This window comes from Xyrauchen texanus, chromosome 39 (assembly GCF_025860055.1).
Source record: "Xyrauchen texanus isolate HMW12.3.18 chromosome 39, RBS_HiC_50CHRs, whole genome shotgun sequence".
In the NCBI taxonomy this organism is placed as follows: domain Eukaryota; kingdom Metazoa; phylum Chordata; class Actinopteri; order Cypriniformes; family Catostomidae; genus Xyrauchen; species Xyrauchen texanus.
In genome coordinates, this window is record NC_068314.1 from 12,773,070 (window position 1) to 12,845,158 (window position 72,089).

The following is a 72,089-nucleotide window of genomic DNA, read 5'->3' on the forward strand; positions in this document are numbered from 1 at the left end:
GGTAGACTCCCTTCTGCTCAATGTGATTCCTTCTGCTCAGTGTGATTCCTGTAGCCCGTGACAGCTCATATTACTGTGTCCACAGTGAATGGGCACTGAATCCTTTAGTAGATTCAGACTGGTCAGCCAAACTGGTACCCCTGAGCAAATGAAATATAGTCTTTTGCCATTTTACTGCATGAGACTGTCAAATGTAGTTGTAGTTTTGGTTTAGTAAACAAATCTACTAAGAAAAACATCGTCCTTTATATTGAAGAAGAAAAAAAAAGGCCCTCACATTTAGTTTTCACAAAGCTACATTTATAATACTCTACAAAGAATTAACAACTTCAAGACAAAGACAGGCATGTCTACCCATTACTTTTAATACACATAAACGGTATATACAGCTAACAGGTCATTTGAGTCATGTATAGCAGGTTAAAGGAATAGTTTGCCATAATTCTCTCATTATTCACTTACCATGCCATCCCAGATGAGTATATTTTTTCAGCAGAGCACAAATTATGATTTTTATAAGAGAATAGATCTGTCAGGTCCTTCTACTGCAAGTAAACGGGTGCCAGCCCTTTGATGGCCCAAAAGTCATATTTAGGCAGCATTAAAGTAATCCACACGACAATTAATATTTTCTGAAGAAACAATCGATAATTAAAACGTTTTTTAACTTTAAATCGGCGCTTCCATCCAGGGCTCTGATACCGTTTGAAATGGCCGAACTTTCACGTGACGTTCGTTCTTCTAAATAAACGCCGCATTCTCGTGTGAACTCGCTGACACGCTTTCGTCATGCGACAGCTACATGGAGCGTCAACTGCTGGCAGAAAGCACTTTTCAAAAGTGAATTATCTATTTCGTTTTTCCACAAACGTATTGATTTGCTTCAGAAGGCATTCATTGATCGACTGGATTTGCATGGATTACTTTTATGCTGCATAAATATAATATAAATATATATATACTTTGGACCATCAAAGAGCTGGCCTCTGGTTACATGCATTATAATGACCTGTCAGAGCTCTATCTTCTACAAATCTTTATTTTTGTTGTGCTGAAGAAAGACAGTCATACACATCTGGGATAGCATCAGAGTAAATGAATAATGAGAGAAGCCTTATCCTTATAGAAATACAGATGTAAATGGAATATAAAAATACAGAAAACCCTGAACAGCAACCTGCTTACATGCTTAGAACTTGGCACATGTGCATTGAATATGGACAGCAGAATTCTTGTGAACATGTTTGCTGCCATATCAATAACAGGTTGACAATGTGCAAATTATGGACACTTATTATACAAAGCTAAATGGTGGGAAATGGTATTTTGAATATGCCATAGAAATCTGGACAAGAGCATTATCAACATCAAGTGTCAATTCCGACGCAAATCTGGAACAGTAATTTGTTTTACAAATGCTACATGACATTTACAATTTTTATCAACACCAATATTCCACATAATTTACTGCAAAATTGATTATACAAAGCTGCTTAAAGAGTCAGGACAGTATGAGGGCTCGGTTTGGGGCATGAGATTTTAAAGAGCGGAGGTAACGCCTTGCTTTCTCTGTCATGAACAACTGGTCTTTCGTCTGTCCACAGACAACCGTTTCCCAAGCTGGAGACATCTGGTGGAAGAAAAAATAAAACACGATGAATTGTGGTGTGACAGTGTACATACTACATTGTAGATGTGTGCTCACTAAATTTTACTAGCTTTGTTATCTTTGTACATTATTTTGGGTACTTTTAGACCAGTGCTCTCAATCGATAAATAATAAATGACTTGCATGATATGCTGATTCACTCAACTAAAACGCAAATTTTTGCGACATATTTGCTCAGAAAACCTCTTAACCTCAGATAACATTCTGACAGATGAGTAAATCATTGAATAAACATTACAAAAATTGGCTTTAAGAACACATGCAGATGGACTATTACATCATTTTCAGCATCTCGTTTTTAGGATGGTGCAAGTAGATATAAACAGTTTATCTTTGAAAAACTTTAGTCCTGTGTGAACAGCTCCACCTGTCAATTGAACCTCAGTTCAATCCACCTGTCAATTGAACCAATTTGCAAAATGATTCACTGTTTCGAAGCTCTCAAAACACCGTATTCTGAGGACATCTGCTGGTCACAGGCATGTAAACGCAATGAGAAGACGAGTCAAAAGCAGCTACACTTACACAATTATTTACTTATTTACTGTTTTTGTCATATATTTTTCATGGTTGTCTACAATATCCTGAAATAAATAGATCTAAATTACAGACCTTCATACAGTGGTACAAAATTGTTTTAATTCTAAAACAACTGTTTTGTATAAACAACTTTTACAAATAGATATACTTGGACAGAAAAATTTTAATACAAAACTATGATTTACAATCAACTTGTGCAGGGCCCGAACTCACTCATCGAGTGCTTCAGCTTGCTTAACGAGTGTGAAAACCACTACAATATGCAATATTTTAAGCGATGTAAAATTGGGTGTATTAAATAAAGTGAAGGTGTATTATGGACAATAGTCAAAATTCCAGATTCACCTTTTGTAAAACAAACAAATCTCTTTAAAATATTTCTCTCTCAAATGTATCTCATACAGGCAAATTTTTCACGGTGGGAACACAACTGATTGACATAGAATTTAAAATGACTGAATAAAAATCAGAAACACTTGTTTGAAGTGAACAAGTTTGATTTTTATGGATCTAAGTTAATGCTGAGCTGACTCAAGATCATATACAGCCAAGGAGCTCTAAAAGACCAGTTACAGCCTGCATTTAACACCGATTCAGGGTTTCAATGTGGGATCAACGGCCGTAGCGTAACCACGGAACATTTCAAAACTGTTTTCAAACAGGATAACGGAACCAAGCCTCATTTGCTGAAATTGTGTGACTTGGCCAGTTTGATAAGTGCTCTGAAGCATTGGTTCGAAACAAAATGATTCGTTAATTTCTCAAAGCTTCATGAAGCGTGTTACGAAAGTGCCCATCACTAGCTCCACCTGCTCTTGGCAAGTGTGGTTTGGCGAGGCATGCTAAATGTTGTAGCAGCTGAGAAAAGACAGACTGTGAACTTGCAAAAACCTGCTTCACAGGCTGTACTCCAAGATTGAACTAAAAATGATTAAAGCTATACTACGGGGGCCTGGATATCTCAGCGAGTATTGACGCTGACTACCACCCCTGGAGTCATGAGTTCGAATCCAGGGTGTGCGGAGTGACTCCAGCCAGGTCTCCTAAGCAACCAAATTGGCCCGGTTGCTAGGGAGGGTAGAGTCACACGGGTCTGACCTCCCCGTGGTCGCGATTAGTGGTTCTCGCTCACAATGGGGCATGTGTTTAGTGTTTACAATCAACTTGGATTGTGGCGAGTAGCATGAGCCTCCATGCAGAGTCTCCTCTGTGTCATGCAGGATGAGCCATGTGATAAGATGATTGATGGTCTCAGAAGCAGAGGCAAAAGAAATTTGTCCTCCACCACCTGGATTGAGGGGAGTAACCGCGCCACCACAAGGACCTACTAAGTAGTTGGAATTGGGCATTCCAAATTGGGAGAAAAGGGGATATAACATAATAATCATTTTAAAAGCTGTATTATGGGAGATTTTTTTGGTTAAAGGGTTAGTTCACCCCAAATAGTTTATTCTCTCATCATTTACTCATCCACATAAAGAACACATAAAAATAAAAAAAAGACATATCTTAGCTCAGTAGGCCTTTAAAATGCAAATGGCTGGTGATCCAACATTTGAAGCTCCAAAAAGAACAGATAGTGAGCATAAACGTTATCTATACGACTCTATTAATGTCTTCTAACGTGTCATGATCGCTTTTGGTTAAAAAAAGATCAATATTTAAGTACTTTTTAAATTTAAATCGTTGCTTCTGATCAGCAGAATTGTGCGTGTCTGATGTAATCGCATTGGCATGTGAGACACGCAATAACTGACGCATGTCCGACTCACCTGGAAGAGCAGCACTGTTTACAACTGAGCAGGAGGAACATTGTACAGAACCTTCATTGGTTTTGATCTGTATTTGTGTCTGCTTCTTTACTCACAATGGTGCATTTGTGTGCTTATCCTGGATGTTTCAACCGAGAGAAGAATGGGAGATTACATGCCAACGCAAATACATCACACAAGTGACCACGTGAATTCAGCGCTCTCGTGAAGCTTGCCGAAAGCAATGGATTATAGTTAAAAAGTACTTCAATATTGATCTATTACACACCAAAAGTGATCATATTGCTTTACAAGACATTCATTTAACTGCTGGAGTTGAATGGATGATGTTTATGCTAACTGTCTGTGATTTTTGGAGCTTCAAAATCTCCATTCACTTGCATTTTAAAGGCCTACTGAGCTAAGATATTTTTGCATTTTAAGGCCCTACTGAGCTAAGATATTTTTCTATTTTTCAAGTCATACACACCTGCGATATCATGAGGGTGAGTAAATGATGAGAGAATTATTTTTAGGTGAACTATCCCTTTAATGAATCGAACATTACTCTGACAATATTGTGTTCACCAATTGCAGTGTTTAACAGGTTTCGTTTTCCGGTGAGGTTACTGTAACATGTTTAGTAATATTCACGAATTCTGATTATTTTATCAAATTTCTGAAGTTTCGATGTTCCTAAAGTGTGCGTGCCGCTGTTTTCTCATTTATTTTACTCCAGTCGCAGAAATGCGCAAAGCTGTGGTCACATTCCATTGCCCTTTTATAGTTTAAATAGAACAGACCATTTAAAACTGCATCTAAAAGCCACTACAGGTTTAAGGTACTAAAAGGTAGTTCAAATTCTCAAGTTGTTTATAATGTACAGAGTATTGTACATATAAATTTGTTTAGCGTGTAACCATCTCTCTAACTTTTCTGCCAAAGAAATAATATATTGTATTGCATATTTCTGCATAACATTTTCATGTTTAAAAAATAATATTTCAGCCCCATCATTATTGAATCCTCTTCTTGTGTTTTTAGTCTACAGTTTTATTGACTGCAGTACATATTATCTACTATTTTAGTATTACGGTTTACTTGCACCGTCCACAGAGGCTGTAGATTGTAATGTAAAAATAATTTAAGGTCTTTCAATGAACTCATCTCAGCCATATTACGAGTTTCACCTCTTAAATTGATGTGTCTCAGTACAGTACAACATTAATGTGTAATGGATAGTAAGTATAGTCATGTTAAAATATGTAAAAGAGTGTCGTTTATCTTCCTCAAAGGAAGTAATATCTTGGTTATAAATAATTAATTGAATAACATAATATCAAAGTGAAAACAGCACATCATGACACCTGCTCAAGTGATCACAGGCAAAGTCCTGGTCGAAACACAACTGATATAAAATGTTCCTCTGCAAATTGCTTGCCATTTTAGGTTTCAAGCACAGTGGTCATTGAGAACCTAACATTTTGTAGTTTTAATTGTGGTGAACACATTTTCTAAAGTAACGTTAAATTAACGACCATTATTTCTACTAAATACAATTTGACAGACTTGAATTAAAAAGCATGCCATTTACAGTTGAAGTCAGAAGTTTACATACACTTAGGTTTAATTCATTAAAACTCTTTATTTTTCTCCACCCTAAATCTCCTTGGCTTGAGCGGAGCGATATTATCAAGTGTAAATGTACAATATTTATTAAAAGCTTCAACCAATGATTCAGTGTCAAGTCCAGCTAAGACATTATCTGTGAAATGAGTTAGATACAATTCTGAAAAAATATTGGCTATAGACGAGTGAATGGACCGGGAGTGACGTAAGGGCTGAGAAAAAGTAGAGACAGACTCAAACATTATTGAATAATGGTCAGAAATCCCAATATCTAAGCTCTCTAAGTTGCAAACAGAAAGACCATAAGACAACACAAGATCTAATGTATGACCCATATTGTGAGTAGGACCAGTAACATGTCGTACAAAATTTAAAGACTCAGTGAGGGAGATAAATTCATTTACCAGATAATTTGATGGACAGCAAACATGAATATTAAAATACCCAAGAATCAGGAGTCTATCACCACAAGACACCAATCCAAAGAGAAATTCCGAAAATTGTTGGATGAAGTACTAATTAAATCTAGGAGGTCTGTACACAAGTAAACAGAAAGCAGGACCCAATATGTCAATCTTTAAATAGTTGGACCTCAAAACTGGAATACATATCCATAGGCAGTGTCCTGCATTTAAAAGTGTTTCTAAAACAATGGCAATGCCACCTTCTCACCCTGAAGTCCGTGGGGAATTTAAAAAGTCACAGCATGGTGGTGTCAGATCCCCCAGAGCCATTTGATCACCAGGATTCACCCAGATCTCAGTGATGAATAAAAAGTCCAATGATCTTTATATTAAAAAGTCATTCAGAATAAAAGACTTGTTCGATATTGAACATGCATTAACGAGGGCCATCTTAATAGTGGCGGCATCTGTGTTTTGTGGTGAAATTAAAGATGTGGGTTTCAGCAAATTGAGATGATCAAAATTAACATCCCGCTTCACATCACTTTCACCAGTCGGAGGGCGATGGCGTGAAGCCCATATGACTGGTATGTGGTGGTTGTCAAAGGAATCAGCCGGTAATCGGCAGGGATTTTGGCTTGACCCACGATGGACATACCGGGGGCGACACGCAATAAACTCAAGCTTAAACAATTTTAAGCCAATGCTACCAAATACTAACAAAGTGTATGTAAACTTCTGACCCACTGGGAATGTGATGAAATAAATAAAAGCTTAAATAATTCTCTCTACTATTATTCTGACATTTCACATTCTTAAAATAAAGTAGTGATCCTAACTGACCTAAGACTGTCAGGAATTCAGAAAATCTGAGTTTAAATGTAGTTGGCTAAAGTGTATGCAAACTTCTAACTTCAACTGTAAAACCTTGCTATTGCACTATTTCTCTATGTATTGTAATAGAACTTACAGGCAATGGAGGATGCAGTTTAAATGCTGGAGGCACGGGTTTGGAGGGCAGCCCACTCTCATTCGGACCAAGAATAAATCCTTGATCCAAAACATTCTCCTCATTTTTTACACCACAAGATGACTCAAGAGAGAGTGACCGTGCTGTTTGAGCCTGTAACAAAATACAAAACTTGTTTTACACTCTGTTCAGTGATACTGGGCTAAATGTAACACCATCAGATAGGTTTCTGTACCTTTTGAATAATTTTGACTGTAGGTCTAAATTGCTGTTTACGGAAAGTCTCGCTGCAGTCAATGACATCTAGAGCCAAAGATTTACGGACTTTCTTCATAGGAGGCCGGTGCTGTTGACAAAGGAAACATTTTTAATAATTTAAAAAGATATAATGAAAATACAAGGGACACATTTTCATTAGGGGGAAAAAAGAATATGAATAATATGGGATCGTGTTCTCAAAGCTTTTGTATGAGAACATTTTAATGAACATAATAAAAGCTGTAAATCCTTCACAAATATTTTTGTATTGGCTTTGCATTGAAATCACCTTGCATTCTGAATGTGATAGTTACCAATTACTATTTAAAGTACCATCTAACTCTTCATTATCAGACTCATCTATATGAAAATAACCATAATGACTAAAAAAAAAAAACAATATATATATATATATATATATATATATATATATATATATATATATATATATATATATATATATATATATTTATAGGGGGGAAAAAACACAGTGGGGAAACAATTTTTACAGGGACAATCAATTTTAAATGCACCTCCCTTATTTTTTTTATTAAATGAAAGTTGGTTGGCTACTGTAGTGTCCACATCTCAAAATGCATAGGTTGAGCCAATGTTGCTATGTCTGGTCACTCAAGGTTGCAGTTCTGTTTAGTTCTGCTTGTGACGCAAATGTTACACACTGTAACTTTAAGAGATTTATTAAAATGATAATTTGGTCATCTTTGAACTATGGGTGAATGATTCCTTTTAATGGAACTCATCTGCTTCATGAATTAACTGCTTTTTCATGACAGGATCACTCCGTTCTCTCTCTTACCGCTTGTTTGCATTTCTTCTCAGTAGGAGTTTCATCTTCTACAATCAGCTCAATTCCTGCTTCACTGCGCAACACTTCTTTAAGGTCCTCCTCCAAATTCGGGGTTGGAGGCTAAAGTAAAAAACAAAAACAAGTTTTAATTTTTTCATTCTCACAGTATTAGGACTGCACAACAATAAAAACTAAATCAATAAATCAATATTACTAAGGCTGCTATGATTAATTAATCATTAAAAGTGTCTATTAAAGCATTTCATTTAGATCTAATCTTGTTGTTTCAAAGGTTTCTATTCACATGTTCACAATGTTTGTCCACATGAAAATACAATGGCAAATCAGAAACATTTAAATTAGTCTTTAGGCCCATCAGCAATGACAACTGGTAATAATGAGCAATGGTTAAGCAGTCTGATGCGTGGTTTATGTTCCACCTCTGTTTGTGGTGCATTGAGATTAAAATATCAAGGAAAATAATAAATTATGATTTTTGTAATGATCGTGCAGCCCTTTCACAGCATCAAAACTAGAATATCAAACAGGAGGTCAACTATCAGTGCAAGTAGATAAGCTTTAAATAAGAAAAACCTATTGTGATTTCATTACCAGTGGTCGCAAGGGGCCATATTTTTCCATGGCATTTTTAAATGGTGTGGGAGTACGGGGAGTTGTGTCCAGATCAGACTTGTGATTTGGCGTGATAAACCTATACAGAGAGAAATACAAGTTTAATTTGAATACAAACTATTTGAATAAAGGTTTGTGTGACAGAGGAGGTTTTGGACACATACATGGAATTCTCCTTCTGTGTGAGTGGAGTTTTGTCCCGGTGTAGGGGTGTGGTGACAAGGGCCTTCTGGCTGCACACTGGAGTGGACGTCAGAGAGGGATTCTCCAGGTCCAGGGTGTCCTGCTTGGTCCACATATTGAGGAACTGTGAAGAACATACAGATTAAATAAATGCAATACTTCTTTGACTGTTGTGCCATGTTCAGCTGTTTTTTTTCCCAGCATCTCATGAAGGAGTGTAACGTTTTTAGACACTGTGTAAAGTGCATCTCGAGACCCCTGAATTCTGTTATACGTGCTGTTCTTCATCTAGCTTTTTTAGCTCAACGGTTCTATGGAGTTTGTTTTAAAATGATATGTCAAGTGGAAAGGAATTAAATATCGAAAAGCACCTCTCGAGAGCCCCACGTTCTGTTTCAGTTGCGCTTTGACAGCGCTAAAACAGCCCTTATTGCAGTACTGGGCTCAATGCCTTTACAGTGGAGTGTCTGAGCCACAGATGCTTTTTTCCAACCGAGTTCAACTAAATACCATTAGTGTTTGGAAATATTTCTACTGTTTCTACAACTGTAATTAATGAAAAACATTGTTGTACCACCACTAGTTTGAAGCTTGAGTACCACGTCATGGGTATACCGTGCAGCAAAAAGTTCACAAAACCGTCTATTGAAGCATTTCTTTTCTCAATATCCCTTTTTTACTTAATATTTTAGAATATGCACTTATTTTTATATTTTTATGCACTTGTTTAAAATGCAACGCCTTTGTACTAGACATGTTCTTTGCAATAACACAATATAAATTTGCTGTTTGATTTATATGTATTCATTGTGGGCTAAGGAGGCAATGCCGATTTAAAAATCTGGTGATTACTGAAGACTAGGGGTGTAATGTTTCTCTGTAAAAAAAAAAATACGGTTCGCCACTAACAGTTTGGTAAGCATTTGTACTGTGGTTTATCTTTTGTTTAATGATGCATCTTGAGCACAAGGTTTGGTGCAGAAAACAAAGCATCAAATAAACAGGCACAGTTACAACCTCCACTAATACAGCTGTATCGTATTGGAGTGTAGTTTAAAATTGCTCAATGGGAGTGATGCATACTGGTAATAAATCAAAACATGATTAGCTGTTTACACCGTCATCACAAGTGGATAGTTAGCACATGGCACACACAGGTGAGCCCAAAACTACATAGTCCACACTTCCGTTTTTAAGCAGGCACTCTGCTAGTTTGGACAGACATCAAACAATAACTAAAGCGCTTGGGGTGTTCATTGTCAAAGTTAGGCTTTAGTCAAATGGCAGTAAAATGAAGACAGTGTTGGAGGTACCTGTGAAGGAGAGAAGGGCAGGATTTTGACGGGTGTGTTCTTTGGGGTCATTGAGTCATTGGGGTCGGGGGAGAGGGCGATGCGGCGGCGACTACGGCGACTCAGGATTGATGGAGGTGTCGCCCCACCAGGTGAGATAGGAATGAGTTCCCCTTTACTGCCCTTGCTGAGCTCATGCAGGGTGCTCCCCTCCAGCCGAAACTGCAGCAGCTCAGGGCTCTGGCTTTCCTCTGGCAAGTCAAAGTCTGACATCGTACACCAGCCTTCAAGGTCCTTTTGGAGAAAAAATAATTTTTTAATCAGACCTACACTCGCTCAGCATATAGTCACCAACAGGCTAAACAGTCATTTTTCCTGCTGGCTAAATTGGGAAAGTACTTCAGATTTGTACTTACCTGGTGAACATTTTCATTTGTGGCCACACCACAAAAAATAAATGTACCTCTTTTCTTTTTTACATTTCACAAACAAAGTGTTATAACAATAATATTATTACAATAAATACCATTTGTTTTTAATTCACAATTATTTAGTGTCACTAAGACACCTTTAACAAAAAAGGAAGTGATATAACATAAGCTTCAAAGACTTTCACAAGTCTCAAGTGGTCCAATACAGGTTGCATGACCATTTTTAATTTTCCTAATTTTATTTTAGTGATTACCTCTATGTTTTGGTATTGCAAAACCAACCATTTTGTTTTGTTTTTTGTATTTTACTTGGTTTAACCACGGCGGCCATCTTTGTGTCAATTTGGGTTTTATAGACATTTACAGAAACCTAAATTTTTCAGTTCAGGATGGTCATAGCACCTTGGAACAAAAACTGATCTCTAGAGCACATTACAAGGTACATATATATATATATATATATATATATATATATATATTTTGCACATTCTAGTTCCTTAGACTTAGAACTTAAGTCCTAATATAATGATCAAAATCGCTGCAAGTTTAAGGTCAATTTATAATGGGAAGAGTCTCGGTCCTAAATATTTTTTAGGGGGTATCTATGGTAGTATTGTGTTCATGAAAATAATTTCAGGTTTGAGACTTCTCTTATTTATTTGTTTTATAGATATAGCAAATATAAACATTTTTCATCACAAACATCACAAACATGGAGACAGCACGCCACGCGAGGCCACCTGGCCAACGCGCATTGATGGAGGAACTCTGCAATAATGTCGGTGCTGCGAATGGCTGCCTCTGTGTGGAGCTCTCCAATTCTTTTGCTGTTTTTGTTTGTTTGTCCTGTGTTTAGTCTATTTATTTATTTTTTTTCTCCAAACGTTTTCCTCGTTTATTCTGGTGTCAATATTCCTAGTGTTAATATTCCTCCACAATCGTAGTGCAATGATGAATCAGCTGGGTGATCAGATCAGACTCGGAACAAAAATACCCAGACTCACTTATTATTCTCTGCAATTTTAACAGCCAATCTCACCAGTGATCTGCCAAAATACACACAGCACATTACATGCCCCACCAGAAACAGAAATATACTGGACACCAATCTGGATGAGCTCATAGATACTGTGATATGTGCATTCCTACTAGGACTTATTTAACATTTAACAAGACAAACCACGGTTTACAGCTAAAATCAGGCAGCTTCGTCAGACCAAAGAGGATGCAAAAATAAGTGGGGATAACATTTTGTACAATCAGGCCAAAAAAAGTGGCTAAGAGAAGCTACAGTGAGAAGCTGAAAAATACGTTTTCTGGTAACAACCCTGCATCAGTGTGGAGTCCTGAAGAAATACTGGTTAGTCCTTACTAACCACAAGACACCAAACCCCAACTCTGTAGGGAATCAACAACTGGCTGACAACCTGAATGTGTTTTACTGTAGATTTGAAAAGACAGTCTCACACCCCATACCCAATCTGACCTTCAGTTCAAACAAACAACATCTCCTGCGACCCCCCCCCCCCCCCCTCCTGCTACTCAACCTGCACTTAGGATCTGTGAAGAGGATGTGTACCAGGTCTTCCGGAAATAGAAGACAAAGAAAGCATCAGGCCCAGATGGCGTTTTACCTGTTTAAAAGCCTGTGCTGACCAGCTGGCCCCTATCTTCAAACAGATCTTCAACAGATCACTAGAGCAGTGTGAAGTTCCCTGCTGCTTCAAATGCTCCACAATCATCCTCGTCACAAAGAAACCCTAGATTGCAGGACTTAATGACAACAGACCATCGCTCTTACGTCTGTGGTCATACAGTAATTTGAGAGACTGGTGCTGGCCTACCTTAAGGACATTACTGGACCCTTTCTGGAGCCCATTCAATTTGCTTATTGAGCAAACAGGTCTGTGAATGATGCAGTCAACATGGGATTGCATCATATCCTGCAACATCTGGACAGACCAGAGACATATGCAAGGATCCTTTTTGAGAACATCAATTTGGCTTTCAACAACATCATCCCAGCTATTCTCCGGACTGAATTCAACCAACTCTCTGTTCCCACCTAATTTCTGACAGAAAGGCACCAGCTAGTGAGACTGTGGAAATTCACTTCCAGCACCTGTACGATCAACATTGCCTGCCCCCCCCCCCTCCTATCTATATCTTCTGAATAGATCAAGCCCATTTGAAGAGTCCGCATGTGTGTTTGTGCTCAAGAGTGTCGGGGGAACTCCGAAGTCTGCTGTAGAGAGAAACACGTCTATTGCAGTGCAATGCATCAGTCTCATTACACGGTGCACGCCGATCTCGTGTCTTCAGCAGAGGATTATTGGTTGCCCCCCTACACACACACCCCCCCTTCAAGTACTGTACACTTCGGTGGGATGGGAATACCGTTATCAAATATTAAGCGGATTTGGGTTTAAAATAGGATTTATCCAATGTATCAGAACATTATATTCAGCACCTACAGCAAGACTGCGCGGGTTGACAACTGAGATTCATCCTCAATCACTCGGATTGAGGCGCGTCACTACATCACCACAAGGACTTGTGAGTGCATTGGGAATTCCAAATTGGGGAGAAAAAAAAAGGGTGAGTGACAGTTAACAGGTTAAGAAGTCAACACCTCATTGAAAATAGCCGTCTTAATCAGCAGATTAAAAAAAATATATATACATTTAAAACAGTCGTTTTCTAGGCTACTTACTCAAAAGCATAAATTAACAAAATTAGCTAAATGAATACGTCAAAATGGTCCGGTGAAAGATGGCACCTGACTCACCTGAGATGACTATCCTGCACTTGAAAAAGCTTTTCAGCAGAAAAAAATACTTTCAAGCATGCACAGATTTAAAGAAGACTCAAATGTGAAAACATTCATAGCAACTTTCAAGCCTAAGTTTTGGAAATCCACTTCCCACACCACCAGTGAGTTTGCTTGTCTAGCGAGAGGACATTTTCCAGCACGCACCACAAGTAAGAGAGGGAAGAAGCACGCACAGCCTGAGGTGAAATGAATTTTTTTTTTAAATAATATGTGTATTATTAATTATATTTAAAATGTATAACATTAATATGAAAGTAAATTAAGCGCAACCTCTGTAAAAAATATTAAGCCAAACTTAAATGTATAAAAATTTTGAAGTTTAAAGAGGGAAAATATTAACCGACTAGGAATTCCAGTATTGACCAGCAGCATCAGAACAGTTTATGCTGAGCTTACGCTACAGGATTTTAAGCCTGATTTTCGCTCGCAGACAGTTTTGTGGAGATCGCCTACAAAGCCTGAAATCGTGGGCAAATCGGAGCTCGCTCCCATGAGTGATGATCGCAATGCATTAACTATCAAAAGACGCGATTTGAGAGAATTGCCGACGTGTCGCCGATGTCAGCGAGATGTCTAGAATGTTAAATATCTAGACCTGTCTGCGTTTCCAAATCTTGCAGTGTGAAATATGTTTAGACTGAATACAACTGCAGCATTGACCTACAGCCAATGAGAGACCAAGAAACGGGGCACGGAAGTTTCAGTGGGAGGAGTCCTGACGTACCAGCAACAGAGCATCAACTAGCAAGGCTGCAGTACCAAGAAAATCACATTGGACTGAAGAAATGGAGGAACAATTAGTAGAACATTGGCAGGAGCACCAGATTTGATGTTTCCTCTGAACTGTACCACAACCGGGTGGAGAAAGAGAAGAGTTGAAGAGAAATGGCCAGTTCTCTTGGACAGTCAGGTAAACAAATAGGTCAATTTTACAGTAGGAGGAACTTTTTCATATTGTTACCAATAAAATATAGGATTAAAAACCATACACATCATAGTCTGAAATACTTCACATATGAGCATGCATTTGTTTTCATATCTCGTATCACAGCTCGCATGTACTCTGTTGTGAAACGTAATTTGAAATTCAGGCAGAGTCGTCGGGGGTTCGTCAATAGTAAAATGTCTTGTAATGTGTTCACCCCTGACGCGGTTTCGTCGTGTAATTTGAAAACTCTACGACTTCAGTGACAAGACAGACAGTTGTGCAATATGAACGGTATCCAACGTCTTTGAAAGTCGTGTAGTGTGTAGGAGCCATTAGTTGACTAGTCTCGCACATTCCAAAATTATCAACAAATGCAAGACCGTTAGAATGCAAGAACACAGCACTGGTCCAATAGGGTAAGTGACAGTTCTATAAACTGGGCCTGGTCAATCTTTATTGTTGAGCCCTGACCAATGTCATGCACTGGCTCAAATGATGGTAACCAAACATTGTGTCCAATGTTTTTAGGGTTTAACTCACCCCATCCATAAGCTCCATCACCTCCTTCAACGTGGGGGCGGCCGAGGGAGAGAGGAACCCTGAACTGTCCATGACCCAGGTGGCAACATTTGAGTCTCCAGCACTTTCAGATTCACTTTTGGGGGTTGCTGGAGTTTTTGGTGTCTTTGGAGATGCGGTTTTGTGTGGAGCGCTGGTGGCCTTTTCATGTGCATCAGGATCCTGTAAATATGTAGTATTATGGTATAAGAAACCCTTTTTAGGGTTATTATAACATATTTAGACTAGAAATAGTCTAATTCAGTCCAGTGAGTTAATAGGGACTTTATCTAAAAAAACAACATTATTTTTTTTAAACACTTTTGCTAATTTTTTAAGAAACATTTCTTTTTTTTTTTTAAACACTTTTGCTAATTTTTTAGCAAACTAGTAGGCTCCATCATAGGAAAACTCCAACTAATAACTGAAAATACCTGTTGACTGGACTCTTCAGGTACCTCCTCTTCATTGTCTATCTGATGGATAACATGAAGTGTAGTGTCCACCCCAGCATAATAACCAGTCTCAACTTTACGCTTGATGGTGGAGTTCCAGTGGTTTTTCACTGCGTTGTCCGTTCTGAAAGGGCGCAAACAAAAACACATTTACTCTACTTCACAAAATGCCAGATATTTGTCCAAATCTCTTGCCAGTCTTGCGATCTCTTGCCAGTCTTGCTATATCAGTAAAGGTTAAAAACACTTTATTTGTGTGTCTACAATATGGCAAATATTTTGTTAGTTAAAATGAGTCTAACTGAGTCTAGGATCTTAAAATCATTTTAATTCTGTAACATATTTCTACAGTGAAACAGAATAGAACAAACTAGATAGTTAGGCATAATAAATGACTATTTTGCTATTGGTTAACCATTTTTCCCATCTTGGTGGCCTAGGTGACATCATCCAAAAAAGAAAATTAATTTCAGTAATTGCAAATATTTTGATGAAAAGTCCTATTTTTGTCTGTGGAATAATCCATGAAATGTAAAAGTATACAAGGTAATGTTTATTTTATGTTGATTTTCTTAAACAAGCGATTAACTGCAAATGGTGATCATACTTTTGATTGAAAAATATATATATTTAGAATTTGCTGTTCATGGCAACTATAGAATCTACAGTGGAAAACTAAAGAAATGGAATAAACTAATTGTAATTCAATTCTCCAGTGTGGTTACCTTCCAGGAAGCAGTTTGGCAATCTCTGCCCAGCGGTTTCCCAGTACACAATGTGCCTTGTAGATGATAAGATCTTCCTCTGGAGTCCAGGAGGACTTCTTCACATCTGGATTGAGGTGGTTGTGCCAGCGTTCTCGACATTGCTTTCCTAGACGGCCTTTTAGGTGCTTGGCCACCATTGCCCACTGCTTGTTGCCGTACTTTTTCACCAGTTCAATCACCTAGAAACACAACACATGTAATGTGCATGGCTGTTAAATGTCTATGATTTGTCCATTTTAGCTTTTCATGATTACTGGATAATAATAAAAAAGAAAGATAAAATATTAATTATAATTATATATAGACTTACCGTATATATAATATATTTCGAGAGAGAATTAAGAGAGATACTGAACTTAGAAAGTAATAGGTTTAAAGGATTATACTTACTAAAATGTCATCAATAAGACCCTAAACAGACTGACTGATGTTATCGTTGGTTTGTGGGCAAGTTTTATTTTACACAAGCACTCACAAAAAGCAATATGTTGCTTATTCGATATTACAGAGCAGAGTATAACTAGAAAAATGCATATTCAGTACAGAAATTAACATTTCTGTTATTTTCCCCAGGCAGAAAAAATATTTTATATATAATATTATAAAATATATATCCAAAATAACGTTTTCATAATAATATTTTTTTTTACTAGGGCCCAAGCACTGAAAGTGCATAGGCCCTATTGTTCTTCTTATTGTTATTATTATTTACATTTTACTGATATTTCAAGGATTTCCATGACTGTGGGAACCCTGCCGTGGATTGTGATATACTATTATAAAATAAAGTTCTGCAGCACACTCAAATGGAACAATATGCAGAGATTGCAATTAAATTACATTTTATTGCTGAAACACATACTGCTCAATTATTTTGTCAGTGCATCTTACCTTTTCATCCTCTTCCTTGGTCCAAGGGCCCTTAACAAGTTCTGGATCCAAAACTTTAAACCAGCGGTGCTGACACTGATGTTCAGAGCGATTCTGGAGAACAAGTGTCAGTGTTATAGCAGACTAATGTTTGACAGAACAAATAAAGGAATGTGTCAAATGAACCTTGAATAGTTTATTACGTAGTTAAACATTCTTACAGGAAAGGAGCTGGCAATGTACTTCCAATCATTTGGTCCAACACTGAGCACCAGTTTTCGCAGTTTATCATCCTAGAAGATGCAAACTCAATTAATGTATAACCAGTTTTACTTTTTTGTGCACAATGATTTAAAGGTGTTATATGTAATATTTTAACTATACTAAATCATAAAATGACCATAATATGCCATTAGAGAATTAGGAAATATGCTAAGTTGAAATACTGGCATCTCCTATAACAATGCTACATCCATTCTACTTTGAAGTTTCCATTCAGGGCCAGAATTTCTATTTATGTTTTGGCCTGTGTGATTCCGCCCACTGCCCACTCACCAATAGTATTTCAACACTGCCGGGTTGCCATATTTGAACAAGTTTGTAGGCGAACAACACTGCGTGCTGCAGCCATGGAAGCCAGCAAAGGAACTGAATCAGAGATAACAGATTCCACCCGACCTAAAAAGCCTTGCCATCCATCTAAAAATCACCATGACCAGAGGTGTAGTAAAACAAAGATAAATATTGGAGATGCCTTAGGAAGATGGAGACAGCTTAAAGCCCAGAAATCCTTTATAATGGATGCTGTGTTGGCTAATTTGCCTGTCAACATTCTGGCAACCCACATAAGCTTTGAGTCTGGGGTGGGGCAGACAACTCTCCAATATTTTGGATTTGGACTGTATCCATTTCAAACACTAAAGGTGTTGTAAATCAGCACCTTTAAGATAGGGCTGGAGGATTAGCAATATACAGTAAATCCTGTTCTGAACGAAATGTGTCAACCAATAGAGATTTTGCTATACTGTTAAACCGTGTTTGATATACTTGTGCATCTGAACCATCTGTTTTATAATACAAGTTTTGCCATTGTTTTAAAGGGTTATTGCACCCCAAAATTGTAATATTCTCATTATTTACTCACTCTCATGCCATCCCAGATGTGAATGACTTACTTTCTTCTACTGAACACAAAGATTTTTGGAAGAATAATTCAGTTCTGTAGGCCCTTAAAATGCAAGTGAATGGTGGCCAGAGATTTGAAGCACCAAAAGCAAATAAAGGTAGCATAAACAAAATCCATCTGACTCAAGTGGTATAATCCATATCTCCAGAAGTGATATGATAGGTGTAGGTGAGAAACTACTCAATATTTAAGTCCTTTATTCTTTCTTTTTACTATAAATCTCTACTTTCACATTCTTTTGTTTTTGGTGACTTGCATTCTTTGTGCATACTGCCACCTAGTGAGCAGGAAGGAGATTTTTATAGTAAAAAAGGACATAAATATTGCTGTTTCTCATCCACACCTATCATATAACTTCTTAAGACATGGATGATACCCCTTGAGTCATATGGATTCATTTTATGCTACAATTATGCCCTTTTGTAGAGCTTTACATTTCTGGCCACCATTAACTTCCAAAGTGAGGACCTACTGAGCTGAGATATTCTTCTTTAAACATTTGTTTGTGTTCTGCAGAAGAAAAAGTCATACACATCTGGGATGGCATGAGGGTGAGTAAATGATTTTTGTGTGAACTATTCCTTAAACTGTTACATAATGTGAATCTGTTTTAGCACTGATGCCAGACTTATTGATTTATAAATAATATAATTATTTATAATTATTGGATTTGTGTCCATGAAGTTTCAAATAAAGAGGAAATAATCTGATGAGGTACCTTTTATTTGTAATTTATTTATTTCACCAGATTGTCCAAGAATAATGAATAAAAATCGATATTGTGATACAGATACCATAAAAAATTACTCATACTGTGATATATGATTTTGGTCATATCAACCACCCCTAATTATATAAATATAAAATATAAATATAATCTGAGCAATGTCTTTGTTTATATTCGCATACCTCCTCTTGGGTCCATTTCACTTTCACTTTTCCACAATCTTTCTGGTCCGCTACATCTGAATCTGTGTCCTGACACATGGCCTCCTCCTCATCCTCACTGTTAACACAAAAAACAGAGCAATGTAAAGGGCTGGTAATACAAGAGGAACAACAGACCATCAAACACTAGCAACAATTTGTTTAGGGTACACGGACATCGTTAGGCAGGGCTGATTGTTTACTCTTGTGTTTGCCTAGTAGTTCTTAACAATGTTGTACGAAAATCTCAGCATCATATTCACATAAGTAGTATTAATAAAAGACTAATCTTAACACTCAGTTCTTCGTTGCTGTATGCTGTCAAGTGTTACATTTAGATAAACACGCTCAATCTGCTAGCAAGCGTTGGCTAATACGATGCATGTCATCAAAACGTGATGCAATTCGTTGTTTTAATAAAGGTTTACAAATTGCAGTGGAGTTAGATTTTTTATAACGTCCGTATTAACACAATCCGATGTTAAGTTTGTGAACACAATGCTGAAATAGCACGACTGCCAATGTTTTGCGTGTCTCTTTTTGTTCTTTCATTAGGCGGGGTTCAGAGAAGCCTTTGCAAACTTATTATCAAAAATCTCTACAACACCATGCATTGTTGCGTGCATTTTTTATTTTATTTTGTTGTCCTAACGTGATATTTACTCTATTAAAGTATTGCATTACACATATGAAAATATTAAATTACTTTGTGTACTTACCCGCGCGCCCACCTCGACATGTCACTTTTATATTTTTATCACACTTCACCAAAAAAATGATCTTTACGAGGACACTGGGCAATCAACATACAAAGGCCAAAACATCTGCGGTGTTCATGAGACGGTCAATCAAATGCACTTAATATATTTGTTTAAAAAGAGCACAAGCGCTCCGCAATACAACATCGACTCCGCGCTCAAGTTTCTATCTCGCGCTTTTTTTTCTCAACCATTCCCGCGAGTGACGTCAGTGGACATCGGCTGCGCGCGCACCGGCGCTCGACTAAGCGCATGCGCACTCGGCTGCTGCAGAATGACAGAGAATGTTTAGCAGAGATGGACCACTTCAATTAAAACGAATGGTAAAAAATTGGTACGCCAACGGTCAACGGATGTAGAAACGGATGTTCCGCCTTAAAGGTAAAAGAGCCAATCACCTTTTAGATACAAACGTCGCCTGTAAATCAACTCTAGAACGCGCATGCGCACTAGCTGTATAAGATGGAAAAATTGACATTTTTACCATAATATGAGGTTAATAATCACAATTTATGATTCCAGTATTGTCAGATTTTACTGATAATTCAACATATGTTCTTTGATCATTTGAGCTTTTGATGTTCCCCCATTCAAGTAGATAGGAGCTGCACTGGCATGCGTGGAAATAGCCTTACGAGAGCGTTCCAAAGATGGCCGCCAGTGGCCTGACTTGATATAATTACTTTGTGAATAACTACAAGTTATGAAAACATGTAAACCATAGGTGCAATTTTAAAACACTTTTGCTTAAAAAAAAATTGTGTTCGATAATATTAACAAGACCGTTGTGATGTATGTAAATCACACCGTCTGACTATCCTTATGCATGTAGAAATACACAAAAATTACCAAAATGAGATAATCAGGGAAATGTTTTCCTGATACATATTAATATTGTAGTGAGTCATATAGTTATAAATGTTATCAGTATGTTTTTTTACCTGATACTGAACCCATTTTAAGGATGAAATTGAATACATTTCAAAATTCGACAATATATATATTTCCTTCGATCATCCGTACTGTTTATGTCTTCCTATGCTGTGTTGTGTTTAAAAATAATATTAAATTAAAAATATAAAAAATGCATGTTTTACTGCTCTAAAATGTCTCTAAAATTGCAGTATGCTACATATCTGACATAATCTTTTTTCTTGTGTGTATTGGTTGTAGCCTACAGACAGACAGAATTGTCTTTGGGGGGCGGAGTTGTGGAGAGAGGACGCTTGGTTTAAGGGATTGGGCGGTCTTATTCTTGCGGAAGTTGGCTAAACAGCTGACTTAGTTAGCACATCAGTACTTTTAATAATTGTAATGCATTAGGTATTGTTCCTGATACAATACAAGTGAATAACATTACGGTTTATAAAGTTATGTTCTAAAGTGTTTCTAAATAAAAAATCATCTAAATAAAAAGTCATGGCCACATGCAAAGCATGCAATTTGGAGTATTACCCATAAATGGCCTAATCAAGCACAGCTATAAATACAAGCTGGATCTAATTAACCCCAAACCTTCCTAATGGATGCAGGACGTGATAGACCTGGTAAATTCTTTGTATTTAAAATCATTTACAGTGTGACATCTTTGAAAAATACTTAATTAAGCACTTATTTTGTAGAACTGACCAGGAGCTATGAGGGCTCAGACCTTGACAGAGGATTTTGTACAGATCAGAGTCTATCTTTATCAGCGGTTTCAGTCGATTTCAGCTTGAGACCAAGCAAAGGCATTGTGTTGGAATATTTGGAGACCAACTCCACAGCTACACCATGTCTGAACTACTCTACAAGTGTTTTATCACCTTTAGTTGCCCTCAGCAAGAATATTCTCTCTCCAGGCAACACCCTGGCCACAGGGCTAAGCAGTCCTGTCGAGGGCAAGTCATCCACACCTTATGAGAGGGTGAAATTTCAAAAGCCCAATGTGGCAGGCTCGTTAGACCTGTCTTGTGTCGACCTGACCACCACCCAACCCTTATGGGAAGTCTCCTTTGTCAAGCCCATAGTGGAGAGCCCAAAGTCATGCTTGGAATCCACCTGGAGTCCCATTAACCCATCAGCTAAAGCTATGGACAAAGACATGCAGTAGAGTGGCTTATGTCCTTTTTTTTTTTTTTTTTTAAGCAATTAAATGGAATTTCAAATTTCTTTTTTTTTAAATGGTGGGTTTGGATATAAAATGAGGTCTGATCAACAATTTTTGAAAACAAATTTAAAACTCCTCTACAACATTCAATTGGTTCACAAAATAATCCAATTTGTTATTTGAGGACTACAACAGCTGGTTCATCAAGTATGCAAATCCATATCCTTGTGGTAGTTGTGGTCCTTAATTGGCTTTAAATTCTCAACTTTCATTTAAGTAAAAGCTGCTTCAAAATTCACATTTGAGGTATGAATGTATGGAATTTGTGTCTTTTGGAAGACTTTTGTAATGTTAACCACAGACCTTAATTTACTTGGATCTGAATAGAAAATCTTGGTTCTAAAAACCCACTGGAAATTCTAGAGGGAACGCATAACTCATATGCTGCTTCTCATCCAGTTTTCTGGATGAGAAGCAGCATATGAGTTATGCGTTCCCTCTAGAATGAAATTTCCCACTAATGACCTTAATGTGTTCTAGTCAATCACACATCAAGGTTACATGTCAAACAAGCTACACCGCATTCTAGATGCTAGCGGGTCGGCAAACTAGGCACTGCCTACCCTGCCAAAATTCTAAAATGAAATGTTTATTAAATAATAAACTTGTATTTGTATTTTTATTCTTGTGATTTATATATGCAATATGTGTGTTATTCCAATTGTTTAGACGTTATGATGACAAATGTAGCAGTTACGCATAATCAACTAAAAACAAATGGTAGAATAAGCAGTGCTTTTACGGTCCATTCATTGCAGACAACAAGCGGAAAACCCATGTTGCGCATGCGCATTTCGATCCTGTATTCTTTAACATGTACGGCAAAAAGCACAAATCTGCTGTGCCTTTTGACGTAAATATGTTATGCCCGTAATCATCTCCGTTACGTATCAGACATGGACCAATTAAAATCGAGATATTCCTGGACATTTGCGTAGCTAACGTCATCACACCACAGCTAGCGTACATGCCTAATCCCCGCCAAAATCAAAATGACAGCACCGGCCATAATCACGGAATTAAGAAATTTTTCCAAGCTCGATTTTAATTCCAAATATGAGTTAATTGCAAGAGGGAGGTCTACGCCAGCCTTAGATGGACTAGTACAGCAAAAGGGCCCAAAAATTATCCGATCATTTCAAACTGATTGGCATGTAAGAAAAGATTGGCTATGTGGCTGTGCTAACAATCAGCGGCTGTACTGCTATCCCTGCCTGCTTTTTTCAACCAGTCAGACTGTTTGGACTTCAGCGGGATATTGTGATTTGAACAACCTGCCCGCAGCTTTAACCAAGCATGAAAAGTCGTCAGCTCACATCCAGTGTCAAATTACACTGAAAACCTTTGGAAAATCTCGGATCGACCTTGCACTTGACGATCAAAGGAAGCTGAATATAACCTACCACAATGAAAAGGTAAAGGAAAACCGAGAGGTTTTGAAGGATCTAATAAATGCGTAACGTTCACTGTTTACGCGCTTGTGTGTGTGCGTGAGAGAGAGAGAGTACACGATATACATCCTGATTTGTACATTTCTTGATATGCCGCGCTTGTGCGTAACGTTCACTGTTATTACGTATTATTATCTTAAACAATAAATCAGGTAATCTGGCTTTCATAACTCAGTGCCTAGCCTCTTTAAGACATCACCGCACGTCACTGATAGTCAAGTGTCTGGCTGCTGTTCTGAATTGCTTACTGCTCTGAATTGCTTACTGCTCATACTATTTCTGCCATAGACACATATGGCAGAAGTAGTATGGGTAATATGCCACTGTGAACTCAGCGATGGCAAACTACCCACATGGCTGTAGCAAGGTATTCTGGGCGCCCTGACTTTATATTGCTCTGGGCCCATTTCCTATTTAAAAATACTGTTTAGAATTTGTTGTGGGGCCCTAGAATCATTACCACAATGGATGGACAAGTCTAAATTAATTTTTGTGGTAATTAACAATATGCTAAGAATGCTGTAGGTTGATCTTAACTTGAATTGAACCCGGAATATTCCTTTTAAGTTGTGGTATATTTACTAACTTTACAAACCATCATTTAAATAAAAAAAAATGGTGTGTGAATGTGACTGCCAACTGTGGCAAGACCTCCGTATTTTGCCAGTTATTTGAATGAGTATAACTTGTTGTGGGTGTGCCTCGTAGGACACAGACAGACCCTTCTCTATCTAGGAGCTATTTAATGAGCAAAATAAGTGAAGGCATTGATTGATACACAAAGTATATTTATTGTATATAGCATATTCATCCATTTTGTGCAATAAATATGAATAAGTTTCACAACACCCAGCTACAGTTTATGCTCTTTGGGCCCCACCATTTTGGAAATGACATCAAATGACACTTCTTACTGAAGTCAGGTTTATCAATTTACCCCAACTTTAGATGTCGCATATCCAACTTTGAGTGGCGTTCCAGTCATTATTTTCAAGTAGCAAGAGGGAATATTTAGAGTTCCGAGTTGTCTGGAATGCACTATATTGTCTGGTATGCACTATCAAAAGCAATGTCAAAGAATATGTATTGATGAATAGGATACGTTTGAATTTGAATAGTTTTACTATGTGATTGGACCACATGAATTGGTTCTGTAATATGATTTTATTACCATTTCATCAACTGGAATTTTGTGTATGTAAAAAATATTTGTGTGTAAATAAAATGTTCAAACAAGAAAACACTGCTTCCATTTTTCATTTATTGAAAAAACTAATGGTAAATATTTATTACAAGAAAAGTTGTGTATACCTCAAACCAGGCAAAGACAGCTTGAGTAAGACAGATCACTGAGTTCTAATAAACCACATCTGACTGTTCACACACTTGGAGCAGTGCTGAAGAGCACCTGTTTCAGTTGCCGTCCGAGTGTCTATATATGTACACACATCAACACGATCCAATGTTATATTGCTCCACAGTTCAGAAGTCCTTCCAGCTTCAGTAGATTTTGAACCTTGCTTCTGTTGTGTCAATATCATGTTCCTTGGGGAAAGGAAAAATTGTTAAATTAAAATGCATCTCTTCATCGAAGACTAAATCCATGTTCAAGCAAATTCAAAATGTTCAACTCACTTCGTTGAGTTTCTTGAACTCCACCACCTGGAAAAAGATGTGTTCCAGTATGTGCTTCGCATCTCTCTTGTCATTGTCTAAATTCCCAGTCACTCCTAAGATGTCTCCACATTTACGGACATAGAACTCAAGATCATCGTCGGTACCTTAGGGAAGATAACCAATCCATTAAAGTATGGTTTATTGATTTTAGCATAAACCAATAGGCAAACATAGATTTTTTCCCATCACCCCAATTTCACGTTGCATGAAAACACCTTTACCGGCATTCTTATCCAATGTGCGCAAGTTTTGCTCGCATGTCTGCTTACGTTTTGACATCTCATATAAATGCGGTTTGCTTGCTTCGTCTGAGTTTTTGAATAAAATGATATTTGGTTGTTATCAGTGTATTGGTGTGCATGTAAACACACTCAATGACATACCGATCACAACAACAACAGTATAATTTTTTTTTTACATGGCTGCAAGGTCTAAAATTAACACTGACCAAGTGCCAAATGTAAGTAAAAATTGGCTTTGGTGATTAAATAAAGTGTAGTTACTGCCAAGTGACCAAAACCTTATTAGGAAATGCAACATTACATGGTTTATGTCGAATTCAAATCAAATGTATCTACTACATAGAATTACTAAAAAAAGCATCTGTTGTAACTCTTCTAACAATCTTGGTGGAAGGTTAAGCATCAAAGGGTTCTATAGGACAGGGGTTTTCAAACAGGTCCTGGGACCCCCAGGGGGCCGCAAGGGGGTCCGCCAAACATTTAATAGAAAAAAATTTAAATGTTAAAACGTTGACGTTATTTGACATCATTACCATATCATTCTGAAATCATTAGAATTATTGCGATTCTTTTATTTTATTGACAGCCATAGTAAGAAATAAAACACAAATAAAAGTAAATTCGCATATCAATTCATTCATTATGAAAAAAACAACACTTATAAGCAGTAAGGGTTGTAATTCACTATTCTCTTGTAAAGCTGCTTTGAAACAATATTTATTGTTTTATTGTATATGTATTCATATAGTGCTTTTCATTAAAAATATCAATATTTAGGTAACATTTACAATAAGGTTCCATTCGATAACATTAGTTAAAGCATTAGGTATCATGAACAAACAATGAGCTGGATATTTTTACAGCATTAAGCTTTGTTAATGTTAGTTAATAAAAATTTTATTCTTCCGTGTTAGTTCATGTTAGTTCATAGTGCAGTAACTCATGTTAACCAGTCCAACTTGATTTAAAAAATGTATTACTATATTAGAAATGAACATTAACTAAGATTAGCAAATGCTTTAAAAGTATTGTTCATTGGGGGGTTAATACACTCGTGATCTTTCTGAGAGTTTAGCTACGGCACTTGCTCTGTACTATTCTTGGGAGTAGCACACCCCCCCTAAAGCAGCAGATACTCTAGGAGTGGTGATTTCTGCTTTTGGAAAAGGCCATGAGGCATTCCTTATTGATTCAGAGTCTGGGGGACGGAGTCTCGACCACTCTCAAGAGATTATGGGTAAAAGATTTAAACTTGGAATTGGAGGAGGGAGAATGTGCTAGCATTTAAAAAAGAAAAAAAAACTGTACCTAGAGACGCAAGAATCCGCCAATTGTTCTCAATTGTTGCGTAACATTTAAAAAAATCTAATGTGTATGTGGCCGTGCAGAGCCTAAGCTGAATGAATTGCATCACAGAAACTCACATTTATTTGAAAGCTGAGCCAGCCTCACTTTCTCTGAAGAAAAGGTCTCATCAAGGTCAAAAAGGTCAAGCATGGGCGGGCGCAGGTCACGAAAGGCTGGCTGAAAGACCTGAACAAAAAATAAAGCTTCAGTGGAATGAAGACCAGACATAGAACACCTGAGTCGCAGGTTTCTTCTGTCTGGGTCACAGACAGCAGAGTAAACAATGGTAAATGCAAATAAGAAAATCCAACTGACCCCATAATCAGGCATTGATGCAAGGTATCGTAAAATAAATAGGCTCATCAATTAGGATAAAATACTTCCAACTGACCGTTCACCAAGTCTAACCTTAAAAGTGTTTCTGACCAATCCTGTCTTAGCAAATGTTGTCGGGCCGCCATTACTCTGAAACATGTTTGCTATTTTCCAATGAGAGCCTATGGGAGTAATGTGTGTTTGAGTTGTTTTAAGCAGAACTTGATCAAAATTATCCAAAAAAGGTCAAATGCATTGTTGTCGGTTCACTTGTAATAACAACACGAGGTACCCAGAGATGATACAATCAGTGTTTTTATTTTATTTAAAAAAAATCTTTAAATAAATATGAGAAAAGCATGCTATGGATTAAACTGTAATACCCCTCATTCCTAAATGAACATGAATAACATCAGCAAGGACACTTACATTTGCACTGAGGTAAATCAAAGCTAATAACTTAACATTAATTAATTGATGTATTTGTTTCAGGTCTTAGTAAAGGCGATTAGTAAATAAATAGTTCACAGCATCATAGTGAGTGTGTAATGAGCAGGTCTGTTCACTTACACTAATGTTATCAGGTGTGGAATCGCTATCAAATGACACTTTTCTCTTTTCAAGTGACCGTGATAATCATTTGCCTCAATTCTGATTCACAGTCTCCACAGTTTTCAATCAAATTACGGTGTAATTTAACTATTTCTTTTACAAAAAAGTCAGATAAATATGCCTTGCATTGTCACTCTTCATTCCAGCCCATGTAAGAATATTGTCAATAATGCACAGTTGATGTTAATCTCCCATTCATTCCTATGGGAAGTTCGGTGCTTATTGAAGGGTTGATTTCTTTTGTCGATATCAAAGGTATTTTGGAACAAATTCTTCTGTCACTTGGTAATATGGCCCAATGTTTGTTCCATATGCTAAATCACACCACTGTTATAGAAATGTTTCCTATATGAAATTTTCCTATTTAGCCTATGTCATGCTAATAATTTTGCACATTGTTGGGCCTTTGCAACAATGTTGAGGACACTATTTCTTTTAACTTTTGTACAATAAACCATTTTGGTACTGTGTTGGGTCACCACTTAATGTCAAAATGTAAAATCTGGAAGTAATTTTTCAAATCCAATTTGAAGGCTCAACTAAATGATATTTGGATCAAATTACTGTGTAATTTAAAAAATTTTTTACAAAAAAGTCAGATAAATATGCCTTGCAATGTCACTCTTCCTCCGTGAATCATTCAAATGGGACACTGGACTCGCAACTGATTTCAATACAGGTGACACAAGGGAGACAACACAATCATCTAATGAGCATAAATACACACAGCACACACAAATTTGGGGTAAAATATTTGGTTTTGTATCACATTAAATTGATATTTATCAATACTTTTCAGTATTGAATGGATTATAAATATATTTATAATCTAAATTTCTCTCGCTTCGTCCACCATCTTGGATTTATTTTTCTGCCGAGCTCATCACGGTGCATTCTTCCTTGCTGAATGCCTACCCGGGGAAGGATACATCTGATGCTACCTTAGAATTTGGCTAAAATGAGAAACAGTTGAAGTCAGACATTTACATACACCTTAGCCAAATACATTTAAACTCAGTTTTTCACAAACCCTGACATTTAATCATAGAAAACATTCCCTGTCTTAGCTCATTTAGGATCACTACTTTATTTTAATAATGTGAAATGTCAGAATAATAGTAGAGAGAATTATTTATTTGAGCTTTTCTTTCTTTCATCACATTCCCAGTGGGTCATAAGTTAACAAACACTTTGTTAGTATTGCGATTAAATTGTTTAACTTGGGTCAAACGTTTTGGGTAGTCTTCCACAAGCTTCTCACAATAAGTTGCTGGAATTTTGGCCCATTCCTCCAGACAGAACTGGTTTAACTGAGTGAGGTTTGTAGGCCTCCTTGCTCGCACACTATGGTGATGGGGGCGTGGTCGTGTATCTGTCTGCGGGAGAGAGAGAGCGGTAAGGCTCGTCACCTGTTTCTTGTTGTAGTGATGGCAGAGGGCGATATAAAAAGGTGCACGAGGCATTTACTCATTTGTGTGTGTGACTACTTGGCCACTGAGTGCCCTTTTTATTTAGGTTTTGTGAATGACGCTGAAGAGTAATAAAAATACTCACTTTGACAGTTCACTGCCTCCTGACTCCTTCATTGCCAAGATAATGAACCTGCTACACACACTTTTTCAGTTCTGCCCACAAATGTTTTATCAGATTGAGGTCAGGGCTTTGTGATGACCACTCCAATACCTTGACTTTGTTGTCCTTAAGCCATTTTGCCACAATTTTGGAGGTATGCTTGGGGTCATCTTCCATTTGTGGCACTTTTCCACTGCACGCTACGGTTCGACTCGAGTCGACTCTACTCGCTTTACTTTTGTAAGCTTGCTTTTCCACTGCAGTTTAGTGCCACCTCAACGTGGGTGGGATTATAGGCTGATCGTCATAGTTGCGCTGCCTCTACTGCCATGACATCATCTTAAACGCGACACAAACATTACTGACCATAAACAATAACAGGACCACTAGCTGTTAGCTACTAGCTCATTGTGCTGCACAGAGCAGTTGTTGCATGGTGATTTTACACAAGTGTAACATTTAAATTGGCCAGGTTGTTTTAGAAGCTAGCTTTCTAGTAGCTGGTCAACTAAATAAAGTGAAGCTTTCAAGCAGAGTATAGTGTTAACATACCATCCTCCATCGTCGACTCCAACAACGCTGTGGCTAAGTCCAGGGCACTCTCCCTCCCATTGCTCGCCAGTCTAGATAGCGTCCATTTGGTCAAACCACTTCCACTTTTCCTTGATGGTGCCGTAGACACTTTTTGTTACTTTTCCCTGCACTGTTGGTAGTTCCGGTGGTAGCCGTGTGCGGCCAACAGCTGAGACTTCCTGAAAGACTTTTTTGTTTTGCGTTGTTTCGTTCGCCGCTAACGAGAGGAACGTTTGCACCTCGTTTATTGACTACTGCATGGTTTGCGCAAAGCCGTTTCTTTCTACAATTCGAAAGTCACTAGAACAAATGATACTGCTATAGCTGTTGCTAAATTTAAATCTAGCGGGTCGATGTCCCGTGTTGCAAATCCAGAGATGCTGGTAGTGATGATTCTCTCTGACCAATCAGTGATCTGCAGGGTTTTGAAGTCACATTTAGAATTGGCTCGGCTCGCTTGGAACCTCGATCAAGGTGGTACTAAAAAAAGTACCAGGTACTATCCACAGTGGAAATCCGAGTCGAGTTGTACAGTAAGACCCATTTGCGACCGAGCTTTAACTTCCTTGCTGATGCCTTGAGATGTTGCTACATGCTTTCCTCATAAATTTCCTTCCTTGTGATTCCATCTATTTTGTGTAGTGCACCAGTACCTCCTGCAGCAAAGCACCCCCATAACATGATGCTGCCACCTCCATGCTTCATGGTTGGGATGGTGTTCTTCGGCTCACAAGCCTCACACTTTTTCCACCAAACATAAAGATGGCCATTATGGCCAAACAGTTAAATTTTTGTTTCACCAGACCATAGGACATTTCTCCAAAAAGTAAGAGCTTTGTTCCCATGTGCACTTGCAAACTGTATTCTGGCTTTTTTATGGTGGTTTTGGAGCAGTGGCTTCTTCCTTGCTGAGCAGCCATTCAGGTAATGTCGATATAGGACTTGTTTTACTGTGGATATAGATACTTGTCTACCTGTTTCCTCCAGCATCTTCACAAGGTCCTTTGCTGTTGTTTTGGGATTGATTTGCACTTTTCACCCCAAACAACGTTCATCTCTAGTAGACAGAATGTGTCTCCTTCCTGAGCGGTATGATGGCTGCGTGGTCAAAGTGGAGTTTATACTTGCGTACCATTATTTGTACAGATGACGTGGTACCTTCGGGCATTTGGAAATTGCTCCCAAGGATGAACCAGACTTGTTGAAGTCCACAATTTTTTTCTGAGGTCTTGGCTGATTTCTTTTCATTTTCCCATGATGTCAAGCAAAGAGGCACTGAGTTTGAAGGTAGGCCTTAAAATACATCCACAGGTACACCTCCAATTCAGTACACCTCCTATCAGAAGCTAATTGGCTAATAGTCTAAAGGTTTGAAATAATTTTCTGGAATTTTCCAAGCTGCTAAAAGGCACAGCTAACTACTGTATGTAAACTTCTGACCCACAGGAATTGTGATATAGTCAATTAAAAGTGAAACAATCTGTCTTTGACTTTCAATGACTTCAACCTATGTGTATTTAAACTTCTGACTTCAGCTGTATCTTAAGAGGCAGCATAATTAAGATACCTAGCTTTTGGAACAGCCTTCGCATCAGGAGTGCGCTATGATGCCTTAGAATGCTGCCTCTGGAGGATGCTCACTAGGTTTTGGAACAGACCCATTGTCTTTAAAGCACAAAGTAGAGTGTTATCACCACAGATTATAACTAGAACATGGTAAGACCTATGACTTGTGGCTTCCATTGAGTTTTTAGGTTGTTGAAAGGACAGTGTCATCTATTTTTAATGCAAATATTATTTGGTAATAATTTATAAAGATTTTCTAAATAATTTCTTTCTGTCTTCAATTAGTTCTGAATTTTGTACAGCATCTCCTAAGAGTCTTCTTTTAAAAGAGAGCATTTTATTTTGCGTATGTCCTTGTCAGGTCTGTGCTAAAAAATGACCCACCAGTTAAAGGAGCAGTTCACCTAAAATATCTTTTTTTCCTTTATGTTGTCTTTAAGTGACTACTAAAGACAAATATGTATGCATAGGATCTAATGTGAGGAGGGAAACAAGAGGACTCACAGCAGGCTGCAGAGGGGGCAGAGGCGTTTCAAACTGTGGTGTGATCAACTGCAGAGGTTCACGTTTGACATTCAGCTGCTTGTAAGCACTGGAAATAAAAACAAAGTTAGTTTACAATGACACTCAAATTATTTGGATCACACAGGGCACTGGCAATGCTAAATAATTACGTATATGCGGGTTTTAAAGGCTGAAGGCCTTTATTCTTACTCTATGAATGAGGGAAGTGTGTTTGTGTGCAGCTTCAGCAGAGACATGTCAAATAGAGATGTGAAATCTCGCGGGTTCTCGTCTCCCTCCTGCAGACACACCCTCAGCTGGTTGGACAGACTCCCTGTGTCTGGCAGCATGGTGTAGTCTGTGATCTGGACAACACAAAGACAATGTATTCACTGAGGAACAGTGGTATATTTACACTTAGTCACTTCATGCATTCTTACTGATCCGACTAGTAAATGTGGCATATAACAGCTGTTGCCTTTTGTACCACAATGGCTAAAGCCATTTTTGCTGCCTCCTGTTATTAGTTTTAATGAGCCACATCAAGTGCAACAAAGTAGGATACTTGTTCCAGTATTTTTCTTAGGGCCCACATATGCTCAGAAAAGGCCCTGTGCATGCCCAATCTGATAGTAATCTGACCACATGAAGTCAAACTCACCCAATGTTACTTAAAACTCTTTAAGCATGTCCAGTGGAGCTTTTATGTAGTTCGGCCAGATGTTTTGAAAATAATGAACTCAGTTGAGCAGGCAACTAGTGTAACCACTCACCTCTGGGTCTTCTGCATCTATCTGGTTGAGGTGAATGCTATCTGTTGTGAGCCACTGGAAAACAATATCCTGGAACATATATAAATTATATTCACTTATAGTACAAAAAAAATGACAATCACAACAGTTTTAGTAGTTTAAAAAAAACAACTTTTTTTTATGTGTGTGTGATTGACTGTGCAAAGCTCACCACCACAATGCTAGGAAGAAGTGGGTGGTTGCCAGACAATTGCTATATGGTTCTTAAGGCTTTTCCATGTGGTTGCTTGTTACAGGCAGTCGCCAAAGTTGAAAGAGTCTTAATCATAATATAGCTGTGTGGGACCTCTTTTCAATACAAGCATATGGACTTTTTGCAGGGTAAGTCACATGTCAAATTTTAATTCTTAAAGGGACAGTGCACCCAAAAATGAAAATTCCCTTATTTATTTGCTTATTTTCTCATCCTCATGCCGTCCCAGATGTGTATGATTTTTTTGGTAATGCTTTACAATAAGGTTCCATTTGATTACATTAGAAAATGCATTAGGTATAATGTACTAACAATTAACAATATATTTGTTATATAATTTATTAATCTTTATTAACGTTAGTTACAATTGTTACAACTGTTCATTGTTAGTTCATAGTGCATTAACTAGTCTTAACTTATACAACTTTTGATTTAAAAATGTATTAGTATATGTTGAAATTAACATTAACTAAGATTAATAAATGCTTAATAAGTATTGTTCATTGTTAGTTCATGTTAACTAATGTTGTTAACTAATGCTAACAAATGGAACCTTGATGTAAAGTGTTACTGACTTTTTTCTTCTGCAGAAGAAGGTTTAGAAGAAAATCTCAGCTCTGTAGGTCCATACAATTCAAGTGAATAGTGACCAGAACGCTGAAGGTCCAAATATCATCATTATAAACATAATTCATACGACTCCAGTGGATTAATCAATGTCTTCTGACGCGATCTAATTGGTTTTGAGTGAGCCAAACCAAAACATTTTCACTGTATATCTTGCAATTGCGGTCTCAAGGCATGATCATGATTTCAAGCTCGATCAAACTTCCTAGTTCTTGACACATGCGTAGAGCGCTAGCAGAACCATTCTAATAGGGGAGCCTACAAGCTTAGCCTAAAATACCATAACGCAGCACTCCCATAGACATTCTATGCCGGTACACTGGTGAGGAGACAAGAGGCCATTTGTTTTGAATGAATGTCTATGGAGGAGATGCCCGAGTGTGCTGCTGAATAAACAGCTTTTATTAGGAAAAAGCTCATCACTTAATTAATTGACTGCATTTCAGCTAATCTTCAACATGTTTTACACTAAATCCTTTTAGAATGAACAGTGTATGGAGTTTTCTATGATAAATCGCTGTTTTATAAGAGAAGTCACGGATGATTTTGCGACAGGTAGGTGTCACTTTACGGCTCTCACCATTCATTTGTGTAGTATCCACAAACGGTGACTTAATGTCGTAACACGTTAGTTAACCGTTACGCTCTCACCAATTGTAGAGACGTGAATGTATATAAAAGAATCTCTGGCACTAGATGGCACTATAGGAAGTTTGAAATCATGATCGTGCCTAGAGACTGCAATGGCATGATGTACAGTGAAAAATTATTTACATTTTGGACTTTTCACACTCAAAACCGATTGGATTGCTTCTGAAGACTGATTAAACCACTGGAGTCTTATGGATTATTATATGCTGCCTTTGTCTTTTTTGGACATTCAAAGTTTTGGTCACCATTCACTTGCATTGTATGGACTTACAGAGCTGAGATATTCTTCTAAAAATCTTTGTTTGAGTTCAGCAGAAGGCACAAGGTAATGATGTAAATGATGAGAGAATTATTGGGTGAACTAACCCTTTAAGGAAAGGGGTTTGTTCAAATTCTCACAAAAAGTGTGAGAAATACATACCTCAATGCTTGCTTTGGCAAAACCCTACTAATAATTGCATATCCTACCATTATTTTACTATTCTCCTCCTTGTCCAGGTACTGGTCACTGAACATGTGACATGAGCCCAGAACTGCCAATTTGCCCGCATTCTTTAAAACCAAAGAAAATAAAACATTAAACCTAATGAATGTGAAAAAGTTTAGATCTAGGTCTGAGGTTAAACACAATCTGATTGAATGTACATACCTTGGCACGATGGAAGGCAAGCACAGGTCTGTTGAGCGGAAAGCACACAGAGCCAGTGGACAGGATCGCCACCGCAGGCTTAATAACATTTAATGTGGCCCCATAAGGGTATATGAACGTAAGTGCCCTATAAAAATGTCAAAAGAATTTATTGGGTGAATCTCACACAAACTGTCAGTCAAGAAAAAAAACACATCCAGGTCATATTTCACCCAAACCCCCCCCCCCCAAAAAGTTTTAAAAATATATAAATACATATATACATACATACATACATACAGTTGAAGTCAGAAGTTTACTTACACCTTAGCCAAATACATTTAAACTCCACTTTTCACAATTCCTGACATTTAATTGTAGAAACCTTTCCCTGTCTTAGCTCAGTTAGGATCACTACTTTATTTTAAGAATGTAAAATCTCAGAATACTAGTAGAGCGAATTATTTATTTCAGCTTTTCTTTCTTTCATCACATTCCCAGTGGGTCAGAAGTTTACAAACACTTTGTTAGTATATGGTAGCATTGCGTTTAAATTGTTTAACTTGGGTGAAATATATTGTGTAGCCTTCCAAAAACTTCTCAGAATAAGTTGCTGGAATTTTGGCCCATTCATCCAGACAGAACTGGTGTAAATGAGTCAGGTTTGTAGGCCTCCTTGCTCCTACACACTTCAGTTCTGCCCAAATCGGATTGAGGTCAGGGCTTTGTTATGGCCACTCCAATACCTTGACTTTGTTGTCATTAAGCCATTTTGCCAAAACTTTGGATGTATGCATGTGGCAATTGTCCATTTGGAAGACCCATTTGCGCCAAGCTTTAACTTCCTGAACGATGTATTGAGATGCTGCTTCAACATATCCACATAATGTTCCTTCCTCATGATGTGAGCTTCATGGTTGGGATGGTGATCTTCGGCTTTCAAGCATCACCCTTTTTCGTCCAAACATAATGATGGTCATTATTGCCAAAAAGTAACATTTTTATTTAATCAGAATACAGGACATTTCTCCAAATAGTAAGATCTTTGTCCCCATGTGCACTTGCAAATTGTAGTCTGGCTTTTTTATGGCAGTTTTGGGGCATTTGGCTTCTTCCTTGCTGAGCAGCCTTTCAGGTAATGTCAATATAAGACTTGTTTTACTGTGGATATAGATTTCCTCCAGCATCTTCACAAGGTCCTTTGCTGTTGTTTGGGATTGATTTGCACTTTTCGCACCAAATTACGTTTATATCTAGGAGACAGAATGTGTCTCCTTCCTGAGCAGTATGATGGCTGCGTGGTCCCATGGTGTTTATACTTGCGTACTTTGTTTTTACAGATGAACGTGGTACATTCAGGCATTTGGAAATTGCTCCCAAGGATGAACCAATCTTGTGGAGGTCCACCATTTTTTTATTTTTTTCCCCATGATGTCAAACAAAGAGGCACTGAGTTTGAAGGTAGGCCTTAAAATACATCCACAGGCACACCTCCTATCAGAAGCTAATTCTCTAAAGGCTTGACATCATTTTCTGGAATTTTCCAACCTGCTTAAAGGCACAGTTAACTTAGTGTACGTACATTTCTGACCCACTGGAATTGTAATATAGTCAATTAAGCGTGCACAAAGTAGATGTTCTTAACAACTTGCCAAAACTATTGTTTGCTAATATTAAATATGTGGAGTGGTTAAAAAATCATAATGGTTTTGGGGTGAAATATGACCCAGACTTTTCTTCGCCCGATTCACCCCATTTGACTTCCCGATGAAATATTTCTCAGAAGCTTTCAGTTGTGTTATTTCCAAAAGGATGCAATCTTATTCCATGTTGCATTCAGAAGTCTCGGCTCTGCCTTACTTTGAATTATTCCCAGTATTTTCTTCATCAGTGACTCCTGTGACCACTTTACCAGCAGCACGACTAATCTCCCTAAAAAATAAAGATACCAATCATTGAATTTCTGAAAAGATTGGTTTGTTTCAACTTTTACAAGAAAATCTAGTGATAAACATTTTAAAATACAATACATGGGAGACACAAACCTGTTCAGAATGCCATTGGACACAAGTGCTTCCTTGGGATGGAAATACTTGTAATAGACATTCCTTATAACGGCATCTGCAAATACAAGCCAGGATAACATTATTAGAATGTGGCCAGGTGGTGTGATGTGTCCCAATCTATTAAAGAAAAATCAGAAATGCATTACATGTGGAATTCATACAGACAATGACATCAATGTGCCTCTTCTAAGATAAATACATTTTCAATTTGTGAATTCAAATTAATATTTGTGTGTGGTATAAAGTCCAAAATGTCAAGGTGGTTCTGAGACTCTAAAGAAAAACTATTTGGCATTATTTTATCATCAAATGCAGAAGCAGTTTTGTTTTCAAATATTGTTAATATCAAAATTTCATGACACTCATGACGCTTATATTACAATTCATAACATTTGTAGCAAATGTACCTTACCTTAAAAAACACTTATGTATGCATGTATTAAATGTGTAAGAAGAATATATATTTTTACTTTTCACTTGATGGTTATCCCATTTATAGATATGTTTACAGTCATAAAATAAAATATCTTTAGAAAATACTATACATGTCTTTTAATGTATATACAGAACACACAAAAAATACAAAATGTATGTCTAAGAATTTGGCACATGATTTTAAACTATATTATTAAATTGGTTTCATTATTTTGTAAATGCTTATTTTTAAGAAACACATTCACATTCACCATTATTAACCATAATGCCAAACTCTTCCAGAAGAAAGTTGATATTAGTGTCATATTTCATTTCTCCTCCTTCTCCAAGCATCACAAGAAGACCTCCACCACTGTCCAGATATTGCTTAAGAACCTCCAACTGAATGACACAGGAAACATACAAAAATAAAAATCATACCTTATGAAGCTTTTGCATTCATTTAAGTCGATCGATATAAAACTACTACAGCGATATACTGATTTCGACTAATTCAGCTGTTGGCCTGTCATGCATTGACTGTGGACATCTTTATGTGAAGGTAACATTCTCACCTCAGCAGCAGTGAACTTTTCTCGAGGGCCAGCGGTGACCCATAACTTCGCTCCTTGGAGTTTCTCCAGAGTGAGCTCCTCTTTTATGCTGAGGAACATGAAACGTTGAGATTCACACCATACTGCTTATTTACTGATTGACTTAATAGCAAAATGTATTATCGTTAATTTCACTCTATAAGGAACTACTAAATCTAAAAGCAGTTTTATAAACATCCCTGAGAATAAACAAAATAATTAGAAGAGTGTGGTATTTTGTGATAGATGGGCATATTACCGGTGATATAGTGTCTAAACATTTACACTGGTAAATATGTTTGGGTTGTTGACTGTCTTTGAACCATACCAATATTTCTATATGACTGTCCTCTTTATGTAAAGTGTTTTTATTTATTTATGACAACAAATTCAACATGGCTGATAAGTGTGATGATTCAACAAGTACCCCTGGATTATTTACCATGGGCAGATCTTAACATCATAACATCATAAAATAGCCTCCATCATTTTTAAAGTAAGAAAAATATTAATTGGTATATTCTATTTATGAGAGTAAAATTATTTAATTATAACTTACTATAGAAGTATAATAAGTTTGATATTATTTTTCCTTTGCGGTTTAATAATTAAAGTATCAGATGGTAGAATGATCTAATGAAGAAAAAGTGACCAGCAGGTACAGAACTTAGATATACTTTCCCACATCCATATATGTACATCTTAATTTAAAATGTTGATGTTGAATAAAAAGCTTCTTGGCCCATGTAAGATGTTTTACCTTTGAATCTTCCACTGTGCTCTTAATTTCTTCTGCAGAGACTTGAATCCAGAGTTATTACTGAAGATCTCGCGTTTGGATGCATTGAAAATAACGGTATTTCGCTGTTCTTTGTCCATGCTGAGATATGATCAGTATCTATACATTTAATTATTGTCACTAAAACATAAATCCTTGTTTCCCAGAGTAACAAAGAATCACTGATTAATGAATAATATTGCGTTTGCTCAGGATAATTCAAACTATAAATGAAAACAATAACAACAGCAAGTAAACAGGATTCACAACTGTTGCCATATTTGATCGGTTTTATAATTTCACCGTTATGATCGGCTAAGCTAACAAGCTAACGCGACATAATTCGCTAATCACTTCTTTAAAACAGCGACTCTTAACTATTCTATATGACATATATATAACGTGACTTATGAATATAATGTTAATGCATTGAGCAAACGAAAAACGAATAAAAGTTATCGCGCTATTTACATGTTGAAGTGCCCCTGCGCGGTGCGTTGTGGGTATTTAGACAACACAAGCGTAACCAGGGGCGGTTCCTCCAGAGCAACAGTGTTCTCTTCGCTCTTAGTGTGCGTGCTGCATACTTAAGTAAAAAAGATAGACAAATAAAATAAAATAGGGTACAAAGGAACAGAATTTTATTTTCTCTCCCCCAACGGTAAATAGCATAAAACACTAGCCTACTACAGGACGACCCTAAAACCTGTTTGTCAGTGTACCATGGTTGTGCACCATTCAGAATTGAATTAAAAAAGCCAATTCAATTCATGAATTCGGAGTGAATGTGAATTGAGGTAGCAACAAAAATAATATATTTTTAAAAATAATTTAAAAATATAAGTATAATGAAAAAACTGGTGTTTTCTTTTTTCATTTTTCTGCACAAGTAAAAACAAACATACACAAATTGATTCTTTTTTTTAAGAAGAATTCTAGCCTTTTTCTATTTTTTTGTTTCTCATTCTCCCTTCTCAAAACTACAACTTAAGAGAGGAAAAATGAAAATCTAAAAGAGCCCCTCCTATTTTAATTTACATAACTCTTCTCATCAACACTTACAAAAGTCACCAGCAGTGTGAGAAAATATAAGAGACCTTATCGCCTTGGTTACATAGGTAACCTTGGTTCCCTGAGAGGAAGGGAACAAGGCATTGTGTTTATTAATGCATATGGGCATGTCTTCTTGCACAACCAAGTTGAAACCTCTCTACAATAAAGGAAACCTCTCTACAATCAGTACCTATATTCTAATATTGGCTGTGGTGTTTGAGCCACGCCTGTTTTGGAGCAAAACTGTCCTCTATAAAAACAAGTTGCCGCCGCCATAAATCCAAATGCTTTCTGAAACAGCTTCAGTTCTCCCCAGTCTGAACTGAGACAGACACTGTAGAATGGCCTGAACACGCTCACTTGTGAGGTGCATGCACCTGCTCGTGGAGTCGAGGCAGACTCCCAAAAAGGAGATTTATTATGTGGCGGAGAGCGTGCACTTCGCTCAGTCCACATTGAGGCCCAAGCTGTTTAGATGCTGAAGCAGTAAGTATCTGTGCTGGCATAACAGAGCCTCTGATTGCGCCAGTAACACCCAATCATCGAGGTAGTTCAAGATGTGGACACCGCTCAGTCTCAGAGGGGCTTTGTAATGTGCAAGGAGCCAGAGACAGTCCGAAGGACAGGACTTTGAATTGATATGCTGTTCCCTCAAATGCGAATCTCAAAAAATCCTGTGATGTCGTACAATTTGGATATGAAAGTACGTATCCTTCAGATTTATCGACGCAAATCCAATCATGTGGGCGTACATGTGATCTGTTTCTGAGTAATTATTTTGAATGGGTGCTTTGTGAGAGCGTGATTTCAATGTCTCAGATCCAGGATCGGGCGAAGTCCGCCATTATTCTGGAATAAAAAAATTATGTCTGTAAAACCCTTTTTGTGCTTGTCAGTTGTTTTTCACAATGAGATTGTGTATTTGGGCTCGTAACACTGACACTTCTTCGGGTGAAACCGTGGAAGACAGATCGCCATTGAAACGGGGTGGCCGATGTGGAAATTGGATCATATAATCATGTTTGATTGGTATTTTGCACCCATTCTAAAATACCTATTAGGGCTCACCATGCATCCGTGTAAAGGGACAGAGGACAATTCTGTTTGTTTACCGTATGATATAATGCATCGCTCATGATAGGGAAGTGGTTGCGCATAATCAAATCAATCAAATCAAATCACTTTATTGTCACACGACCATATACACAAGTGCAACATTAAGTGAAAGTCTTGTTTGCAGTTCCGAGCAACATAGCAGTCATGACAGTGACGAGACGTATACCAATTACAATAAACAACATATTTACACAACACAATTTACATATCAAATGTACACATAAATACACAACGCAATAATAATATACAATGTACAATACACACAATATGGAATGCACATACAATAAACATTATTTTAAAAAGTATATAAAATATATATATATATATGCTGTAGTTCTATTGTGGAGAATATAATTATGACAGTCCAGTGTGAGATAATAAGATGAAGATTAAGAAGATTAATAAAGTGCAGTGCTGATTATTGATCGTGAGAGATCAAGTGTTTGATTGCTTGGGGAAGAAGCTGTCATGTAGTCGGCTGGTGCGGGTCCTGATGCTGCGATACCGCCTGCCTGATAGTAGAAGTAAGAGCAGCCCATGACTCGGGTGGCTGGAGTCTCTGATGATCCTCTGAGCTTTTTTTACACACCGCCTGTTATACATGTCCTGGAGAGAGGGAAGCTCACCTCCGATGATGTTTCTGGCAGTTCGCACCACCCTTTGCAGGTCTTTGCGTTTGTGGGCAATGCTATTGCCGTACCAGGCGGTGATGCAGCCAGTCAGGATGCTCTCTACAGTGCTGGTGTAGAACCGTATGAGGATGTGGTGGTTCATTCCAAACTTCCTCAGCCATCTCAGGAAGAAGAGGTGCTGGTGAGCATTCTTCACAATGGCCTCAGTGTGGACAGACCATGTGAATTCCTCAGTGATGTGGATACCGAGGAACTTGAAGCTGCTGACTCTCTCCACCAGTGCTCCATTAATGGTAATGGGGCTGAGTTCTCTGTCTTTCCTCCTGAAGTCCACAACAAGCTCCTTGGATTTACTGACGTTGAGGGAGAAGTTATGCTCCTGACACCAGCATGTCAGAGTGTGCACCTCCTCTCTGTAGGCTGTTTCATCATTGTCAGTGATCAGACCTACCACCGTCGTATCGTCAGCAAACTTAATGATGGTATTGGAGCTATGTGTTGCCACACAGTCATGTGTGTATAGGGAATAAAGGAGTGGGCTGAGAACACAGCCCTGCGGGGCTCCAGTGTTGAGGGTCAGTGATGAGGAGATGTTGCTGCCCATTCTAACCTCCTGACATCTGCCTGACAGGAAGTCCAAGTCTGCACATCGAGCAGTTTTTAGCCCAGAGCCCAGATTTTCACATCAAGCTATGAGGGCACTATGGTGTTGAATGCTGAGCTGTAGTCTACAAACAGAATTCTCACATATGAGTTCCTTTTTTCCAGATGGGAGAGAGCAATGTGTATTGTATATGCAATGGCATCATCAGTGGAGTGGTTGTTGGGGTAGGCAAACTGCAATGGGTCCAAAGAGGTGGGCAGCACAGAGCAGATGTAATCTCTGATTAGCCTCTCAAAGCATTTGCTGATGATGGGGGTCAGAGCAACAGGATGCCAGTCATTTAAACAAGTGATTTTTGATTCCTTTTGTACAGGCACAATGGTGGACATTTTGAAGCATGTGGGGACTACAGACAGGGAGAGGGACAGGTTGAAAATGTCTGTAAAAACACCAGCCAGTTGGTATGTGCATGCTCTGATGACGTGGCCCAGAATGCCATATGGACCCGCGGCTTAAAGATGTTCACCCGTCGGAAGGATCGGGTTACATCCGCAACAGACGGAGAGTGAACCATCTTCTGTAGCGTCGGCCGTGAGTGCTCTCTCCACGAGGGTGGTGTTATTTTCCTCGAAATGAGCATAAAATGTATTAAGCTCATCCGGGAGAGAGGCAGCGGTGTTCATGGCAGAGTTTTTATTCCCTTTGTAGTCCGTGATGATGTTAATTCCCTGCCACATACTTCTAGAGTCAGTGGTGTTGAACTGTCCTTGATCTGCAACAAATGGCCGTCAAAATGCATTTCCCCCAGTATGCCTGATTCACTCTGTGATATGCAAAGTCCGAGAGGACAAGGAGTTGCGTTGAAATGGCCAAACCAGCCATGATTTCCGGAAATGATGGAGATGCCGTATAGCTCGCCATGGGAAATACCACTGAGGAGGGAGATCCTCTTTCAAGCGCAAGGCACATTATGGTATCCACAGCCACAGCTGTGGAACCTGCATGTGTGGCCCCTGAACAGAGCACACTAGATGTGCCAGAATTGACGCGTTCAGTCATGAACACCAATTTAAAAGTCAGAGAACCATCCACGAGATGCCTCTACGTGCTAAAATGGAAGGTGTTCACTGATTGGTGTCTCTTACATTGGAAAGACCAATGTAAAAGTCTTGAGACTTAACTTTAGTTTAAGAAATGTTTGCACAACAATCAAGTGTTGTGCAAACATTTTGGCAAAACAAGTATGATGAAGCGGCTATGATGAAACAGCATGATGCAACAGGTGTGAAGAAACAGCAGCACCACACCAGCAATGGCACATTTTATTATGAAAACAATTTTAAAATATTAAATTTGGGAACCCCTCATAAATTACCCCATTAAAGTCCTATAATAAAAGCCTCACCTTCATGGAAAAAGGCTCTTACCATACACTAAAGCAACACAACCTAATAATATAAACAAATTAAAGCTGATGTAACTTTTTCAGTGTTAAAATACTTTCTTATATATTAGCTTAATATGCAGAGACAACTATAAGCCATTAATAGGTACATTTTCTCAAAAACTGTAAACACTGTCTCAGTGGCACTATCAAATTGTATATGTTTGTTTAGAGTGACGTGCTTAGACCCACCCAAGCAATGTAACTCAACCAATGGTGTGAACTGTTGGGTACAAGCACAAGAAAAAAAAAATCCAATGCCCAACTCACCAGAAGAGAGTGAAAGAGAGCAAATCTGCCGGGTTGACCTAGCTTCAGAAAACAAAAAACATTAAAGCCATCCTACCAGTCACATTCATAAATGAACTCTTTAAATAGAGATGGGGCAAGAAAGACCATTAAGAAATTACTTTGAAAGACAAGTAGTACATTTGCAAATAAACTCCAAAAAATCATGCTTTGCTAAACAACCACAATGATGATACCTGGTGCTTAGTGCAGGGGCATCCAAATTACGACCTGTTGACTGCTCTGATGTGGCCCACAAGGGATTTTAGAAATAGAACAAAATTTGGCACACCTTTTAGAAATTATATGAAATTAATTTTCTGAATGCTGGTTGTCACTATCACATACAGCATTCTCTCTTCAGTCGCCATCAGCTTCATCCATTGGCAAAGTTCAATAGGAGTTTGGAAAACTCCAGATTTCCACAGAAAAAGATTTTGTTTTAGGACTGCTATCAGGTTAGATACTTTGCTCACGTACTCATTCTCGATAAATGTCCTGACACTACGCATCTACAACTAAGTAGTGCACCACAATGAGTTTATTCAGTGCGGCATAGCCATGGTGGGCCTGGTTGGACTTGTGCCACCCTTGAGTATTAAGGCCCTGTAAAGGGAGGACACGGGGAACTTGATACTTTGACTAAAAGGTAAAACTTAATAACATAACTCAAAATCACTCTTCAGCGTCACACACATTAACTTCAGTCAGTCTGTTTCAGAGGGGTAGCTCTCTCACTCGGACTGCTGGCGGTGTCGCTCTCGTTCTCCCCGTGCTTACTGTAATTAGAGACAGATGTTAGACATAATTTAGCTTAGGTGGAAGCGCCCTTACCGTTTTCTCTCTCGCCGGCAGCCATCTGCGCTCCTGACCTTGAATTTAAATGGCTGAAGAGCCAGATACCAACGGATAATCTGCGCGTTGGTGTCTTTCATGCGGTGGAGCTATTGGAGTGGGGCGTGATCTGAACAGAGTCTAAAGGCCCACCCCATCAGGTAGTATCGGAGAGTGAGGACCACCCACTTGATGGCAAGACATTCTTTTTCTATGGTGCTGTACTTCGTTTTCCTCAGTGAGAGCTTGCGGCTAAAGTACAGCACCGGGCGCTCCTCCCCCTCCACCACCTGCGAGAGTACGGCCCCCAGCCCCCTGTCTGAAGTGTCTGTCTGTAATACAAAAGGGAGAGAAAATCGGGTGAATGTAAAAGCACCCTCACTCTCGCTAAATCAATCGCAAGGACACGCCCCTGCACTTTTGACTTTTGACATATGACGGTGTGAAATAATTAATTATAGAAATTTAGATATTACATTTAAAGCTCCAATCTTCTCAGTCCTCCGAAGATCCCGAAAAAACGTCAGTTGGTGCTTCAGTGACTACTTCGCTCAGAGAACCTGTCAACCACAGCTGTCAATCATGATGTCACAGCACCATTTTTATAGCATCAAATAACTAACTAAAAACAAAATTATTTTGAAAACAAACACTTGAAATTACATCAACGTGATAGAAACTACAGTAAATGACAGAAACTATCTTTGGAAAAAAGATATGTGACGTGTAATTTAATTGTTAAAGGGTAACTAAACCCTAAACCAACTTTTTTTAGTTAATGATCTGTAAGAATGGGGCTTTATTAGTACTGGTCATTGATTCAAGTAATTTTTTTGACATTTGTGTATAAAGTGTTTTAATTCTACAATATATGGTGTAAAGACGTCTGAGTGCTGCCCTCTTCTGGTTGAACGGTGGCTACTGCAGTTGAATTTTCCTATTGGCTGTTTGCGGTACTTCGTGATGTAAGCGGTGACAGCTGACGTAAGCAGGTTCCAACTCACAACGCCCTTGGTACGAGCTACCACGCCCATGGCAGTATAAAAACCATCTTGTTTCGTCAAAACCACTGTAGCGAGTCAGGAGTTGGAATTGCGAGTATTGAAAACGATCAGGATAGTATTTTAGCATCTATTTAGCATAGCATTTATATAGTTATTTAGATTATTTTGTGTAGCCTAGGTAGTTAATTAGCATATTTGTTAGTGTAGTATTGTTAGAAGCATAGTTAGTTAGTAGCATAGTATTGCGTCAGTTAGGATAGCTTCAAGTTAGCGTAGATTATCTGTATTTAGTACAGTGGTCAGGATGGTACGTAGGTGTAGTGTTGCTGGTTGCAACAGCACTGCTGGACTGTATTGCTTTCCATATAGACTTGGAAATTAGAGCCAGGGGTTGCACGTCCTTGTTCTGGAAGACCATGAAGTTTCCGCCTATAGCTGGAGGAGTGTGCAAACTGCATTTTACGCGGGATTGCTTCTCCAATGCAATGGAGGTGGAAATGGGCTTCTCCAAACAGCTCAGCTGAAAGCTGACGCAGTGCCAAACGCTGCTCCTCCTGCATGGACTCCACCACCTCAGCGGCGTCTTGAGGTGAGTGATCATATATATTTGAATCACAATTTATGGTTAGGCTAAAGTTAATCCTCTGGGGTCGACAAACGCGCGTTCGCGATGCAGGAGTGTTAAACGTATTGCACCCTTATACATTGTATTACGGTATTGACTACCTGTATAGTTTTATTTGGAGGTATACGGTTTTGTACATGATGACGTTACGCTTTACGTCACATTCTTCTAAGTTGAGAGTACAGCTAACTGATGTTATGTTCAAGTGAAGCTTGCTAAATAAAAATCCTGCTAAAAGGATAAACATCACTGAACAGCGTTTCGTTTGTTTTTCCTGCACACGAGTGAAGGTGAATGCGCACTCAGATGCTCAACAGGGAGTTAAAACCGCAGTTTGAGCCAGCGGCTCGAATTGATATGGCTCCGGCCCTGTGTCCACAGACAATTCACCCCCCTCCACTTCAGGTGAAGGTGGGGGAGAAAGGTCCTCGACTTCAAAAGACCACTCCGTGGCAAAGCTACTTGCGTCACTCCAGTCACTCTCCATTTTACAGTCTGACAGCAGCTGTCAATTAATCTGTCACTACGGGTCTCAGGTGCACGCCCCGGTTCGTCCCCTCTATCCCCGCTGGGGTCTGCCCACTTTTCGAGCATTTTTGAAATATTGCTAGTGGGTGGAGTCAGACTCTGAGCAGGGGTTTAGTTACCCTTTAAGTTGGTCTCACGTCCCGTTGAATAACATGGGGAGGCGGGGTTTATGACCTATACTAGGACCAGTCACCGGGGGGCGATCGAGACTTTTTGGCTTCACTTTTGAGGGGTTGTGCGGCACACTTGGAGTGAACTGAGCTCCGGCCTCTCCGGAACTACCATAGCCAACGTCACAGGAGGTTTTCAGGAGGTTGAGGTGGTATATTTGATGTGCGCCCCGTCTATCGGTTCGTTTAACCTCATAATCGAGATACCCCACTCGTTGTGTGAACTCAAAGGGTCACTGCTACTTGGCGAGTAATTTAGAACTTGATGTGGGAAGCAACAGAAGCACTTTATCTCCTGATGCAAATCCCCTTAGCTGAGTTACCCTGTCATACATTCGGCGCTGTCGTTCTTGAGCTTGGAGCAAATTCTCCTGTGTTAGTTGCCCAAGAGTGTGGAGTTTTGCTCTAAGATCAAGAACGTATTGAATTTCATTTTTAATATTTGAAGGTCCCTCCTCACAGGCTACGCGCAAGACATTAAGCACACCGCGTTGTCGCCACCCATACTGCAGCTCAAATGGGGAGAAGCCAGTGGAGGCTTGCGGGACCTCTTGTACTGCGAATAACAGGGGGTCGAGCCATTTATTGGAATTTCTAGCATCGTCGTCCATGAATTTACGAATCATGTTAGGGTTAATCATGTTAAATCGTTCCACCTGGCAATCTGTTTGAGGTTGGTAAACACTGGTACGGATTGATTTAATGCCCAATAATTCGTAAATTATTCGAATTAGAGTTCGTGACACTATGGTGGTGCCCTGATCGGCGAGGATTTCTTTCGGGATCCCCACCCGGGAGATTATTTAAAGAGTGCCTCCGCAACACTGCGTGCTGAGATGTTGCTCAGAGGCACTGCTTCCGGATATCGCGTTGCATAGTCCACTAGGACCGTGCGTTGACCGCTCTAATGGCCCGACGAGGTCCATTCCATTTCTTTCGAAGGGGACCTCGATCAATGGAAGGGGGTGCAATGGCGCTTTTGGGGTGGCCGGTGGGTTAACCATTGGACATTCGTGGCATGCCGCACACCACCTGCGGACATCGGCGCCAATGCCCGTCTTTTAGACGGTTCAGTGTTTTTCTTTCTCATAAGTGACACGCCATGGTATTATAATGAGCTGTCTGGATCACGATTTCCCGACGGCTCCGTGGTATCAAGAGCTGGGTTGTATTTTCTTTTGTTTGAGCGTCCTGCGTCAATCTATACTACACTACGGCTCATTTATAATTGCAAAATAGTATAAATGCCAAATATTTTGTTAAAGTTTGCGAATGTGCATGTTAGCTGATTCCATGGCTAATGCAGCTAAAATTACCATTGTCTCTGATTGTATTATTGAGACCAGAGCTGTCAGGGGCAGGAGCAGCAGCTCATTTGCATTTACAGAGACACATGAAAACAGCGTGTTTTTGATTCCACCCAAAAACAGGCATTTACATCAAGGTATAAAAAAAAATTATCCGTGGGGTATTTTGAGCCGAAACTTCAGACACATTCTGGGGACACCTGAGACTTATATTACAACTTGTAAAAAGGGGACTAAAAATAATAGGTCTCCTTTAAATCAGCTTGCACATAAATGTATAACATATTTGAACAACATTATTGTACATTACTGTAGTTAACTATTTATCGGTTGGATTTTTTAAAATTCTTATTTCAGTTTACGTATATTTCAAATATTTTTATATATTCTCTGCACTGGAAGCTTGTCACATGACAAATTCCTTGCAAGCATACTTTGCAATACAGCCAATTCTGAAATTAAAGTTCACAAAGCTTGCTCACTACTTACCAGTTAACATTACAGCAAACACTTGACAGTCACATTATTTAGCTGCTGCAGTGCATGAACCACCGAGAAACGTGACCGGTGGAGTGTCGGTAGCTGTAGGCTTGCATTGCATTTCCAAAATAATAATAGATCACTATTCCAAAATTTGGTGTTCATGAACAGCAATTTCAGCTGCTATAGACTGATTCCGGGTTTGGTGGAGTTGGTTCTCAGAAAACATTTTCTAGGAAAGAAACGGTATAGAAAGATTGAAGGGGGCATGAGATCATGCATGAAAATCTCTTAGCAGTCAAAAAATTAAGCCAATTATTAAAGCAACATGGCCATATTTCCAACGAGGTAGCCTGCAATCCAATTCTGTTTATTCTCCTATTGTCTTCACCTAATGTCTTATTTAAATTTCCATTACTCTTCCAGGCTTGACTTTTTTTTTTTTAAACCGATATTTCAGTAGATTCCAAAATGTGGGAACTCTAAAATATGAATCAATTTGAGGGTGATTTAACATCCCCCCCCCCCTTCATGTATTGATCATTAGCAACTTCTGATAGAAATGAGCTTAGGCTGAAGAAAAACAAAACCAACGAAAAAAACCGTGAAAACCAATTGAATGTTTATTTAACTAAAACACTGTAAATTATTCAAAAACTCATTTTAAAATTAGATCAATCCTGGACAAAGAAATCAGGCTGAAAGTGCAGTGATGTATTACACTACTTTAAAAATCTTAAGCTACATCAAAAGACATTTCAAGCACTAACATCTTTCAAAAGAAAAAAAAAACAGGAATGAACATACTACACAGGGAGAAAGCATTTCTTAGTCAACCAATCTAATGCATGTTTCCAACATTTGTCGAGTACAGCATAAAAGGATACTAGCTGAAAATTTAGAAATGCATCAAAACAAATTCAAGGCTATGGCACATCATGTTTTCGCCTTCTCTAACCCCGACACAAAAGCTTTAGGCGATGAGCCTTTTAAAGACATCCAGAGTCAACAACAACCAATGGCCTGATCAATACCAAGAAGCACAAAAGTTTATAACTAATCAAAACTAAATGAGATATATAAAAAAAAAAAAAAGTTTTGTGGGGGAAAACAAAAACAAGATCTGGTATGTAATTACTTTCATGCAATGTTGAAAACAGCACTGTAATCAATCCTACACTGGGGTACAGCCATCATAAGAATGTGGTGAATGATCAATTTTACACCTAGCTGTGCATAAGAAATCATTTGCTGCCATGCAATCTAATCAGCGAGACACTAGTCTTGTGAGGCTGACCTAGAACGAGAGCGGGACTTTGATCGTGATGGAGAACGAGAGGCTGAACGTTTGCCAGGCGACTCTGACTGACAGCGATCCTTTTTAGGGGATGGAGAACGTGAAGCCGTCTTGGCTCGCTTTCCATTTCCATTCTCTCTTGGTGAAGCAGAGTGGCTTCGAGACTTCCTACTGACAGACTTTTCCTTGGAGCGGCTTCTGGAATCTCTGTCAGACTTTGCTTTGGAACGACTCTTGGAGCGAGATTTACGGGTATCAGAGTGAGAACGGGACTTGTGGCTAGTGGAGCGACTGCGTGACTTTCGCGTATGGGAGCGGGACCTGGACTTCCTGGAGCGTGACTTTGGAGACTTGGAACGGGACTTGTGACCAGACCTGGAACGGGACTTGTGACCAGACCTGGAACGGGAGTGGCGCTTGCTGTGGGACCTTGACCTGAAAAGGGGGACACAAGCTAGTCAGACAAAACAATAACCGTGTGAAATTTGAACCCTAACAAACCACAGTTGTGATCAAATGTACATACCCATGGCAAAATTCTACAAACCCATTTAAACCTGGAATTAAAGGAATCGTTAAGATTTTTAGGAAAGTATCCTAGGTTTTTAGCTTCATCAAAGACAAGTGAATTGACACCAATATTTGACGGTCCAAAAAGCACACTTAGTCAGCAAAGTAATCCACACGACTCCCACCGTTCAAGTAATTTCTTAAGTGACTCGACATGTTAGTGTAAAAAAAACAAAATCGCCAAGTAAAATCTGTGCTTCCACCAGCTCTCTGTAGCCATTTAAATTGAACCAACTCTTGCGTGAAGTACGTTTCTCTGTGGTAAAAGGAGCGGAACTTCTGAATTCTCACGCGAATGTGCCAACATGATGATTTTCAATTTTTACGGCGTGTCGCTAAAACACAAGCAGTTCTGATTTCTCAGGCTGCGTTTCCACTGGGGCGGATGAAATCCACTAAAGGTGCTCGCAGCGCTGGGAGAGAGCTTGCTCCGCACCCCTGCCAATCCTACGATCCACCCTGCAAGCATGACACTCGGCTTTCATAGGAATAAATTGAAAACGCTCTTGATTCTATCGGATTGATTCCATCCGCACCGCAAGACTTCATGACAAGGGTTGCGCCCTCTCATTGCCTCTAGTGAAGAGCACGACAGAACAGTGATGTGGACAACAGCTCTGATCTTTCTGCGCTGTAATCTTGAATGTTGTTCTCTAGCACCAATCATGCATAATTTCTGCCCCGTCCAGCTCCGCATGCATTGCCGCTTTTCCCTGCATGTGTAGACATGAAGCGCCGCATGAGTTAACGTGGTTTCAAAGCACCTTTTAGACCATTACGTTTTTCCCGTTAAATGTATCTTTATTAATCAGCATGTTACAAGCCTTTAATAAATCGATTTCTGTTCTAATTAATTAGGATGTCTGGGATGGATATGGAAAGACTAAAATTACTAGTTGGTAGACTAGTCTCTCACTTTAATGAAAATATACAAATGTTTTTTAATAAAAAAAAATACACATTCTAAATTCTCTCGGGACACCACTGAACCCACATTCAGCATCATTCCACAGTCACAAGGGCTTCTATGCCCCCATACTTGGGTATCTGAATCTAAATAATAATAAAAAAAAAATTCATTTTAATGTAAAAATATTCCAACAAATACTGGACTGCTGTCACTATGCTTCAGAACAAACAGATTTCTCTTTTAACATTAATTTTCAATTGATAATCTATTAAATATTTTGGTAATAGATCCAGATCCTGCAAACCCCACTGCTTTGGCCATCTCTGGACCCCTGTGCAGTTTCGTAGTCTATTTTGACTGTTTAGAATTTATTTTTTCTTCCATCATCTTTGAAAAAAATAAAATAAGTACAATGTGTAAATGTATATACAGATAAATATCGAACAATATGAAAAAGATCATCGTGATAACAATTTTGGCCATAATCGCCCAGCCCTAATAGGATGTGATTTATTTTACGTTTTAATTAGCAATTAGTTTCACACAAACATATCAATTCACTTCAGAAGAGATTACTTGATAGTGGAAGTCTTGTGGATTACTTTGATGCTGACTAAGTGAGCATCTTGGAATGTCAAAAATTGGTGTCCATTCACTTGCATTGGATGAGGATAAAAACCTGGGATACTTTCATAATCTTAAATCCTGTTCTGATGAAGAAAGAAGGTCATATACATCATGGATGGCCTGAGGGTAAGAATTTTCAGAAAATATTTTTTTTGGGTGAACTATTCCTTTAAGATAGTCTTGGGGATGCCATCACATGCGTTCAGACAAGACCCATCACTTAAATGAGTCTCCGGTGACCACTTTTTTGAGGGGAGGGTCTCTAAATTCATGACGGTCAATCACAGTAGTAAAGACAGAGAAAGAGTGAATAAAACTGGCACAACATTTCTCCCAGATGCAGTTGAAATTTAATCGAAGCACAAACACAACATGTCCAGCTGAATTATGTTGTATGGGGCTGTTCAAAAGGAGATTTTCAGAAAAATACAATTTAAGGTCAGTTATAAAAACTTAGGACACTAAAGAAACCTTTCTACGGACTCTGAAAAACACCAAAATGAAAGATGCCCAGGGATTCTTGTACCTGAAATATTCTAAAAATCTTAGTAAATGAGAATTTTAATTTTTGTTTGTGAACTTCCCTTTTAACACATCCTTGGTACCTAGTATGATAGCTTTGACAATTGTGCACGTAACTGATTGTCCTGGGCGCTAAAGATGGTACTCTTAAATTCTTTGGTTTCCTTGTATGTTCTTTACTTTTGAGTTCTCCCCTTTAGATGGCTCAATGTTGAGTCTGAATCAGAACAATTGACGGACAAAATGCTGCAAACAGTCATTAATACTTGAGGCAACACACAATAACCAAGGATGTGTAAACTTTTGAACAGAATCATTTCAGCAGTTCACTTAATTATATTGTGGAATCTACTTAATAGTATGCAGCTCCATTAGGAAAAGTACAAGATTTTATGTTCTCAAATTTTGAGGAAAGAAAGATTATGTGGGGGCCAAAAACACCTCTGTAATATAATATATATATTTTTTGGTAACATCTTATTTAGTTGTTAATACTCTATTCCAAGCCTAGTTATACACAAAACATTGTGATTTAAAGTTGATTTAGGCAAAGTTTTATGGGCAGGAGGAAATATATTCTCAGACCCATTATTCAGATTGAGAACTGAATTGAAGTATTTAAATGAAAGGACGACAAGTAAAAAAATGCCCTGGAAAATCAAATCCAGGGGGCAATTATAGCCCATTAATATATAAGCTAATTTCTGACAGTGATGTATATTACAAATTCTGCAATGTAATCCTTTAAAAACAACTATAAGTGGCATCCATACCGAGATCTGGACCTGGAACGGCTTTGTGAACTGCGGCTCCTGCTGCGAGAGCGGCGTCTGCTACGAGACCTGTGATACAGAATGCACAATTAGAGAGATCTACCGAAATCCAACATATCTAAAATGCATGCAATTAGGATGTGAAATGAGCTAAACAAGGCCTAACCTTGACCTGCTTCCAGAGTAGGAACGGCGTCGCCTAGGTTTGTCCTCCACTAGACGAATTTTTCTCCCATTAATATCAGTACCGTCCAACTTGTCCATGGCTCTCTTCATATCAGAGTGGGACCGAAACTCAATGACACCCTCATTCGTCCTTTCTTTGTGGGCATCAGCATAGGTCACCTCTCCAGCCTGACGCATGAAGTCCTGTGGAAAGTTGAACAAGTCTTTCAACAACTGATAAATACCACACAAATGTTTTCCCCAACAGATTTTTTATGGTGCTTCATTGCCAGAATGACCATAAAAAACACGCACGCACACACTTGAACCAATAAGAAAGCCAAGAGCAATTGCCAATTCAGGTTAATATAAATAATTTTAACTTAAATTGGCAATTGCTCGTGTGTGTGTGTATATATATATATATATATATATATAGCTGCAACTAACAGGGCTCAAGACTGCGACTAAAATTGTTGCAAATGTCACCAAACATAATAGATTGACAATGTAAAATCTAGTTTCCGTAGGTGACAGTAATGTTGTGTGTCTTTGTTTAACCTGTTAACCTTTGCCAGTGCGCCAGCGCACTGAAGAGTTTTTTTTCCCCCCACTAGTTTCATGTTTATGAATACATTTAACGTGAAAGAACATCATTAATCTTGGCAAACTATATATCATTTTAAAGGTGTAAGCCTCAAGCATCGATGATAGAGCTCCGTTTTTCGATGAAAAGCTTATAACGAATGTATTTCTTGCATTTATGTAAGCAGTACAGATCAAAACACACGTAATCAAAAACGGAGTACATACCAGTAGTGTCGTAATAACGAGCCACACACGCATCCACTGCTAAAAGTTCCAGATTGAATGGAAAGGTGAGAGTCCACTGAATAACATCCCATAGAGCATTTTTAGTCCAAAGAAACAATAACGTTGTAACATCGATGGTTGTTCCTTTGTTTACATCGAGTTTCTTCAGGGTGAAGTATCATACTTGTCGGTTATGCAATAAAATTATGCATAAAAACAGACTCCCGGTAGCCGAACGTTATGTGTGTGTTGCTTAGTGTAATGAACAAATTAAGACCTCACACACAAATACAAAGATAGGCAATATATAGGTCAAAATATCCAAACACTGCGGTCAGTTTTTTTGACGTCATGATATGCTGATCCTATTATTTTGTCTTTACAACGAAAGCCAATGAAAGAATTGAAATTATATGACTGATAGAAAATGTAGCCAAGCAGTGCACGATTCCAACGATACCCGGGAAGATTAAATACCTTGCGAACAAGATGTTTTTTTATTTATTTGAATCAGCCACTCTCTATTGAGGAGCTAACCTGCGACGTAGGCTGTGACCACACCCCCGTCATTTGACAACAAACAAGCCATAGTAAAAAGACGGAAAACATCTGTTTTCGCGTCTTACTGGACGGATTATCTCATCAAATGGATCGTCAAAAGAAGTTTTTTTTCTGCTGAAGATGTTTTATTTGAGATCACTCGAAGCAGCGATGACGAAATTGAGGAGATTGAAGACAGCGCCGAGGGTGATATGCTTGAGGACGGAAAAGATGGTCCAATTTTACATCGGTGAGTTGCTATGTAACATGCACACATTATACGTGTGTGTGTGAGAGAGAGAGTTTTCCCATTTGATTTATAAGGTAAATGCATTGTGGTCTGAAAAGATAATGCTACTTTATATGTATTTATTTATCTATTTATATTTGTATTTATTGGATAATTGTACAGTTGTTTCTGTCATTTTGTCCTAGCACACACACACTATATATCTATATAACGTATGTGTGCTAGGAAAAAAAAAACAGAAACAACTAAACACCTGTACAATTGTCCTATACAGTATAAATATAAATAGACTTGACATTTTTTCTGTATTTTTCCTAGCACACACACATTATATATATATATATATAGTGTGTTTGTGCTAGGAAAAATTACAAAAATAACTAAACAACTTCAATTGTCCAATATATACAAATAGAAATAAATAGAAATAAAGTAGCATCATCTTTTCAGACCACAATGCATTTACCTTATAAAACAAATGGCCTGTCTGATGGCTGGCCATCAGTGTGATTGTTGGTTCTATGTCTGACCATCCATATGAATGCTGTCTGTATCACTGGCCATCACCATGCTGTCTAAACGACTGCTCATCAGTTTGATTGTTGATTGAATGGCCAGCCACATAAAAACTATACAGAATTATTTACTTGACATGCGGTGCTAATTATCTTTCCATTCTTTCCCATGCAACAGCCATCAAGTTGAAGCTTCAGATGAAGAGTGGCATCCAAGCACCAGCCAACCAGTAGAAAAGAGATGCAAGCTCTCAAATTCTTCAAGATCTGCACTTGCTGTTTTAGACCTGAATCGACCAGTAAAAGGGAGAGGCAAAAGAGCAGCAGAAAAACCAAGTCCATACCCGCTGTGTCCCCAAGCACCCCTAAAGAAAAGTGGAACTGTTCAACTGACGAGGACGTTTGCCATGACCAGCACTGACTAAACAGGACTTAGCATTTTGCCAGAGACAACAGCATTTTTGAATTTTTTTCTTTGCCTTTTCTGTTGCAAAGAAATTCAGTTATTTTTATACATTTATTTTTTTAAATATTTCATAATATTTTACTTATATTTTTATTGTTCTGTTGTGCAAATAAATCACTTATATAAAGTCTTATGGTTGTGTGGATTATTTTATAATTGAAAAAGCATAGAACAGTGTATATGATGACTAAAATAGCTTGCAGTACCCTTCATAACATTTGGTCATTAGGTTGCTTTTTGGAGGTATCCAAGGAGGCTTCTTGGTACCTGGACATAGTTTTGGAAAAAATATTGCAGAAATCTCATTTTTCATAATATCTTCCTCAAATGTGAAATATAAACTGATGAGACTTGTGGCTTTCAATTATTTACCTAATTGGATTCCTCCAGGTCTATTTTTATATATTAATACATGAAATAATAAAACATTTTTTGAAGTTCACATTATTTATGAGGCACTTCAACTTTTATAACTTTTTATTTGTTTGAGCATTATAAACTCTGATGGATTGTTAGTAGAGTGCCAAGTGTCTTCTTTCCAAAGAGACCTTAACTGTGCCTGTGGTACACTGTTCTCAGGAGCTATATTTATTTTAATTCAGGTATGTCATTTTCAGCTGTGAGCCCCTGAGTGGGGGTGCAGGTTAACAGGTTAAAAACAAGACATGTTTCCACACAGTTTTTCACTAAAATAATTCAGAGGGTGAGAAATGTAATAATTTTCATTGATTTGCACATTTATACTTCTATTTAACAAAATCATATGGAAGTTTAATAAAAATATGATTTACCTTCATATATTTTAACCAAAACATTTTTCTTTGTGAATGAACAGTATGCAATTTTCAAAAAAAAAAAATAAGTGAAGTAGTTTTTGCACAAACTAAATTATTACTGTGGAACACAGTCAAGTTTATTATTATAATACAACACTGAATTATCATTATTTTAAGAATAAGGTGTGAACATAAATTAATATATTTCTGTCCTATTTACTTCACCTTAAACTGGGCTTTTTATTTTGATGCTGCAAGTGCTTATTTCACCTTCACCAGGAACGTTTATGAAACGTGAAGTGAAATGTTTGGTTGACAGATGAGTTTCGCATCTTGTGAACCGCTGTCAAAATTTACCGTTCTGCGTTTGTAGATTTGTATAATAACTTTATAAAGGTTCCTAATGTTAGAAATGGCATGAACCTGCAGATTCCATTTAGTTTTTTGGGGGGATTTTCTGAAATTCTATACATCAGCTTTAAGCATCCTCAGGGCACAGATTGGGAGTCATGTAGTGTGTGGCTTAAGGGTATATTGCTGTCATCATAGCCATATTTGGGTCCATATTGCAGTTATGACCACTGCCACGGAAAACTTATAATTTGAGATCCCAAGAATGAGTTGCTCCAAGAAGAGTGTCCGAGTTGTCAGAATGAACATAAGCAATAATACGTGAAAGAAAAACAAGTGCTGGATGACATGAACAAACACTTAAAGCGTAAAAAAACATTTATAAAGTGAATCTTGGAATACCTTGAGGTCCTGCCAGCTGCAACGACTGGACAGGTTCTCCACTATCAGACGATACTCAGTGCGAACGGGGGGTCCGTATTTGTCTCTTCCACTTCGGCTCCTGCTGCTGTAACCACTACTGCCTTCAGACAAAAGCCAAGACACAGGAGACAATTAGAACAAAATAAGACACTCAATCCAAAGGGCGCACAGAAGGCAAACTCTTCAGACATCAAACAGCATGATGCTCAGAAACATTAGAAAACTTTGACTTAACTGCTCCCGCTACCCGCCCCAAGAAATAAATGGGTCCCAAATAAACTTAATAAAATAAGACCTCAGAAACACATCATTCTGATGGGAACAACTACTGTGGCCTTAAAGAAATGTAATATATATATATATATATATATATATATTTTTTATTATTGACAAATCTGACCGCAGTCAACTTGTTCAATCAGTCCCCAGAATGGGTCAGAGGTTGCATTGCTGGTCTTCATTGAACAGCTCAAGAACAGCAATGCTCTGAACGTGATATTGCTCCAGTGACAAAGAGGCGGCACATTATTATAACACAGCCCCAATTATAGACACAGCAAACGAGTACACAATACCTTCAAAACAAATAAGAAAAATTACAAACAAAAATAACCAGGACTACTTACATTAGATGCTGACATTTTACCTGTCTACTGACAGAACAGCGACAGCACAAGGCACTTAGCAAGGGAAGCCCATTGCTTTTTATAAAGAAAAAAGAAAAGAAAAGGAAACTAACGGGTGGCTACATTAATTTGTTAAACCTGTCCAATATTTTGTTCAACAAAAAAACCAATGGGTTTCCTCACCATCACCCTGGTCTATTGGCAAAAGGCAGCTGTCATCATGGCTTCCGGTTAGGTCAGCCAAGGGTCAAAGGGCAAAGGTCACACACACATTGTAAGGTGAAAGCCAAGGCCAAACGGGACAGGCAGTCATCTTAGCCTCAATGGACTCGGACTCAGCCCGCACCGGACTCTTTTAAATTGAAACATCAAGGACTTTTGTTAATGTTGAATTCAAATGTAAGCAAAAATCGCATCGACACATGTCATACCGTTTACATGCCAGTGAGGCTTGTAACTCACTGGCATGTAAAGTCTGGACCAAAAATTGGAAACAGATCACCATCTGACATGTAAACATCTATAGGTCACTCTCCCTAACTTTTGAAGATTACTTACAGATATACTGCAAATTCACATGACCATCGGTGTTTTAAATGGGCCAAAACTACAAAGCTCGTTCCTTTGAAGGAATTTCCATGTAAAACAGGTCACATATTTGAGGACCATTTTCATTAAATCTTAAAAGAAACATTATCCAAAAACCATTCCATCGATGTCTCCGGTAATGCAGCCTTTAACAGATAAAATGCGTTAGTCACAGGGTGCTTGGTTTGCTGCATGGACTGTCCACTGTAAATAAAGAGATTATTCATCTCCACTTGCTCCTTGCACCTGGTGAAAAAAAATAAATAAATTTGAGAGCGTATGAAAGTGTACTTACTGCGCCCACCACCCCCATAACCCCCACTGTATCCATCCCGGTCACTGTATCCATCTCGGTCTCTCTCTCTTTCTCTGTCTCGGTCCCTTTCTCTGTCTCTGTCTCGATCTCGCCGGGGTCCTCTTGCATGCTCCACAATCACACGCTCCCCGCACAGCTCTTTACCATTCAGCTCATATACTGCATCATCCGCATCACGGGTGTCTTCAAACTCTACAAACCCATACCTGAAAAAGCAATTACAATTAACACTTGGTTTTAGGAAAAAAAAAAAAATATATATATATATATATATAGACAATAATTCAATATGCAGAGTGATTTTTTTTCCCCCAATTACAGTGATATGATTTTTAAACACATTTCCGATATTTCGATAGGCTACATTACAGCATTTGTCACCGACTAACCTTCAGGGCACAGCCATCAGTACATTGTATTCAAGCAGAGCAGAAATAGCAGAACACAATTGGCTAAGTGCGTGACATAGCAATTTTTTAAAGGGACACATATAGAGCCAAAATTGTACGGCTATAGGATGCGTGTACACAGAAGATTTTCACCACGTGGTCATATCATTATAAAATGATCTTGCGTCCTCCATAATATTTTTGGTTTCGTCAGGGACAGGGTGGTCTTATTCAACTGCAGCCATCGCACAGATCTACCACGTAACATATTGAGCAAAACCCAAAACAACGGTAGAGCTACAATATTAGGCAAATATCAGTTCACAAACAAGCTAGGTAACGTTATAGATCGCTAACGTAGCAGACTCATGGAAAAATACATTGGTTATCATCATATTTTGTCATGACTAATTTATTAATGACCCAGCATCATCTGTATTTAAGAGAAAATCACTTCATCCGATGCATTAAGTGAATAAAATAGCCTTACCACTGCCAGCCTACTTGCTGGAGTTCCACAATTAGTTAGTTTACGCACATTTCTTCTTATCGAAGAAAATGTTTTTTAACCATCTCTAGCAAGCATACAAGTTTTCCATGCGCATCTGAGATTTTATTCGCATCTTGGCGTTTCCATCCAGCAGACTTGACGATATACTATAATGTGAATAAAAAAAAAACCAAACGATTGATGTCTGTTCTTAAAAATATGTTGTGTGAGTGGTGGTGGTGTAGTGATCTAAAGCACATAACTGGTATTCAGAAGGTCGCTGGTTCGATCCCCACAGCCACCACCATTGTGTCCTTGAGCAAGGCACTTAACTCCAGGTTGCTCCGGGGGGGATTGTCCCTGTAATAAGGGCTCCGTAAGTCGCTTTGGATAAAAGCGTCGGCCAAATGCATAAATGTAAATGTTGTGGGTAGATGAGCAAAATGACCCATGCATGAAATGCATTTGGACGAGGAGCTAGCGAATTGGAATCAGCCTCGTCACAGTTTATTATATTTGGCGATTTAGCAGATTAATGGTTTTGCCGATACTCTTTTTACTAGGGACGCACCGAAATTAAAATTCTGGGCCGAAACCGAAAATCCAGGATGCACTTGTCCGAAAACAGAAATTTACTTATTTTTTTTTACCTATTTAAGAAAATTGTTGTGTATAATTGTATTAACATATTATACTTTTTTAAAATTTTTCAATTTCATGAATTTAATGAATCTGAATTGAAAAACTACAAACCAATAAAATAAAATCACACTTTTATTGAAAGTAACACCAATATTGGACAAAAAATATATTAAAACATTAATAAATATTATTCTTCATTCAGTTCTGTAAAAATCTAATTTTACAGATTTTATTAACAATTAGCCAAATAATGTCAAGTTTTAGAAAACTATTATATGCAAAACAACAGTCAAGTAATGAACTTAGCAAGCATCTTTCAAAAAGTTTAAATATACAACAGTAATTTTAATTAAAACAAAAAGGCAGAACACAGAATGGCAGAGGGCCTCTATTCCACTGATCTATATATAACTATAATATATAATTATATATATATATAGATCAGTGCTCTATTCTGAGTGGTGAGTGAGTGGTGGTAGTGTAGTGGTCTAAAGCACATAACTGGTAATCAGAAGGATGCTGGTTTGATCCCCACAGCCACCACCATTGTGTCCTTGAGCAAGGCACTTAACACCAGGTTGCTCCAGGGGGGATTGTCCCTGTAATAAGGGCTCTGTAAGTCGCTTTGGACAAAAGCGTCTGCCAAATGCATAAATGTAATAAATTAAAATTTAATTTAAATTAAAAAATTTAAATTAAATTTATTCTGTTTATGTAAACGTATGCACACTTTAAGTGAACATTATTGTGCAAAACAGCAGTAATTGAACTAAATCCAACCTCAACTGTAAATGACAGATGTATCCTCAAGTGAAGAACAAGTGTAATGTAATTGCTATACACATCAATTTGGACCGCTTTCTATTTAACTACAAGTGACAGGTTTCTCTTCAAGAACAAAAGTTGCTAAACTTTCTGACAGTCTCTCCTGTCAGAAAGCTCATCAAGAACATGAGATGCTGCACTGAACAGTCTCTCACTCTCTGTGCTGGTGCTTGGGCAGATAAATATCTGTGCGCAATCCGCGCAAGCAAAGGAAAGCGGTCTTTGTTTATGCGACCGTAGTCAAGGGGATTGTCGCTTCTGAAGTAGTTCAGCTAGATACGCCTCAAGTTGTGGTGTAGCTGCGCTAGTTGTGGCACTGCTGGAGAAGGGTCTGGCTGCAGACTGTGGGCGATTGGAGCTCCACTCTCAAACAGGAAATACGTCACCTCCACTTCGCGGGGGCGGGGCAGAGTAAATTCGCGGGGTTTTTACATTCCATACGTCGCTGTGGGGAAACATCAGCGATTTTCTCCCCTTCTATTCAGGTATTAATTCTAATGATTTTTTTAAATATAATGTTTGTAGAGTGTGCAGATGTGAGTATTATATTGATTGCTTGTTAATTTAAATGTTTGACATTTTTTTAGTTAAGAGATGCACGAATGCAAATCTCCATTTTGAGCATTATTTAATGGCCCGAGACCACATATAGATAACATTTTAGTGTTGGTGTGTGGCAGGTATGTTTGTATTTATTGTTTAATTCTGTTTAGTGGTGATTGTTTGATTGTATTGAGAAGTGTAAATGTGAAGAGAATTTAACGTTATGCATTTTCAGTTAAAACGTTTTTTTTTTTTCTCCCACAGGTGACTTCCCCGACTGTTTTCATTCTCGTTTTCTCACTCACTTTCAGAGCTAGGCGACTTCCATTAGCTTGAAGGATGCAGCAACCTTTACATTTTGAAGGGATGTTGCCACCCTAAAAGTCGAAGGCTTTTTACACGTTTCTATTTGTCCTTTTTTTTTTTTTTTTTTTTTTAAAAAGGTACCTACGATCCCAGCAAAGATGTTAAGGGTTTCACAGGATGGGGCTGTGGCCACTGACATTTTGCAGGTATGTGTTCATAATCACTTTAATGTTGATGAAATGGCTTGCAATGACTCTATATTAAATCTTGTTTCATATCTACAGTTGCCCGATGACATTCTCCAGAGGATCCTTGTCTTTGTAGTTCTACAAGACGGCTGCTCTGCAATACCGAGGCTGGCTCTGACATGCCAGAGATTAAACAACATTGTCAGCCAGGAGCATTTTCAGCAGGAGGCACACTTCAGCTGGCTTGATAGTGAGTTCAATAAGTGTGGTTGCCCCATCGTGTTTTTTTTTGTGGGTATAACAATTAGGCTAGATTAATAATCACCCTCTTCCATTTCCCTAACATGAAACTTTTGGCAGTTAAAGATTTGTTCATTTATTTTCTGAATTGTGACTTTCATTGTGTTTTGAAATTGAACAGGTGTAGTGAATTGGAAAAGACTTTCAGAGAGACACCGTCAAATGTACAGAAAGCCGTACACCATCTCTATATGCAGCCGCCTACAATGCAGCCAGCTTTACAAAGACTGTGGGGCTGGCTACCAGGGAAATGGACAACGGGGAGTGCTTTTGGGGTTTTACTCCTCAGATGACAACCCTGGCTACTGTAGCTGGGATTGCTTTTTGGATGATGGAGGTCTTGAACAGTGAAGCGTGTGTGCGCGCAGTGTTGTCTTTGATGTAACAATTTGGGTCACTTTTTTTGTAATTCAAGTGTGTTGTCAATATATATATATTTTTTAAACAATTCAATTAACTGGAAATTATTCTTCATTATTTTACTGTGGTTGATTTGCACGTTATTTTGCTTTAAATACAAAATTCTAAATAATATTTTTTTTTCATATTTGTATTTTTTTTACAGTATGGTCCCTTGCAGTTATTGTGTTGTAAAAATTTAAGATTATTATTATTATTATTTTTTTTTTACATAAAAACAATTAAAACTTAAATTGTGGAAATTATTCTTCATTATTTTACATTGGTTGATTTGTACATGTTATTTAGCTTTAAATAGAAAATTCTGAAATTATTTTTACTATAATATTATATTTAAAAGTCATAAACCGTAAAAGTTTAGTATACTGCTTTGATATTGTGTGTGAAGATTAGGTGAGGTCAAGTATATATGCGCTCGGTTAAATATATATATATATATATATATATATACACACACACACACACACACACATCTTGAAAGTTCTGCTGAACAAACTTCTCCTTATCAGAAACTTTGAAGAATTTCCACACCGCTGACATGATCGGCCTTTGTTTGGTAGCGCTGTGATAAGGGCTAGATCGATCTAGAGAGAAATCAGAGCACTGAGGGGCGGGGAGGTATACATTTTCTGCTTTTTTCCTCTTTCGGCCGAAAACCGAAAGTGCCATTTTCGGCCAAAAATTTCCGGTGGCCGAAATTTCGGTGCATCCCTACTTTTTACCTTTCAGCTTTTTATTTAACAGCTGTTTTAAAAAGTCAGAATGAGTCACATTACATAAACTGGCCTTTTTTGTGAACAAAACATGGAACGTCCAAAAGATTAAATATTAGGTTCTATAGTTTGAGAATCAGTTTTTTTTTTCTTTAGAACCTTATAAAAATCTCTTAAAAGCACATGAAAAAAAATTGGTTCTCTATCAAAACACACTGAATACTATTACTTCAACTGATATATAGATATATATATATATATATATTTATTTTTTGGGTTTAAGCATTGTAAATAGTATTTAATTATTTAAAATTAATCTATGCCATGCTTTTCATTTTAACCCCAACTGGAAGTTGCTGGTCAAGGACGAGATCTGTTCTATGAGAGAGCACCTGTCAGCTTCTCTCCTCACCTGCACAGGTGAGGTGTTTTAAATAGCGTGGTTGTTGCTTCAGAAATGTATTAAGTATCTTGTATGCACCGTTCCATCTGTTTACTCCGAGTAGAAGATTGCACGGCCCAATCGCAAAAGGTATGATGGATTTCAATCCTTTATCATCAGGTGTGTGCACTGTCCTGATAAGCGAGTGACCGGCAATGACACAAATTAAATGGAGCGCACAAGAGCAGAGATTTGCATTAAAAAACATATATATTTTAAATTCCATAAACTGCTACCTCGTCATTATTAGGGGTTCAAGCCCTTACCGCTGAAACCCTATTGTAATTGTTATGATCTGTATTATTATTCTGCCATAAAACTGATCGAGCAGAACCGTAAGGCCTAGAGACATGAAACTTGGTCAGATAGTACTAGGGCTGCACGATATTGGAAAAAAAATACATTGCAATATTTTTTCCCCAACGATATATATTGCAATATTGTGAGCCATCAATCCAGGCTAAAGTCAATAATCTCGGCTGTATGACTCTCCGGGAAAAATGCCGTCTGCAAACTGCGACTTTTTTATCTCAAAGTCCTCTGTGAGGAAATGGACCGTCAGACTTATGTAGGGCTCCGTTGTCCTGCTGGACCACAATTCTGTTGTAGCTGCATAGTATTCCACGTGAGACAGCTCTGCTTCAATCTTAGATTTGCATTTTCATACAGCTCTTTTATCGCAACTTGGGAAAAATATGTGCGGGATGGTATAACATACAGCCTGTCAAGCGTTCGGATAATTTTCTTAAATCCCTCTCTGGCGACGGTGTTTAATGGCAACATATCTTTAGCGATATGAAACGTTATTGCGTCTGTTATGTCTTTCTGTCGTTGAGAACCTTTCTGGTAAGGTGTCATACTCGCAAAGGCATCGCAAATAGTTTTTTGTTTTGGTTGACATCCAGATTTGACTTTGTATTCGTCGTAAAGAGCTTTGTGGTGCCGTTTTAAGTGATCAGACAAACTGGTGGTGTTTCCTTGTTTTGTGGCCACAACTTTATAACACTCCAAGCAAAGTACCTCTTTTTCGTCAACATCCTCCTTTTTGTAGCCGAAATAGTCCCAAATATCTGATTTTGACTTTCTTTTTGGTACGAAATCATCCTTTATTTGCACGCGAACCTCTTCGTCACTCATTTTTAAGTAGGATTGCCAGAGAATGTTGGCTGTGTGGGAGCGCGGTGAGCAACTGCACAGCGAACCAATCACTGTGCTGGCACGCGGAACGTGCATGTCACCACAGCAACAAGCCATACAACAAACTCGTGTTTACTGTGTGCTACCGTTCTCTTAATACATCAATGTGTGCTACCCTTCACATCACATGTTTCGGCGATGTGACTATCGCGCATGCGCACATCGCGATGTCGATGCTAAAACAGAATATCGTTCAGCCCTAGATAGTACCATTGCTCGCTACTCACAAACACCGACTCGGACAAATCTGTCAATAGGGGGCGCTACAGCGATCAAAAATGCAAAACTGCTCATAACTCCTAGACCGTTTGTCATAGACTTAAGTGCTTTATACCATTGGAATCCTTGGCTCAAACTAAACTTGTATCGCCACCTAGGATTTTCATAAAACCTACTTTTGCTAACTAGTCCTAGGTTTTTCATCTGATCGGGTCCAGTCTCATTATCAAAAGCTATCAAAAAGTTTTAACTTGACCCGATCTAGCTACGATATGCGAAAACATCGGAAGTAGGAGTGGCCAATTTTATGTAAATGGCTATAAATCTCGAAGGAAATTAGATATCTTCAACAAATTTGGCATGTTTATGTAAGAGGTCAATCTTTGGTCATCTAGAAAAGATGACAGTTTTGCTGCACGGTGGCGCAATAATAAAAAAAAATATGAAATTGGCAGTAACTATGAAACCATTAATCCTATTGACTTCAAAATTTGCATACATTGTCCATATAGACTATGATGGCAGCTGAGACATTCACATATGTTGAAAAACATGGCCCCATAAGCCAATTACATTTCAGCAGCTATTACACAAGGTTAACAATGTTGATACGCACCCCCTTTTTGAGCACAAACCATGAAAATGACACATCTGAACTTAAATGGTTGTATTTACTAGACCCTTTGGTGTATGGACACAGTTGCAGTATATTTTGAAAGACACTTTGGGCTTTATTTCCCAAGTTTCAGAATTAATATACATTGTTTTTTTTGTTAAGTTAGAGAAGCTGAAATTTACAGTAATTGAAATATTTTGTGCTGAACATCTGTTTATAATCAAAAAAAAAAAAAAAAAAAAAAAAAAGGTTCCTGAGAGCTTTTTTTTCCCTCTGAAAATCACTGCTGATGTACAGAGTAAAATTAAGGCTCCATGAATAAAACCATGCCGTATTTTTAAAAATAGACTTTAGACTTATATAAGATAACATACTGTTTTACAACATTAATGCTGCTCAAATTGCATAGTTTGCATAGTTGGCGCTTGTCATGACAATTGCCCCAAGTGTGCCGAACTGGATTCATTTTCATAAAAAAGGTCTGAAGTCCTGTTTTGATATTGCATGTTTTCATTTGTACTCCTGGCACAAATTACTAAATTGCTGTTTCTGGAGCATTGCTATCATGAAACAGATATATCAATGTTAAAACAGATATCAATGTTGAACCCTTAGACCTTGAAAATATGCATAAGTTAACATTAATTACATTTATAGATGGTAAATGATATATTAAAATGTAAGCAGCGTGTGGTCGATTGCGTATCAACAGGTTAACAATGACTGATCGGAACGAAACTCTTGTGGACCCATTTGACTCTTGGTCTAAGAGTAGTGCAAAGATTAAAAAAATAATTAAAAAAAAGCCACTAGGTGGGGCTATCACGATTTTTGTATGTGTTAATGGTTGTATATAATGCTGTGTTGTGAAAAAACCCAAGTATATTAATCCATTTAATATATTAAATTATATAAATAATATACATGACCTGATGGCTCTTCTCATTCTAAACAACTTTGCCTCAAGCATTGGTGTCAATCAAACCATTCGGTAAATATTTCAGATAATGTTAAAAACCTATTTTTGAGAACTAGTCCTATGCTCAACCTCAAAACAAATGCAGTTCAATCCTCTGGACTCACTAGGTCAATATTTTCTATATATAACACACATTTGGGGAGTAACAGAACACATGTAACAGGATAACGTATTTATATTCAAAATGTTAGTAACTGTTTTCCACTACAGTTATAATTTAAATAATTGGTAATTAGAAAACATTAAAAAAGTATTTTGATTACTGAATAGATTACCTCGCATTTTATTGTACATTTTTTATTTAATATTTAGTCCTTTCAGATGGACAACATTTAAACAAATAATGTGATCCAAAGTGTATTTGAACAGTGGTGAAACACTTATGATGCGTTACATTCATACAGGCAGACAGAGAAGTTTGGAGCAGACGAAATAGAAATAAACCTTGTGTAAATTGCCAGCTTTATGCTAAACTAAAATGCTATTTCAAGACTTTTTACATTTCACATGTAACAATGCACAATCATTTTTATCAAATAAATAAAATCACACTGGATCATAAATGTATTTTTTTCCTAGTAAGACCTTTGATATTAGGGCAAAACATGTATTCTTGATAATTTTGGTATTGTTTTCCCGTAAACATATCTTAAATCAAATTGATCTAGTTAAGGGTTTTATCTCGTTCTAGAAACATTCTCGACATTTCGATTTTCAGATAATTAATTTTTAACATGTGTATATTGTCTTACTGTACTGGCAGAGTTCTTATAGTCAAAACATGTGAAAAATCTACCAGTGCTGAAGTAATCCAAAGTATTTAGAATACGTTACTGACCTTGAGTAATTTAATAGAATACATTACAAATACAGCATGTATTCTGTAATGGAATGCATTTCAAAACACACAACATTTGCAATAAAATTACTATTATATGGTTTAGATGCATTGGTTAAATTATTTTTCTTCAAACGCACACTTCGCGTCATAAATGGCGGTCTGTGACACATCCCGGAATGCAACGACGCGAGAAACACGTTTGCTCAACAAGAAGCGTTTCCGTTGATTACGTTTAGAGACCTTGCTGTAGGATATAATTACTGAAGTGCTCGTCTACTTTTTTTCCCTACTAAATTTGACAACATTGCGCAACAGGAAACAAAAGCACATCGTTTAAAAACTTCAATGTAACGCGTTTGTAGCAGGTCAACCGTATAAACGCTGTTTAAAACACAACATGCAAATTCAATGCATAAACTGAACGACCAGGGCTCGAGATAATTTTCTGTGCCTAAGAAAGTGTCATGACGTTTAAAAATACGCCCAAAGCTCCGGTAACCCAATTTTCAAATAAAACATTCACGCGTGGAACACAAAAACCCCCCGCCATTTTGAGCGCGCGGCACGAGCCACGGTATGACCCATAAAACTACAACAAATACTCACATTTGGCAGATAGACATGCCCATTACTACGTGTGTCCATAATGTTCCTAGTCAAACCAATGACTGAATTAAAATTGCACTGAGATGAAAATATAACTATTACAGCCGTTAAGTATTAAGCTCGCATCGGTCTGCATACAAACTCACCCGTTCTTTAGATCAATCTCCAAAAGCTTTCCGTAGCCGCTGAAAAATCTCTGAATGTCCTTCTCCAACACATGATAGCTCAATCTGCCCACGTACACACGCGGCATGGTTCGTTTTTAGTATGAAATGGTCAAAACCTAGAATGGACCCTCGTTGCTTTAACGCCGTCGGACTCCACGGAATGGCAACCTCGCGATTATAACGGCCACTCCGCCAACGTCATTTCCGGCGTGCTTTGTATTCACAGCAGTTACAATGTACATCTATTATATTACAAGAGAGAACGCAAGTGCACAACAGCAGTTTAGAGAATATGAAATAATAAGAGAATAAAGAAATCTGTATACAATAAAAATAAAAACAATCCAAATCAATAATTAATCTTTATAATAAGTATAAAGAGAAAAAGAATAAAGAAAAGTCAATTACATTATTTTTTTTTTTTAATTTTATTTTAAGTTTAGGGTTCTGTATTTTCATATTTGAAAGGGTTTCAATATAAATCTTAAGATCACTATTACAAAGTAAAGTATACAAAGGCTTTTTCTGTGTGACTTTTGCTTTGTTAATATAAAACATTACTAAAATAATTATGAGATAATTTTTTCAAGACAGATTTGATTTGCAATTATTTCATTACATTTTATAGGTGTACTCAGTACTGTTTTACTCATTAAAAAAGTTTTACTCCTAAAGAAATTAATAGTAATGTATAAGAACATGGCCACTCACATGAGGCGAAGACTCCAGTCATATCGGTAACCTTATAAAAGCTGTTTTATTCTACATGGAGAGGGTCCCCTCATGGGGCTGCCATGTTAGTATCACATGACCAGCCAAACACTACTCGCTTAATCTCAGTAACTTCACTGTTTTTGGACACTGTCACTCATGGACTAATCATTGCTGTGAATAGTGAATTTCTATAATGGCATCTGTAACTGAAAAGTATTGATTTCGAATGATGCTGCATCCACACCACTAGGTGTCGGTGTAAGTTCAAGATTAAATATTTAAAGAATTAATGAGTGCACCTTAAATACATATTTTCCCAGGAACAGATTGTTTTAGAACAATCTAAATTATTTTAGAACAATCTGAGGGCCCTAAGAAGTGTGAAAATACCATATTTTACTTATCTGATTAAACTGAAGAGAGATCCGACATGACCAGTGAGTTCGAAATATGGCATACTACCCATACTACTCATACTACATTTGACATGTCAGTCTATGCCAATAGTAAGAGTAGTATGCAGGGTCGATTTTAGTTATAAGCCATATAAGCAGGGCCCCCGTGTGACCAGGGGGCCCTGCATAGTAAGGTAGTATAATACTATTTCTTTATTTCTTTTTTTAAATATACCTAAAGCTAAGAGTAAGACTCAGGCAGCTGTCAAGGCTCAGTTAAGCCATATTTATTTCTGCTATTAACATTTTTTTGATTTCTGTATTAAAAAACAAACAAACACAATAAACATATATATATATATATATATATATATATATATATATATATATATATATATACAGAATCAACTTTAACTCCCATTATTTCCTCATCCCCAAACCCATACTGTCCCTCAACAAACTATGTCTCCATAATCCAACTGACATCGCCAGCAAGTAGGTGTGTCTTTTAACCAAGTCTAAACAATCTAGAGGGAGTCCAGTAGAAATTATGCAAAATCTTAAACTGAATAAGGCGTACCCTTGCATCTCTAGACAAAGTTTAAACATTAGTTTAAATTCTTTCCCACACCCCATCTCCAATACCAAGTTCAAATCTCTTTCCCATAACCTCTTAAGAGCTGTTTAGTCCCCGTCCCTTAGACTCGGAATCAACAAGGAATATACACTGACACTTCATGCCCCTTTCCAATGGCTGTGAGCACCATGGTGTCTGCAGCTTAAGGGGGCTGTGTACTACCCCCAACAATAGTACAAAGTAGATGGCACAACTGTAAATACCTGAAAAATTGAGACCTAGAAATCCCAAATTGCTGTTATGTTTTCAAATGATCTCAAAGCTAATTTTCATAAAGGTCACCAAGTGTAGCAACACCCCTCTCAACCCATTCTTTCCAGCAAAAAGAGGACTTGTTAATACACATTTTGGGGTTCAGCCATATGCTTGAGGAAACATTTAGGTAAGTATCAACATTTTATGTATGGGAAATCTTTGTCCATACGGAATGCGAGTGTGAAATAATGGGATGCATTTGTCTCTGTTTGATAGAAAGACTTTGCAATGTGAGATTGGGCAAAGACTGGTTGATAAATGTAACACCAGAGAGGGGCTCTCTCAGGTGGAAGAGACTAATGGGCCAGGTGTATGTGGCTGAAAGCATAGTAATAAAACAACATTTTGGTGTGGCCTAAACCACCTTTGTCAGTTGCTCTATGTAACTTACTGAAATGCAACTGAGGTCATTTACCATTCCAAAGAAAGGACTGGATATTCTATCAAATTGTTTGAAAGAAGAACTTCTAAGGGGAAAGACTGTAGCAGATAATAGAATTTTGGGATATAATTATTTTTTATAATTTGACCTTCCCAGCCATAAACAAATGTGGTGAAGCCCACTTATCAATATTGCACGATAACCTTTTCATTAATGGGTCAAAATAAATTAACTAAATATCTAAAAAGGCTTGCCTTGGCCATTGAAATTGTAAAATTGAAAATTTGTAGAAAGAATTAACAATTTTATGGAACCTAGACATATACCTACTAGACATATATCGACAAATAATAATATATAATCTACGTAAAGTAGAAGTTTATGCACCACACATCCTGCTACAATGCCAGGAAAATCATCCTCTTTTCTTATTGCGGCTGCTAATGGTTCCAGGGCAAGACCTGGAACCAGGGAGAGAGGACAGTCTGGCTGGGTTCCCCTACCAAGAGAGGAAAAATCTATAATGAATCCATTTGTTTGCAATGCCACTAACGGTTGTTTAAAATGTTACTTTATCCACCCAATTAAAG

General features: G+C 37.9%; 4 protein-coding genes across 4 annotated transcripts; 1 reads left to right on the forward strand and 3 right to left on the reverse strand.

Annotated features, from left to right (window-relative positions):
* Positions 1-382: 382 nt before the first annotated feature.
* On the reverse strand, positions 383-20,029 carry mybl2b (v-myb avian myeloblastosis viral oncogene homolog-like 2b). The gene is made up of 14 exons (XM_052111770.1): positions 19,812-20,029; positions 19,075-19,171; positions 17,201-17,272; positions 17,001-17,093; positions 16,068-16,288; positions 15,322-15,466; positions 14,870-15,070; positions 10,159-10,431; positions 8,827-8,969; positions 8,642-8,741; positions 8,039-8,149; positions 7,199-7,309; positions 6,964-7,116; positions 383-1,630 (listed from the first exon to the last, which is right to left on the reverse strand). Exons 1-14 carry the CDS (start codon positions 19,829-19,831, stop codon positions 1,502-1,504), a joined length of 1,869 nt encoding a protein of 622 aa, XP_051967730.1. The 5' UTR covers positions 19,832-20,029; the 3' UTR covers positions 383-1,501.
* Positions 20,030-21,360: 1,331 nt separating this feature from the next.
* si:ch73-303b9.1 (uncharacterized) lies at positions 21,361-21,942 on the forward strand (the record flags this gene model as incomplete). The annotated part of the gene is made up of 2 exons (XM_052111430.1): positions 21,361-21,397; positions 21,473-21,942. Coding segments are annotated over 2 exons (507 nt in total), but the record flags the coding sequence as incomplete, so codon positions are not given.
* Positions 21,943-24,302: 2,360 nt separating this feature from the next.
* ift52 (intraflagellar transport 52 homolog (Chlamydomonas)) lies at positions 24,303-39,128 on the reverse strand. The gene is made up of 13 exons (XM_052110844.1): positions 38,603-39,128; positions 37,825-37,912; positions 37,522-37,651; positions 36,815-36,890; positions 36,630-36,701; positions 34,791-34,917; positions 34,610-34,693; positions 32,632-32,700; positions 32,069-32,223; positions 31,859-31,946; positions 26,794-26,902; positions 25,086-25,231; positions 24,303-24,995 (listed from the first exon to the last, which is right to left on the reverse strand). The coding sequence occupies exons 1-13, from the start codon at positions 38,719-38,721 to the stop codon at positions 24,951-24,953; spliced, it is 1,308 nt and encodes a 435-aa protein (XP_051966804.1). The 5' UTR covers positions 38,722-39,128; the 3' UTR covers positions 24,303-24,950.
* A 10,177-nt stretch (positions 39,129-49,305) lies between these two features.
* Positions 49,306-69,303, reverse strand: srsf6b (serine and arginine rich splicing factor 6b). Its single transcript, XM_052111513.1, has 6 exons — positions 69,096-69,303; positions 59,213-59,439; positions 57,683-57,804; positions 53,571-53,773; positions 53,405-53,473; positions 49,306-50,437 (listed from the first exon to the last, which is right to left on the reverse strand). The coding sequence occupies exons 1-6, from the start codon at positions 69,200-69,202 to the stop codon at positions 49,984-49,986; spliced, it is 1,182 nt and encodes a 393-aa protein (XP_051967473.1). The 5' UTR covers positions 69,203-69,303; the 3' UTR covers positions 49,306-49,983.
* Positions 69,304-72,089: the final 2,786 nt, after the last annotated feature.

Excerpts from the sequence above, each read along its gene's own strand:
- mybl2b (XM_052111770.1), bottom strand. The coding sequence starts at position 19,831 with ATGTCGAGGTGGGCGCGCGG. Across the intron at positions 8,742-8,826 it reads ACACAGAAGGAGAATTCCAT|GTTTATCACGCCAAATCACA; the intron begins GTATGTGTCCAA and ends CTCTCTGTATAG. Across the intron at positions 1,631-6,963 it reads AACTGCATCCTCCATTGCCT|ATGTCTCCAGCTTGGGAAAC; the intron begins GTAAGTTCTATT and ends TTCTTCCACCAG.
- ift52 (XM_052110844.1), bottom strand. The coding sequence starts at position 38,721 with ATGGACAAAGAACAGCGAAATACCGTTATTTTCAATGCATCCAAACGC. Across the intron at positions 32,701-34,609 it reads AGGAGAATAGTAAAATAATG|GATATTGTTTTCCAGTGGCT; the intron begins GTAGGATATGCA and ends TATATGTTCCAG. Across the intron at positions 24,996-25,085 it reads AGTTCAAGAAACTCAACGAA|GAACATGATATTGACACAAC; the intron begins GTGAGTTGAACA and ends CCTTTCCCCAAG.
- srsf6b (XM_052111513.1), bottom strand. The coding sequence starts at position 69,202 with ATGCCGCGTGTGTACGTGGGCAGATTGAGCTATCATGTGTTGGAGAAG. Across the intron at positions 57,805-59,212 it reads TTATGGGGGTGGTGGGCGCA|GCAGTAGTGGTTACAGCAGC; the intron begins GTAAGTACACTT and ends TTTTGTCTGAAG. Across the intron at positions 50,438-53,404 it reads CGTTCCAGGTCCAGATCTCG|GTCAAGGTCCCACAGCAAGC; the intron begins GTATGGATGCCA and ends CCCCCTTTTCAG.